Source organism: Cupressus sempervirens, chromosome 4 (assembly GCF_028749045.1).
Source record: "Cupressus sempervirens isolate cs-2001-9-10 chromosome 4, ASM2874904v1, whole genome shotgun sequence".
Classification (NCBI taxonomy): domain Eukaryota; kingdom Viridiplantae; phylum Streptophyta; class Pinopsida; order Cupressales; family Cupressaceae; genus Cupressus; species Cupressus sempervirens.
The window spans coordinates 827,668,870-827,740,958 of NC_143121.1; the positions used below are offsets into that span (position 1 = coordinate 827,668,870).

General features: G+C 34.4%; 1 protein-coding gene across 2 annotated transcripts; it reads left to right on the top strand.

The window, feature by feature from the left end:
• Positions 1-22,625: 22,625 nt before the first annotated feature.
• Positions 22,626-40,639, top strand: LOC149563942 (uncharacterized). 2 transcript variants are annotated; one of them, XM_089827051.1, is made up of 2 exons: positions 22,626-23,880; positions 40,305-40,639. In XM_089827051.1, exon 1 carries the CDS (start codon positions 22,751-22,753, stop codon positions 23,876-23,878), a length of 1,128 nt encoding a protein of 375 aa, XP_089683177.1. In that variant the 5' UTR covers positions 22,626-22,750; the 3' UTR covers positions 23,879-23,880; positions 40,305-40,639. The 2 variants fall into 2 exon arrangements, with proteins under 2 accessions (XP_089683177.1, XP_089683178.1); XM_089827052.1 differs by lacking the exon at positions 40,305-40,639 and adding an exon at positions 37,960-38,115.
• Positions 40,640-72,089: the final 31,450 nt, after the last annotated feature.

Consider the following 72,089-nt stretch of genomic DNA (forward strand, 5'->3'; position numbering starts at 1 on the left):
TTGCTTCAGCTATGTTATTATATGAAATTGCACTTGATCATGTTGTTTAGTGTGCAGGATTTATATCCCTGGCAATGGCACATGGAGTTAGTGATTCAACCATTCATATTTTACCAATGTTGTCCATGTATGGTCGATGTATCCTTATTTTAATTATTTTATTAAACCTTTCAATGATTATTAATCTGAACTCATTTGCATTATGTGATTAGACCAGTAAGTGTGTCTGTGCATTTAGAGGTTCGCATTGTCGTGAAAGTTGTTAAGGCAATTTAGGTGTTTTTGGGCTTTCAAGCTTTTTAATTGATTTATTTTAATTTTTGGCAGCTTTTCGATAGATGAATTTCTATTTTTAGGAATAGCCTATTTTCGTTTGGGTCTATTCGGGGTTTAACTAGGTTGGCTAGTTAATTGCCCTAATCGATTATTCACTTGAAAAGTGAATAAATATCCAAAAAGAAATTTAATTCCTCACTTCTCACTTTTGAATTAGAAAGTTTGAGAGTAAAACCCAAAATCCTCTTCATGAGGATTTACTGTTTTGTTTGTTGTGGGAGCTACGAGTGTGGGATCATCACGAGGTTGGGGTCGTTGGATCCAGCTTAAGGAAACCTTGGATTGCCATGATTTTTAGCTACTTTTGTAGGCTATTTATTTTATGGTTCAGATTCCCATTTTGCTCTTTTGGCTGTGAGGTAGGGCTTTCTTATTTTATTATTTCTGCTATATTTCTACTTCTGTTTTTGGTAGCCATTTGTTTCGAGGTTGAGAACTAGTGTTCCCCTCTATTTCTGTATGCTAGTTCTACCCAGTTGGGTGGGTATGGACATTTTCCTATTTTTTGGGATGAGGGTTTGGGGTTTTATGCCGTTATGCTAGCCATTTTTGCATACGGTGTCTAAACTTGATTATTTTTTGATTTTTGGGATTTTTGTGCCCAAAGGCCAAATGGGTTTTAATTTTGAAGTTTTTCTCGAGTTTTCTTGGCACAATGTGGGTCTTGGACCTTGATGATCCATTTGGATATCAGTCAAAACACTATTGCACTTTTATGTTGCATTGGGATGCATGTTGGACCCATACCTCTGACTTTATGTTCAGTTGAGTAATTTTATACCTAGTGTTATGATTTCTTTTGGACCTTTGTTATTGTTTCGTGGACACTTGGATTTGTGTAGGATCTATACTCCTGAATTGAGGCCATTTGAGTGAGTTCATGATGTTTGGTCTTGCTACAACATTGGGATTCATGTAGAATCCATACTCCTAGATTGAGGCCGGTAGAGTGATTTCATGATGTATGGTTTTATTGCCTTTGGGATTCATGTAGAATCCATCCTTCTCATGTTGCTTTCAGTTGGGTGTTATCTTTTGCATTGTGTTCTTATCCTGTCCTTCTGTTTTGATCTTCGTGATGGTGGTGCGCCACACAAAAGTATGTGTGCATACATTTGTCAGGTGACTTGCGAGGCCTGATCTTCTGTGGTACTTCTGAAAGTTATGATCATTGGGATTGGGATGGGAGTATGCATGCCCATGGGCACTTGTCATAGGATGAGCATGGGTAGGGTAGGGTAGCATATGGAGGGTCTTCTATCTCATAGCTTGGTGATCATGGCGCCATGAGTTGGCAGAGGGAGCTTTATATAAGTGATAACTAAATAAAATGTGTGAGTGTTATTAAAATTAAAGATAATAAAATACTACTTCAGTGTATGAGCCTTCCGTTGAGGGAGTTGAGTCTACATAGTGTATGAGCCTCCGTTGAGGGAGTTGAGTCTACACAGATCCGAGCTTGGGCTTTTCGATGCCAAGTGACTCTCCATGATGTTAGCCCCTACTTAGTAGCCTATTCAGTGTCTGACCAGGACCTGTACTCCTTGCATTGTCTTAGGTTCTTGGTTATAGCCATCATACTATCTAGCACGAGTGTTAGCCATTGATGTTGTTTTGTGTGTTTCTAGTTGGATCATTATCTCCATAAACATGTCAGGTGTGCACCTATGGGTGACAAGTGGTTGGGAGGCATAGCTACCTCTACCATTGCTAGGGACCAATGTATAGAGACAGTCTTATATCCTTGTGCGACTGGGGCTAGAGGTGCTCACTTGGTACTTTTGTTTATGGAGTATGCTTCTTATGATTTATGCTTTCATTAGGATGTTGTTTATCATGTTTAGATGATCTTATTTTTGATGCATTCCTTATTATGATGATTAACATGTGATAGGTGATGTTATCTACTTGCAGGTTTATCTTCTGTTGTACTACTAGCATGCTAGATTTTCTTATGCTTTTGGTTATTAGCATGTTTAGTAGTGACATCCCTATTATGACAGTACCAATGATTTGATTGGTGGCTTGGGATGTTATGCACGGGGGATGGCTAGGGCCCATGATGGTCTTATGATGTCAATGACGGTTGGGAGGAACCACATACTTAGTTTGGTTGTTCAGTTATTATGATGTTATTTCTATACATTGTGATGTTGTTTATGTTTATTGCGATGTTGCTTTCAGTATATTCTGTTATTTCTATGATTTGGATAGATAGAAGTTCCTCTTTCTTATTCCTTGGCATATTATTGATTATGCACTCAAGTGTTTGCTCCTCGACATATGTGGATCTAGTACTCCTCGATGTGGTGGTTTTGAACTTAGTTTTTCTCTATTTTTTCCCTTTTGTGTTTTCCTTAAGTGTTTTTGTGTTTCTTTGGGTGACATTTTATCAGCATGGTGCAACACAAAAATGTATCACACACCCATTGAAACTTTGTCATGCATCCCCTAATTCTATCGCACGCCCTTTGGAAAAATATCGCGTGATACTGGAAAGTGTCACACCTCCTTGTGAGAAATGTCATATGACACCCTTGAAGTGTCACACTCCTTTGGGAGAAGTATCACCCAATCCCTAAAAGTGTCACCCTCCTTTAGAAATGTCACACAATACTTTTCTATGTTGTATTAAAGTATCACTTGGTTTTTGTAAAAACCTATTTAGGTGGGTAGCGGGCACTTTTCTATCTAGTTTGAACTTTTTAAGAGTTGATTTGGATACCCTCTTTAGTGTTCTTCAACCCTATGGTGTCACTTTTTGATTTCTATTGTGTGTGTTTCAGTAATCTGTCTCTTGGGGTTTAAAATATATCATTTAAGTATACATATTTTAATATATGCGACAAATCTTTTGAGATAGGTTTCAAACCTCTCAAAGATAAGATACAAATTTTAGGAAATTTCAGAGCCTTAGAAATCTAGACTTAGCCAATTTTGAGGGCCTCAATATTTAGAACTTAGTCAAATTTTAAGATTTTGCATTCTACCCCAGCTTGTTGTTTTGTTAATGTGTGGTTGTTTCTTCGAGCCCTCATCTTATGCGTGATCATTGTTGGCTTTTGTTTGCTTTTGTTAGTTTGGTAGTGGCATTTGGCATTTGGTTGTTGGGATTGTGGTGAAGTTTTCCATTGCAATCTTTGTGATCCCTATATGATGTTGTCTTATGCATTCATACTTGTAAAAAAAAATATCTTGGCTTGTATTGAATCCTTGTTCCAAGGATCTCCAGGTGGGGCATTATAGATACATGTACCAAGTTAGAGTAGACTACAGAGAGGGGTTACTTTGTTGGGTACAATGAAACCTCAAAGGCATATAGGATTTTTATCCTCAAGACCAAAAGAATTATTGTTAGACGTGATGTTAAGTTCATGGAGGATAAGGAATTTAGAAGATCTAAAGATTTTCCAATAGATGATCAAAGTGAGAAGCTAGAAGAAGCTCCAAGGCCTAGTCAAGGGAAGCAAAGCACAAGTGTTGTTACCAATACAAGTGTAGGCTCAAGTGGTGAAGATTCATATAGGGGTAAATGCACAAAGTTGGGTCGCAATTCCGCAGAAGTCAAATCTGCAAAATGAAACTTCTTAGAAACGGGTACCCGATTTTAAAAAATGGACACCCGTTTTTCGTTCGGGTGCCTGACCCTAAATTTAAAAAATGGGCACTCGTTATTTTTAAAAATTGGGTACCCATTTTTTATTTTCAAAAAACAGGTACCCGTTTCTCAAAAAAAGAAAAATTTAAATTTTTAAGAAATGGGCACCCGTTTTGTAAAAATAAAAAACGGGTGCCCATTTTTTAAAAGTAAAAAATGGGTACCCGTTTCTTAAAAATTCAATTTTTTAAGTTTTTGTTGAATTTTACATGTCGCTTTTAGCTTTTCAAAACGAGTACCCTTTTTTGAAATTCAAATAACGAGCACCCGTTTCTTACAACATGAGGCAAGATTTTTTTCCCTACCTCGAATTTTGATTTGGGACAGGCTTGGTGAGACCAAGCCTATGCCTTGGCCTCTTAAGATTTGGCTAAGGCATTGAATTGACAAATTCATGCCTTGCCATAATTTTTAGAGGGTCTTCCCGATCAAATTTTTTTACGAAACAAAAACCCATTAGAGCTCTCACTATCCTGATTTCAGAAATATAAATTTTATAGAGTTATGTTTTTATTTACTATTTTTAAATTATTTTTAATCAAAGGTGGTACCTAAATGTAAAATAGAAACATTCACTAAAACTTTAATAACTTTTTTATTTTATATTTTTTCTTAAATTAATTTATATGTCATCAATCTACATTCAATTCTTTTGAAGTTTTAAAAAAAAAATTGAAAAAAGTAAAATTTTGATCAAATTATGGTGTCCGTACACGAGAGCTTTTAAAATTTTCTTTTATAGCCAATTAAAAATTAGTAAAAAATTGAAAAAAGTGAAATTTTGATCAAATTATGGTGTTCGTGCACGAGAGGTTTTTTAATTTTCTTTTATAGCCAATTAAAAATTAATTAAAAAAATATATTCATTAAAAAATTGAAGAAAAATATTCTCATCAATCTTTGGTGTGTCAGGTAACTCCATTTAAAAGGATTCACAAAAAATCATTCTTTTGTGTCAAATTATGGTGTTCGTACACGAGCGTGGTATGGTCTTGAAACAGGCATTTTGAAAAAGTGGTTTTTAAAGATCCATACCAAAAAAAAATCTATCATATGGGTATACAAATAAATTACATATTCAAAAAGAAGATTCTAGGCACTACAATTTTTATTTCTGAAGTTTTTTTATATTTAATCTCTAAATGGCTCAAATTTTGGCATCAATTGACAAAATATTTCAAAAACAGGAAAAACACTTCCACTTTTTGGCCAAAAGTGAGACCCAACTTCTTGCACTGACCCATAGTATGGAGCAATAGGTACAATAGGAAATGCATCTTGAAGACTTAGAGGTTGACATTTCATCCTCTACAGTTGGTAGTAAGAATCTTGAGGTTTAAGAGACACAAAGGAATTCTTAGGTGTTTGTTGGAGCTCTTAGGAAGAGTATTAGACAATGGAGACAACCAACCAAGTTCAATTACTATGTGGCATTAGTTAGTTAGTTGGTAGATAGTGAGCCTTTCAACTATTAGGAGGCTATAGAGCATCAAGTATGGTGAGATGCTATGGTTGAGGAGCATTCCTCAATAATGCAGAATGATGTGTGTAAGGTAGTTCCTAGACCAATAGATAGGGTTGTTGTTGGATCATGCTAGATCTATAAGATAAAGCATGGCACATATGGTAGCATCAAGAAATACAAGACAAGGTTCATGCCTAAGGGGTTCCCTCAGAAGGAGGGAATAGGCTATGATGAAACATTTTCTCCAATGGCTAGGTATACTTCTATATGAGCTCTGATCTCATTTGCAACACAAATGGGATGGTAGATCGATCAAATGCATGTAAAGACAACATTCCTTATTGGCGAGTTAAAGGAGGTGGTATACATTGAGCAACCAGAAGGTTTTGTAGCACACAACAAAGAGACCCACATGTGAAAATTGAAGAGAGTATTGTACAGAATCAAGTAGGCTCCCAGAGTGTGGTATGCATGCATTGACACATACTTGTAGGAAATGGTCTTTATGAAGAGTGAAGTGGATGCTAACCTCTACTACTTGGTGGTTGGTGGTGAGATTCTCATTCTTGTTCTTTATGTAGATGACTTGTTTCTTACAGGTTCACTAGGGCTCATAGAAGATTGCAAGGGGAACCTTGCATAAGAGTTTGAGATGAAGGACTTAGGACTTATGCACTAATTTCTAGGCATGGAGGTGTGGTAGATAGATGGAGAGATTCTCATTGGTCAAGGAAAATATTGCATTGAAATCTTGAAGAGATTTAGGATGGAGTATTGCAAATCCATGTCTACACCCATGATCATAGATTGGAGGAAGGTAGAGACATCTAAGGAGAAGGATGTAGATCCCACCTTATATGGACAATTGAATGGTTCGCTTATGTATTTGGTCAACACTAGGCCATATATAGCATTTGCAATAAACTCACTTAGTTAGTTCATGGTTGAACCAAAGAGAATGCATTGGACAATGACCAAGCATGTATTGCGTTACTTGCATGGTATAGTTGAGTATGGGATCAGATATGTTCGAGGTGAAGGTATTAGGTTGATGGGCTATACAGATGGAGATTGGGCAAAAACTACAATAGATAAAAGGAGCACTTTAGGGTGTTGTTTCAATTTGGGATCAGGAGTTGTATCTTGGTTCAATAGGAAGTAGAAATCTGTGGCTCTGAGCTCAGCAGAAGTAGAATACATAGTAGCTAGCATGGTGACATGTTTGGTTAGAAGGTTGAGACTATTGTGATACATTGCAACAATCAAAGTTGCATCAAGTTGTTTGAGAATCCAATGTTTCATGGTAGGTCTAAACATATAGACATTAAATATCACTTCAATAGAGATTGTGTACAATGTAGGGGTCGTTCACGTATAGTAATGTATACCTGCAAAGAAGTAGGTAGAAGACATTCAGACTGAGGGATTGGGGAAGGCTAAATCCATCTTCTTCAGAGATAAGTTGGGTGTTATTCAGAACAATTTTCTCGCTTAGAGGGAGTGTTAGTTTTTGGTAGCTTGGATAGTTGTTCATCCATATGTGATTAATTAGCAAATATTTGTTAATTAAATGACTCATTCTAGAAGCAACTAGTAACCTATTGGTTAGGTTGTTATTAAGAAGCAACTAGAAACCTCTTGGTTAGGTAGTATAAAGGGGGGGCTCAAGGGAGGCATTTGGTGAACAAAACATAGAATTAAAAGTTGTAGAAGCATTTGCAATGACAGCAAATAGTCTTGCAGTGTTAGCAAGGGTGCAATGATAGCGTTGGGGATAGTAGATAAATTAGGAGGTTGTTTGAATTCCGCTAGTGTGATGCAAGGAATTTTTTATCTCTTGATTTGTTGAAATTAATATAATTTCCATCTGCAGAAGTGGCTTTCCCTTAAGGGTTTTACTAGAGACGATTTGTCCAAAAATAAATTGTGTTCTTTGTGTTTTGAATTTCTTTCCATATTTTATTGGTGAGAGTCGTGTTATTTTTTGATATTAGCTATGAACATATTTTTAACAGTTTAATAATCATTTATGATAGGAAATTAATAATCAAAGACTGCAATAGTTTTAATTTTCACATTATCATAATTTTCATTGAATTTATAGAATGATGTCTTGCATTTGTGCCAATTAATTGAATTTATAGAATAATATCTTGCATTTGTGCCAATTTCTGCTTGTGAGAAGTCGTTTGATGACATTAGTCTCGCGTTAGAAGAACTGTTTCCACTTTGAACTCTCCAAGCTGTGAGTAGAGGACCTCCTTTGCTTCTTCCATCCCCTTCCATCTCATCCTCAACTCCTCCAACTCCACCATGAATTCTGCTTCACACCTTTAGCTCTCTAACTTTCTTTGCAGCTTAACATTCTCAGAACCCAGGGCCTCTATTTTTGAGCGCTCAATCTTTACATTTAGATCCTCCATTGTACTCTTCTTGTATGCCGGTGAAATGAAAGTCTGTGAGAAGTTAGAGAAATCAAAAAGGGCGGGAGCTGTTTTTTCCCTTGAATTGCTCTATCTTCACAAATGAAAAATGACCTTAAGAAGTTTTTTATCGCTTTCTTCACTTTATTCAGTTTGTTTTATTTTGTTTGTTCGCGGCGATAATTGTTTTTGGACGAATATGAAAAATGATCGACGACGATAATTTTTTTAGGCAAACACAGAAAATGGTCGACTTTTTAAAAATGTTTGTTCGCGGCGATAATTGTTTTTGGACGAATATGAAAAATGATCGACGACGATAATTTTTTTAGGCAAACACAGCAAATGGTCGACTTTTTAAAAATGACCGAAGGTAAACTTTTCCAGCAAATACGATAAATGGTTGGCTTTTTCCAGATGAGACATCACAGTTGCCACAACAAGATAGATAATATATACACAACATGATAGATAAGGATTTTGTTAGGGTATTTATCATTATCATTTTAGACACTTTAAAACTCTGTAACGGGTTGGCAAAATGTCTGAGTGTTGAGAAGGCGAAGCATGATATAATAAAGAACGTGTTAAATAAAGTAGCGCCTCCTGGAATCCCCTCTCAGCGAGGCGCAGATGAGCAAGGTCACGGAAAAGTTGATGGATTTTCTGCAAAATGAGGACCCCTTCAAGGATCTGCACCAGCAAAATAAGCCTCTCCTTGAACGATATAAACAGCTGCGTGATAATCTAGAGGATAAAATTAAGGAAGTAAGTGGAAAGCGCATGGTGGATAAGGTGTGGACCATCGTTTGGAGATTCTGATGGCGGCGGTGACGGCGGCGACGGCCGTCAGTTGTGTGGTTGCCGCGGTCGTTGCACCGACGACTGACCCTGCGGTGGCGGCGGCCTTGACACTGTAGAAAATTAGAATCAAGCAAACAAGAGGAAAAACCATTGAGAGGAGAAGCCATGGAGAAACCCAAAATGGGTTCTGCTGAACACAGGCCGAGTCCATTATATTTATAGAGAAATATATATTAAATGCCATTTACACTGTAGGAGGAGTTGGCTGGAATATTAATGAAAGGCAGTTGGAATGGACGGTGGAAGACGGCTGCACATGTTGCATGTGTGTTTCTGGAGAGTTCTTTGATCTGTGCCGACCAAGCCTGAGATAATTAATTTAACATCTAACAGACACTCTATGCTGTGACTATGGGTTTTCTAGGCAAAGAGTAAAATCACGCTGAAGCGAAGCAGCTGGCTGAGAAAATCAAGAAACATACATCTTTGTAAAGCTTTGGAGGATAGACTGTTTAATCTGGGCCTAGGCAATACAAATTAGTAAAACCTTTTTGATAAGTTAATCATATTGTTAGTCATATATGCATTATTAAAAGAAAAAGTTAACCATATTCTTTCGGAAGAAAACATTGTATCTTTAAAATAGGGCTTTCTTATGTCATATATGCTTCCAAACAAAACATGTTCAATATAAATTTGTTAAAGAAGTTTTTAAACTATTTTATCTAACTCTTCAGTAATACTTTTTATATATTTTTTTACATCAAGATATTTCTCAAATAAAGGTTTCCTAAGGGGATTCCCTAAAAAACTAAATGAAGGAGAGAGAAAAACATCATATTGTACCCCTCTTTCATAGTATAGTATAGCTCTTGACCACTATTCCAGTCTTGTAGCAATCTAACCACAAACGTTCTTATAACTTTTTCACTCGCAACCATTTCTAGAAATGATTTTGCTTCCTTGGATCCATCACTTAATCTCTATCCTTTGATACATAATATAACTAGTAGTTGCTCCCAAAAGAGGTGCAAGGTTTAGCTAGTAGTAAAATATGTTTTACATTATACTATTTTAGCAAAGAAAGTTGGACAACAAATAGGAGGGTGCATTTCTTTCGTCATTCCCTATGTGATTAATCAAATAGCAAGATATATTGAATTATTTGAATTTTGATATATTGAGTAATTTTTTATTGTTTAATTTACATGGTAAATTGCAATATGTTTCCAACAAATCACATGTTGTGCAAAATTTTTTGTACTTCTCTTACCAATTCAACTTCACAAATTTCCATAATTTGAATACAATGGTTTTCTCAGTTTACACCCTATATTATCTCTATGGTGATGTTGTAGAGGATTCCAAGATTGCTTAGATGCTACTTTTTCTTTCTTTTCTTCAAATTCTCCTTCTCTTCCTCTTTCTCTTCTTCATCTTTCTCCTCTTCCTCTTTCCAGTATTCTCCTCATCCACTACCACCTCCTCATTGCCTTCCTCATTCTTCATTGTCTCATCCTTCATTTTCTTGTACTTATTCTCCTCCTCCTACTCATCTTTCTTCTTTGTCTTCTCCTTCCCCCTTTTTCTTCTCCTCCTCCTCTTTTCTGTTCTTCTTAATTTTTCCTCCTCTTTATGCTTCTTCTTTCTCGTCCTCTTTGTTCACTTCTCTTTCTTTGTGTCTTTCTTTTCTTCTTCTCTTTTCTCATTTTCTTCTTCATCTTATTCTTATTATTCATCTCATTTTTTGTTTGTTGCTCCTTCCACTTTATATCCTCCTCCTCTTTCCCTTCTTCTTCTTCTTCTTCTTTGATGTTAAGTTGAATACAAAAGTTATTGTGATTGTTATAGCAATATAAATTATAATATATGCCCTATGTTTAATCCTAAATAAAAATAAAATAAAATAAAATAAACTCCACTATCAAATTATAGAGAATAGTCAATATAAAGTTTAGTAATTTGATTCTTAAAGTTTAGTAATACCACTCCTGCATATATATATGATATGTATTAAAAATTTAGAATTTTTTCAATATTAAAACATGTAGTCCACTTGTTTCAAATGCATATTCCTATTTGTTCTCTAATGTTTTTTCTAGAATAATATATATATATATATATATATATATATATATATATATATATATATATATATATATATATATATATATATTATTAGCTAAAACATTACAAACAATTGTCCTTTATCGACCTCCACTACAACCCCTCTTTGTGACCTTCTAGACCATCACATACCACAATCATGAAGAGCTCTTTTGCCTCCTAATAACCCTACTTGCAATGTCATAGGATAAGTAGATATATGTGCTTTTTATATAATAATTGAAGATATCAATATATAAACATTTTTCATGCATATTGTATTAATTTACTATATTTTTAAATGTTAAAATAAAGATATAATACATTTCATACTTAATAGTGTTAAAATATTAATATATCAATATTGTGTAAAACTTTTTGTTATCAACTTTTGAGATCACATAGATACAAACAAGCAAAAAAATCACAGGGATGATCCATCAAATAGTGTGTTTTAAATCTCAATAACAATAATTCTATATGTATATTTTTATCTTTTTATAATTTGAATTACAAGTCCATTTTAATTTTTGAAAAAATATAATTATCATAATGTATACTATTTTTTCTTTTTCTATTATTTATGATAAGATTTTGAATTATTTTATCTATATTATGTCAATCCTTGGTTGTCACTAAAAGAACAATGTATCTTTCAATGTAAATATTACTGAGAAATGATTGCTTAGAGTGTTTTTTGACTAAGATATAATATTGTCGCTAGGCTATAATATTTCTTTAGTTTCTTTTTTAAGATAGATCCTTGATTCTTAATCTCACATGTAGATACCTCGACCAAAGTTACATTAATATGTGATTTTCTAGTAAATGCCAATCTCAAATTTGTTGCTAATGCGATGTGCAACACTTTTCATAGCAATCATTTTTATCTCTTAATAAACCAAACTAAGAGGATGAATCTCTATTTCAACCTAATTGAAAACTACATAGATCATGTAAAAATTTGATCATCTTTTACACTATATATATCATTCAATCATGATACTCAAAAATTAAAATAAGCACCATTGACATCACTCTGTATTGAATAGTGAATGCTCTATTTTATAGTAGAGATAAACGATTTTATTGCTGCATCATTAAAAAAAAAAATGAAATTATAGCTTCATTTTAATACTAAAAGCTCATATGCTGATACTCATGCAATTTTCTAAAATTATGGTGGAGGAACTATATGTCACTATTTCTAATTGGAATTTGAACAATATAGATTGTTCCTTATTTGCAATGAACTACAGTAATGAAAACTACACATGCCTAGCATGCTTTCTTTGAATTACTTGATCATTATGGTGTGTGTGATCTCTCAAATGAAAAATAGAGATTTGGAATCCATGACTATGCGTGAACTACTCAAATACAAAGCGAAGAAAAGGTTGAACTGGTATTTTGAATTTGGATGCACACTCTCACTTCAACAACATCAATTTCATTAGATCAATTGTTAAATAACGTCAGACATCTTTCTTGATTGGTATCATTTTGTACTTTGAGAAATTGCACAATCCATTCCACATCAAGGATTCACATGACAAGAGAACTTGTACAACAAAGACAATATACATAATCAAATCTTTCATTTTACAATAAATATTTTAGTTTTGTGTAACCAAAATGTAATAGGTAGCTTGGACAGTTGTTCATCTATATGTGATTAATTAGCAAATATTTGTTAATTAATTGACTCCCTCTAGAAGCAACTAGTAACCTATTGGTTAGGTTGTTATCGAGAAGAAACTAAAAACCTCTTGGTTAGGTAGTTTAAAAAGCGGGGTCAAGGGAGGCATTTGGTGAACAGAACAAAGAAACAAAAGTTGTAGAAGCATTTACAATGATAGCAAATGGTCTTGTAGTGTTAGTAAGAGCGCAATGATAGTAGTGTGGTATATCAGTAGGAGAAATTAGGAGGTTGTTTAAATTTTTCTAGTGAGAGGCAAGGAATTTTGTATCTCTTGATTTGCCGAAGTTAATATATTTTCTATTTGTAGAACTAGTTTTCCCAGGGACAATTTGCCCAAAAATATTATGTGCTTTGTGTTGTGTATTTCTTTCTGTATTTTATTGGTGTAGTTGTAGTTGTGTTATTTTTCAATATTAGTTGTGAATTTATTTTTGGTAGTTTAATAAATATTTATGATTTGAGATTAATAATCAATTATTGTGTTTTACATGGTATCAAGGCATTGTTGAGGGTAGAAGATTTTTGTCCTAGGAAAGAAATTAACAGTTGATCTCTTTAGATTTATTATTTCTTTAATCCCTTGAGATGGCTTCACCTAGTTTGAGAGATCAGGACAGATTGGATGGTGCCTCAAATTTTGGTGTCTGGAAGACCAAAATTTCTTTATTGTTGGAAGAAAATGGTATAAAGGATTATGTTACTAGTGTTGTACCTGTACCAATAGATGAGACATAGCTTGCAACATATATGAAGGATGATGCCAAGGCGAGGAGGATTATCCTTGATGGTGTCAAGGATCATATTATTCCACATATTGTGGTGCTAGATACAATGAAGAAGATGTGGAATGCCATTTTGAATATGTACAAGAATGCTACCACCAACAGGAAGATGATTCTCAAAGAGAAGTTGAAGAATACCTAGATGAACCAGGGAGAAGATGTTACAAGTTACCTCACTGGGCTTAGACATGTCAAGGATAATTTAGTAGCTATTGGAGATAGCCATAGTGATGATGAGCTAGTGAGAATAACCCTAAATGGGTTTATTAAACAATGGAGTGTCTTTTTTCAAGTTATCATTGGACGAGATACCTTGTTGGGGTGGGATTGACTATGGACTAATTTCACCAGGAGGAGTTTAGACTAAGTCTTGTCAATAGGGCCAACAAGTGTTAGAAAAGTAAGTTAGAACAATGAATGTTTCCCTAGTAGGGAAAGGGAAAGCAAAGAAGGGATCTAGAAAAGGATCAAATTCATAAAGTGAGAAGAAGAAGAAAGACCTTTCTAAGGTCAGGTTCTTTGGATTTCACAAGTATGGTCACTATGTCAGTGATTGCCGAGAAAGGAAGAAGGCAAAGAAGTAGGTGATAGCTTTAGTAAGTGTAGAAGAACTCTCCAATAGAATGGAAGACGAGTTTGCACTTATAGCTTGTATAGTGAGCTCAACCTCAGAGACTATCTAGTATATAGATAGTGGGGCATCATTTCATATGACAAAAGTTAGAAAGTACTTCTCTAGTTATAAGGAGGAGAACACCAATATCAGATTTCTATGGGAAACTTGTCTAAACTCAACCCAGTTGGGAAAGAGACTGTTATGTTTCAAAGGGATAATGGAAAGATAATTCTAGTTCATGATGTGTTGCATGTGCCAAGCTTAGGTATGCATTTGATTTTTGTATTTGTTCTTTAGGATAGGGGGTATAATGTACTCTTTAAGGAAGAACATGTGTTGATTAAGCACAAGGATTGGAAACCACCCATAACTCTTAAAGTTAGGAGTGGTCGCCTTTATAGGTTGTAATTTGATACTCCTAAGGCACTCATGAGCACCTATAATCCTAGAGATCTTGGAGAGCTATGGCATTGGGGGATGGGCCATGTTCATCATGGAGCACTCAAATTGCTTTATGAGATGGTGATAGTTGTTCTAGGAGGTGAGCACAAAGCATGATGATGTATGTAAGGGATGCATATTGAGGAAGTTTGTAAAAGCATCTTTTTCAAGTAGTGACATTAGATCTGAAGGTGTTCTTGATCTAGTTCATTCAGATGTATGTGTATCGATGTTGACAAAGTCTATTAGAGGATATGAGTACTATGTTACTTTTATCAATGATTTCTCTAGGAAGACCTAGATATACTTCTTAAAGACCAAGGATAAGATTTTTAGTCAGTTCGAAGAGTTCAAGCCTCTTGTGGAGAACTCGACAGGAAGGAAGATAAAGGTTCTTCGACCAAACAATGGAGGTGAGTACAAAGGAAATAACTTCTAGGAGTTCTCTACTAGAGAAGAAATCAAGAGAGAGTGGGATGTTCCTTACAATCTATAGCAGAATGGAGTTTCTAAGAGGAAGAACCATACTACATCAGAGGTGGAAAGAGCTATGCTACATGACTAGGATATGCCCCACTCGTTATGAGCAGAAGTGTGTAGTGTAGTAGTCTACATTTAGAATAGGGTTCCACATGAGGTATTAGGGAGGATGACACCAGAGCAAGCTTTCACAGGTAAGAAGCTTGGTGTTAGTCATTTTAGAAGGAGTTTGGCATATTGTAATATTCTAGGTGATACACGTACCAAGTTAGATCAAACTACAGAGAGGGGTACTTTGTTTGGTTCAATGAAACTTTGAAGGCATATAGGATTTGTATCCTTAGGACCAGAAGAATTATTGTCAAATGTGATATTAAGTTCATGGAAGATAAGGAATTTAGAAGGTCTAGAGATTTGCCAGAAGATGATCAGAGTGAGAAGCCAACAAAACTCCAAGGCCTAGTCAAGGGTAGCAAAGCACAAGTACAGTTACCCATACAAGTGTAGGCTCAGGTGGTGAAGATTCATAGAGTATGGGGCAACATGTGCAACAAAAAATGCATCTTGAAGACTTAGAGGTTGACATTTCATCTCTACAATTGGTAATAGGAATTGTGAGGTTCAAGAGACACAAGGGGATACTTAGGAGTTTGTGGGAGCTCCTAGGAAGAGTACTAGATAATGGAGACAACCAACCATGTTCAATGACTATGTGGCATTAGTTAGTCAGCTAGTAGATAGTGAGCCTTCCAACTATCAGGAGGTTGTAGAGCATCATGTATGGAGAGATGCTATGGTTGAGTAGTATTCCTCAATAATGGAAAAGAATGTGTGTAAGGTAGTTCTTAGACCAATAGATAGGGTAGTTTTTGGATCGTGCCAGATCTATAAGACAAAGCATGGTGTAGATGGTAGCATCAAGGAATACAAGGAAAGGTTCGTGACCAAGGGGTTCTCTCAAAAGGAGGGAATAGACTATGAGGAGAAATTTTCTCTAGTGGCTAGGTATACTTCTATATGAGTTGTGATCTTGTTTGCAACATAAATTGGATGGCAGATCCATCAAATGGATGTCAAGACAACTTTCCTTAATGGTGAGTTAAAGGAGGAGATATACATAGAGCAACCAGATGGCTTTGTAGCACACAATAAAGAGACCCACATGTGTAGATTCAAAAGAGCATTGTACAGACTCAAATAGGCTCCCAAAGCATGGTATGAGCACATTGTCACACACTTGTAGGAAATGGCCTTTGTGAAGAGTGAAGCAGATGCTAACCTCTACTACTTGGTGGTTGGTGATGAGAATCTCATTCTTGTTCTTTATGTGGATGATTTATTTATTATAGGTTCACTAAGGCTCATAGAATAATACAAGTGGGACTGTGCATAATATTTTAAGATGAAGGACTTAGGACTTATGTACTAATTTCTTGGCATGGAGGTGTGGCAAACAAATGGAGAGATTTTCCTTGGTCAAGGGAAATATTGCATTGAAATCTTGAAGAAATTTGAGATGGAGGATAGAAAATCCATGTCTACACCCATGATAAAAAATTGGAGGTAGGTAGATACATCTAAGGAGAAGGATGTAGATCCCACCTTATACAGACAATTGATTGGTTCGCTTATGTGTTTGGTCAACAGAGGGGCATATATAGCATTTGCAATAAACTCACTTACTTAGTTCATTGTTGAACAAAAGATAATGCATTGGACAACAACAAAGCATGTATTGTGTTACTTGTGTGGTATAGTTGAGTATGTGATCAGATATGTTTGAGGTGAAGGTATTAGGTTGATGGGATATACTGATGCAAATTGGGCAGGAAGTACAACAGACAAAAGGAGCACTTTAGGGTGTTGTTTTAGTTTGGGATCAAGAGTTGTATCTTGGTTCAGTAGGAAGCTGACATTTGTGGCTTTGAGCTCAGGAGAAGCAGAATACATTGTAGCTAGCATAGTGAAATGTTTGGCTAGAAGGTTGAGGCTACTGTGACAAATTGCAACAATCAAAGTTGCATCAAGTTGTATGAGAATCCAATGTTTCATGATAGGTCTAAAAATATAGACATCAGATATCACTTTATTAGAGATTATGTACAACATGGGGGTTGTTCAGCTATAATAATGTATACCTATAGAGGAGTAGGTAGAGGACATTCTGACTAAGGCATTAGGGAAGGCTAAATTCATCTTCTTCTAGAGATAAGTTGGGTGTCATGCAAAAAAACTTCCTCACTTAGAGGGAGTGTTAGTTTTAGGTATCTTGGACAACTGTTCATCCATATGTGATTAATTAGCAAATATTTATTAATTAATTAACTCCTTCTAGAAGCAACTAGTAACCTATTGGTTAGGTTGTTATTAAGAAGCAACTAGAAACCTCTTGGTTAGGTAGTATAAAAGGGGGAGTCAAGGGAGGCATTTGGTGAATAGAACAGAGAAACAAAAGTTGTAGAAACATTTGCAGTGATAGCAAATGGTCTTGCAGTGTTAGCAAGGGCATAGTGATAGTGTTAAGGATAGCAGTGGGAAATATCAGCATGAGAAATTAGGAGGTTGTCTAAATTCTACCAATGAGAGGCAAGGAATTTTGTATCTCTTGATTTGCTGAAGTTAATATATTTTGCATCTATAGAACTGGTTTTCCCTTAGGGGTTTTTTTAGGTGTGATTTGTCCAAAAGTATTGTGTTCTTTGTGTTGTGAATTTCTTTTTGTATTTTGTAGGTGAAGTTGCAGTTGTGTTATTTTTTGGTATTAGCTCTAAATTTATTTTTGACAGTTTAATAATCATTTACAATAGGAGATTAATAATCAAAGACTACAATAGTCTTAATTTTCACATAATCATAATTTTCATTGAATCTGTAGAATAATGTCTTGCATTTGTGCCAATTTCTTCTTGTGAGAAGTAGTTTGATGACTTTAGTCTCGTGTTAGAAGAATTGATTCCACTTCCAACTCTCCAAGCTATGAATAAAGAACCTAATTTGCTTCTTCTGTCCTCCATCTCATCCCAACTACTCCAACTCCACCATGAATTCTGCTTCACACCTTTAACTCTCTAACTTTCTTTGTAGCTTAACATTCTCAGAGTCTAGGACCTCTATTTTTGAGCACTCAATCTTGTCATTTAGATCCTCCATTGTATGCTTCTATCATGTCAGTGAAATGGAAGGTTGTGAGAAGTCAGAGAAATCAATAAGGGCGGGAGCCATTTTTTCCCTTGAATTGCCCTTTCTTCACAAATGAAAAATGACCTTAAGAAGTTTTGCATCGCTTTCTTCACTTTATCTATTTTTTTAATTTTGTCTATTCGAGGCAAAAAAAATTTTGACAAATATGAAAAATGATCAACAACAATATTTTTTTTAAGGAAAATAGGTAAAATGGTCAACATTTATAAAATGATCGATAATAAACTTTTCCAGCAAACATGATAAATGACAAGCTTTTTTCAGATGAGACATCATGGGTGCTGCGTAACTTAGCGTATCAACTAATTAATACACAAAATAAATGACAATGGACAATTCTTGTTAGATAGGTTCCATTGTCTCATCAATCATCTTAGTGAATGAATATAGTGATATTTTTTTGTTCCTTTGTTGGCTTGCTCAAAATTCCAATAAAAACCCTCTTCTTGTACACTCCATCCTTTAGTATAGCTTACATTCCTCCAAATTCAGTATTTTCAAAATTCAATATTTTCATTCTCTTTTGTAAAAGTGATTTAAACTCCTTAAAAGCCACATGTCAAATTTTCAAAGATTATAAGCTTTTGCATTTTTATTATAGCTAAAAAATGATGTGATCATATACTTTTAATTGTAATTTAAATAACTTCTCTTTAACATTATGATATTTAAAGAACATTAAATGTTAAAGGGAGGAATTTCCTACCTATCCATTCTTAATTTTAAGAATTTTGTAGAAAACAATAAAAAATAGGCGATCTATTAATCAACTATGCAATGGTCAACATATAATCAATGAAGACCATTAATGAAGGTGTGTACAATTTAGCACACTTCTAGCCATTTTCGATTAGATTTTTGATCAATTTTTCTATAATTTCATTTTGTTTCAAAACTTTCAATGTGCAATTTGTTTGCAGTGGACTAGTGTCCTTTGTGGCTAAATACTCTTGTTGTTCTATAAGACTATTGGTTGCATCAAGCATTGACAAGTCGATCTTTTGATTTAACGAAAATGCCCCTTATGGTTCTATAAGATTATTGGTTGAGAAGTCAATCTTTTGACATAATAACAACCTTGACCATTGTAACAACTAACATCAAAACTTTGTCACATGTTATAATTATAGTTATATTGTATCATAGTTATAGTTGTATTGTATTTATGCTCTCAAATTATTTGGATTGTATTATAACTATAATACAAATCTTTGTTAATTCAATATAACCATGGCACAATATTGCTTTAGCAAGTTATAACTTTTAAAATTTTAAAAACAACAAACAATAGTGCACCGAAATGAATCCACTTCTTCTCAATGGACCTCATTTCATTTGTGTTTGTTTCTTCCCATGATGACCTTCATGAAAATGACATTGAAGCTAACATAATAGTTTTGTATAAGTTTTAATTTATTTAGTTTAATGTCAAAATTTAGTTGTTGAAAAGGCAAGAATAATATTCTTTTTCTAAGAGAGGAGTTAATTGGAGTTATTTGTTTTCTAAGTAGGAGTTATAAGAGCATATGTATGAGCTATAAAATTATATTAAATCAAGTCATTAATTAAATCATAATATTTTGGTCATTTATTTGGTATCATAGTGAGGACAATTATGATGTGTTAGAGTTTCTTTAAAAATAGAATTGAAATATATCATTTGTTGCATTATTGACAATAGTTGATTAATCAAGATATTTAACCAATACTACAACAACAACAAAAAGTTATTTTAAGATTGATGTAAAGGTTCCCAGTCATGTGATTATATAAAATGATTATCTCTTAAATTGAATTTTGGTGGGGCTTCTAAAGACAATAAGATAACTTGAAGTGAGTCGTTTGTACACATCACATATATCTCTGTACTATTGCAAACTATCTAACACTTGGATAATGTTCTAACACTAAATGCATAAATGAAATGATGAATACATGATGCCATAAATAACAACTATCTAGACATCTCACTGATCATATTACCAATAGGTTGTATAGTACAAATGAAGAAGAAATCTAAAAAGAGAAATCATAAAAGGGTCAAGCTTATATACTTGTACAGGGTTCCTACACCTTGACTACCTTGGCGATCACAAATTTTCTCTCTATCTATTGCATAAGAAAGGGTGAGACCATGGTTTTGAATGCCAAATACCTTCTTTTTTAATTCCATGCATGTAAGAAACATCATTCAATTCATTTCTAAAATCCTCTTCTAAAATAGATTTTGCCCCAAACTTCTTGCATCAAAAGATTGTTTTCTTGCATGCACAACCTTCAAATCCCTGGCATGGAGAAATTTCAGAACAAAAAAATGTCAAACACAAGGTTATTCCTTCTAGCAAGTGACTCTTCAATATTTCCAGTTACATAATGAAATGCAAGTGGACACTTTTCTTTATGGTTGTAAGGACAAACTATAAACTAGCACTTGCACCTTTTAAAGGTGCAAGGGTTCAACCGATAGTTTTATATATTTTTAATGGTGTCATTGCATTGAATATTATAATAAAACTAAATTCAAATTATCACAATGATGTTCCACATGAACTTCAAAATTGCTCAAAATATTCATTGCAAAAATGTAGTACACATCATCATATGGCACTACAATAATGGATTTGTCTTTAGCAAATAATCAAGCCTAATTGTCTTTCTTCTTTTAAAGTTTTATTTTGGTACTAATTTTGATCCTTGTAAACGGATACATAATTTCTTTCATTTTGGTGATCCATGTAAATAGATGCATAGTTTAATGGAAGCTTTCAATTCTCCATTTTGATCTTTGTTGAATAAATAATTATAATCCCATAAAATACTTGATAATTGTAGCATAGGCACAAACATATATTTTGTTGACCAAATATAGTTTGAAAATATTAAATTAAATGAAATGAATAGGTCTAAAGTCAAACTTCACAACCCTTCCAAAATCCTTTCATCATTGATATTCAAATATTTGGTTTCATTAGTCATGTCAGTCGATGCTTATAAAAACATACTGTTCTGACAAAGTGCTGAGCAAAACTGTCCAAAAAAAAGTTTTTTGAAAACATGAAACTACTGGGTAGTGGGTAGGATGACAAATAGGCGGGGGTGGAGAGAGCCAAAGCGGAGGAGGGGATCTATTTGTTGGTTATATATTTCCGCCCTTGGTGAAGCAAACTGCAGCAACATTTTTTTTCGGTGTCTGACGTTGGATTGTCACAACAATTCAACAAGTCTCATAGTACTAATTCTCACCTCTCAACTAATCATTCTACCAACTCCCCATTTCTCAAACACTTAAATAAATGTCAAATTTTATTAAAATAATCAAATGTTTACATTGACAAATGCTCTCATTTCTCACCGTAAGGAAAACATCTCATGACCCACGTACATAAATTAATGTTTGCTTTGTTGAAGATCCCGAATGACCTGTCGTATCTTTTTTGAATTCTCGAAGGGGCGGGAGTACTATTTTTAAATGGGAATTGTACCCGTTAAACTCACACCCATCTTGGCGGCGGGGCTAATTCTGCAATACGATACACTATATTAATTGATGTCTACTTTGTATTAATTGATGGTAAACAAAGTAAAAGTATACGATACACTCTAAGTATTCCAATTCAATTACCAATAAGATGAACATGATAGAAGAGATTCTGCGGATATTTTCCTCCTGTTATTCTTTCCTTCCTCACTTAGCAAATGTTTAATATTAAAAAAATACCTTCAAATCGTTCCCCACTTAAAAAATAGAACCATTTCCGTGCACATATATTCCAAACTCTATATCAGAACACGGAATCGAAGCTAGCTTTAATAGCTTCGTTTGGTTGTTGGAAGATAAGGGCCAAAATTGGGTTAGGTAAAATCAAGTTTTGCAGAAAAACATGGGCGTTTGGTTGGTTAAAATTAAAATCTGATTTTCAATTTCATCTTTCAATTTTGGTGGTAAAAAATTAAAAGATGTTTCTTAATGAAAAGGTGGAATTCGAAATTAAAACCAAGTTTTAAATTTTATAACATTTTTTTTAATAATATTGTGAAGTCCATGGTATATTCATCTTCTGTGTCAATCAAACGGACCATTAGCTTTCCAAACCACAAAACTAGATTTTTGAAAACTTGGTTATAAGATACCCTGATTATGCCACAAATTCATCTTCCCCAACCAAACGGATATACGTTTGTACAGGAAGGAAGTGGCATCGCAGGCCACCAAAAAGTAATTATTCGACGCAAGTGGTTAATTCGATGGAGGCCTCTTGGAGAACAAAATTAGAAAGAAATTAACAAATTTTAGAAAGGAATAAACAAAGTAAAAGCATCCGATACGCTCTAAGTATTCCAAAGTAAAAGCATGCGATACGCTATCCTTCGTTTTTGATGGCGTTCGACGCCCAAAAAAATCCGGTCGGTGTTTGAAGGTATTTTTTAATATTAAACATTTATTAAGTGACGAAGGAAGGAATAACAGGAAGAAAATATCTGCAGAATATCTTCTTCTATCATGTTCATCTTATTGGCTGAATTGGAATACTTAGAGCGTATCGTATGCTTTTACTTTGTTTACCATCAATTAATTGATACAAAGGAGGAGAACACCAACGTACATATATTAATTGATGTCTACTTTGTTGTGTCAGATGCCTGTACTAGCGTTTCACAAATTTTATATTTAGCGTCTTAGTGCTAAAGCCAGTTCGTCAATCCGTTTCATTTGTATTCCCAGGGTCTGACTGAAGATGGTAACGCCAGCGAACAGAATGATCACTGTAAGCAGATGGTCTGGTCTTCTGCCCACAACAACAGAACAACATTGGCAAATGACAACAGAACAATGTTGGCAAATGCAGGTAGATAATCTGTTGCTTTCAGATCCCCAACGCACATTATATCAGCGTTTTGGGAGATTATTTGAAGAGGCGCCTATTCAAGATGTCAGAAAAATGGACATTTTTGATGCTATAAGCGACAAGATCCGTGACCTGGAGGAGATCACTTCGGAGTTCTATGAGCGCATCTGGGAAAACAAGGAAGATATATGCAAGGATCCAGTCATGAAGGATTTGGTTAGGGAATTTATCATTATCATTTTAGACACTATAAAACTCTGTAACGGGTTGGCAAAATGTCTGAGTGTTGAGAAGGCGAAGCATGATATAATAAAGAACGTGTTAAATAAAGTAGCGCGTCCTGGAATCCCATCTCTCAGCGAGGCGCAGATGAGCAAGGTCACGGAAAAGTTGAAGGATTTTCTGCAACATGAGGACCCCTTCAAGGATCTGCACCAGCAATATGAGCCTCTCCTTGAACGATATAAACAGCTGCGTGATAATCTAGCGGATAAAATTAAGGAAGTGAGTGGAAAGCGCAAGGTGGATAAGGTGTGGACCATTGTTTCGGGAACTCTGATGGCGGCGGTGACGGCGGCGGCGGCCGTCAGTTGCGTTGTTGTGGCGGTCGTTGCACCGCCGACTGCCCCTGCGGCGTCGGCGGCCTTGACACTCTATGCAGCGACTATGGGTTTTCTCGGCCATATGATGCTATCCTCCCGTGGGAAAGAGAAAAATCATGCGGAAGCGAAGCAGCTGGCTGAGAAAATCGAGAAACATACATCTGTAACTCATATCGAATTGGGGGAAATTATAAATTCAGTGGGGCGTCTGAACCGCTTCGGAGAACCCATTGTGCTCCACGTCGAGAGTTGTTTGAAAGACCACGATATACTCAACTTGGCTGATACAGCGAAGCATATCAAAGAGTTAGAGGAGCAGTTATCGAAGAATCTTGATGGTCTTGTGAAGAAAGTGGATTGCTGCCTCGACAAACTGACAGAGCAGATCCAGGACCTTAAAAAGCTTTTACTCTAATGGTAATATTTGAACTTATTATTATTATATCTATTTAGTTTTCGTGATTTTCATTTGTATTTATATTTCTGTATACTTTCCTTGTGTTTCTGTAACCATTATATCAGTATTAATATGACCATTTGACTCCCTATTCTAAACTATACCGAATGGGTTTGTTGGTGAAAGATGTCCTCTTCTATGAACAAACAAAAATAATTAGAAACTAGTATAAACTGAAATGATTTTGCACTGTCTACCTTAGATATTGCATATGAATGCGTCAAGGTTAGAGCATTTAAAACTTTTAATAGAAATCAGTATTAAGAAATAACAATTTTATTTGCGTTACTTTGTAAAAGCTTTGGAGGATAGACTGTTTCATCTGGGCCTAGGCAGTACAAATTAGTGAAAACTTTTTGATAAGTTAATCATATTGTTTCGGAAGAAAATATTGAATCTTTAAGGCTTTCTGATGTCACATATGCTTCCAGACAAGACATGTTTCTTAAAGAAGTTCTAAAACTATTTTATCTAACTCTTCAGTAATACTTTATATATATATTTTTTACATCAAGATATTTTTTGAATAAAGGGTTAATAAGGGAATTTCCTGAAAAAAAGCTAAATGAAGGACAGAGAAAAACATCATATTGTACCCCCTCTTTCATAGTATAGTATATCTTGTGACCACTACTTCAGTCTTGCAGCAATCTAACCATCCACTTTCTTATAATTTTTTCACTCACAACCATTTCCAAAAAATGATTTTGCTTCCGTGGATCCATCACTTATTCTCTATCCTTTAATACATAATATAACTAATAGTTGCACTGAAAAGAGGTGCAAGGTTTAGCTGGTAGTAAAATATGTTTTACATTATATTATTTTAGCAATGAAAGTTGGACAACAAATAGGAGGGTGCATTTCTTTCATTGTTCCCAATGTCTAGCTGAAAGATTAATCAAATAGCAAGATATATTGCATCATTTGAATTTTGGACTATTGAATAATTTTTCATTCTTTAATTTACATGGTAAATTGCAATATGTTTCCAACAAATCACATGTTGTATGATATTTTTTGTACCACTTCTCCTACCATTTCGATTTCACAAATTTGCATAGTTTGAGTACAATGGTTTTCTCACTTTATACCCAATATTATCTTTTACTTGTTTCTGGTGAGAGGATTCCAAGATTGTTTTGATGCTGCTTTTTCTTCATTGTCTTCAAATTTTCCTCTTCTTCTTCCTAGTATTCTCCCCATCCACTACCACCTCCTCCTCCTTTTTCTCATTCTTTGTTGTCTCATCCTTCATTTTCTTGTACTTATTCTCCTCCTCCTACTCGTCTTTCTTCTTTATCTTCTCCTTCCCCTTTTTCTTCTTCCCCCTTGTCTTCTTCTCCCCCTCCTCTTTTTTGTTGGCAACGTCTATAAAACCATGAAAATGCACTTCCATACGAAGGAAAGGACTTAGTTAATTTTTTAAAAAGTTAGAAAAAGCAGTGTAAAGGAAGTGCATTTTCGTGGCTGTATAGGCATGGGCTTTTTTGTTCTTGTTAACTTTTCCTCCTCTTTATGCTTCTTCTTTCTTGTCCTCCTTTGTTTGCTTCTCTTTCTTTGTGTCTTTCTTTTCTTATTCTCTTTTTTCATTTTCTTCGCCTAATTTTCTTCTTCATCTTATTTTTATTATTCATCTCATTTTTTGTTTTGTTGCTCCTTCCACTTCATCTCCTCCTCCACCTCTTCTTCCCCTTCCTCTTCCTCCTCTTCTTCTTCTAATTCCTCTTCTTCTTCTTCTTCTTCTTCATCTTCTTTTTCTTCAATGTTAAGTTGAATACAAAAGTTATTGTAATTGTTATAGGAATATAAGTTATAATATATGACCTATGTTTAATCCTAAATCAAAATAAAAATAAAAATAGACTTCATTATAAAATTATAGAACATAGTCAATATAAAGTTTAGTACTTTGATTCTTAAAGTTTAGTAATACCATTCCTACATATATATATGATATGTATTAGAAAATGAGAATTTTTTCAATATTAAAACATGAAGTCCACCTATTTCAAATGCACATTCCTATTTATTGTTTAAATTTTTTTCTAGAATAATATAATATTAAATATATATTTTTATTTGCTAAAACATTGCAAACAATTATTCTTTATCGACGTCTATTGCAACCCCTCTTTGTGGCCTACTGGCCTCTTCTTCTTCTTCTTCTTCGATGTTAAGTTGAATACAAAAGTTATTTTAATTGTTATAGCAATATAAATTATAATATATGACCTATGTTTAATCCTAAATAAAAATTTAAAAAAAAAAACTTCACTATAAAATTATAGAGCATACTCAATATAAAGTTTAGTAATACCATTCTTGCGCGCGCGCGCATGCGTGTGTCTGATACGTATTAGAAAATGAAAAAAAAATCAATATTAAAACATGTAGTCCACTTGTTTCAAATGCACATTCCTATTTGTTGTGTAACATTGTTTCTAGAATAATATAATATTAAATATTTTTTTTTATCAGCTAAAACATTACAAACAATTGTTCTTTATCAACCTCCACTGCAACCCCTCTCTGTGACCTACTGGACCATCACATACCATAATCATGAAGAACTCTTTTTCCTCCTAATAAACCTACTTGCAATGTCATAGGATAAGGAGATATATGTGCTTTTTATATAATAATTCAAGATATCAACATATAAACATTTTTCATGCATATTGTATTAATTTACTATATTTTTAAATGTTAAAATAAAGATATAATACCTTTCATACTTAATTGTGTTAAAATATTTGTTGGAAATATAGATGGAGTAGCTGGGGGGGTTGAATCAGTTACCACAAAAACAAATCCATAGATCCCTTAGATGTCAGATAAATCTATTTACTATTGTCACTCGGTAAACATTCATAAAATGTTGTAACTCGGTAATTGCAGTGAATGTTAACTTTAACAGATCTTAACATGCATAGAAATAACTTGCAACCATAAAAGAAATAGCATGAACACATGAGACACCAGATTTAATGTGGAAACCCAATATGGAAAAACTACCAATGTAACTAGCTACTGATTTTCACTCTTCTGAAGTGAGCCTTGTTAGGAGCCAACATTGTTAAAGGTTACAAAACACACTATTAGGGGTGATTCTGTTAGAGGATTTAATCACCTTATTAGGAGTGGCCTTGTTAGAGGTCTTTAGAACAATTCAACAGAACTGTCACCTTGTTAGAGGATTTACAAAATGGCTGTTAGACCAACTTTGTTAAGAGATTTTGGAATCACTGCTGCAATGATTAGAAAGTAATAATGAAATGACCTAAATGAGATGCAACTAAAATTGCTTATTACAGATCTTGGTTGTGCTCCACTAGATCCTTCATGATCGAATATAGCTTTGTTGCTCCTTAAGGATATATGATGATCTTTCAAAATTCACTCTCACAAACAATCAATCCACTTGCATGCTTGCTCATTCATTCATTCACTTTCACACATTCACTTACACACTTAGAATTCTAAATTTGACCTTTCATATATACCATTCAATTTTTCAAGTCCACTCATTCATAAGTTACAATCACCAATAATCAATACCACAATTAGCTGGAAATAATAATTAAAACAATTAAGCTTTAGTTCACAAATTAACAAAATCCTTCATTGGCCGACCCTGCTCGGTAAAGATTGTTCTAGAAATGATTTCCTGTGTTAACCATCAGAAGCTTGGTTAACACTGTGAACCCTACAAAATCCTTTGATTACTAAGTAAACTCAGTAAACACTAACTTTCCTTCATTAACTTTGAGAGCTCAGTTAACACTGACTTCTAGCACATTTTCCTTCGATGCCTGAGTAAACTCAGTAGACACTGTCTACACAAGGTAATGTCCAGGAATGCTTGGTAGACATTGAAAGTCATCTTGCAAACCAACTGAGCTCGGTAGACGCTGGCAAATAACTGATATGACATTTGTGTAACATCAAAGAGAACACACAATTAGTTAATTGTATCCAACAATTAATATATCAATATTGTGTAAAACTTTTTGTTATCAACATTTGAGATCACATGGATGCAAACAAGCAAAAAGACCCCAAAGATGATCCATCAAATAGTGTGATTTAAATCTTGATAACAATAATTTTACATGTATATTTTTATCCTTTTATAATTTGAATTACAAGTCCATTTTTATTTTTGAAAAAATACAATTATCATAATGTATTCTATTTTTTCTTTTTATATTATTTGTGATAAGATTTTGAATTATTTTATCTATATTATGTCTATCCTTGATTGTCACTAAAACAACCATGTATCTTTCAATATAAATATTACTGAGAAATAATTGCTTAGTGTTTATATTATTTGTTGACTAAGATCTAATATTGTTGCTAGGCTATAATATTTCTTTAGTTTCTTTTTTAAGATAGATTCCCAGTTCTTAATCTCACATGTAGTTACGTTGACCAAAGTTACATTAACACATTATTTTCCTGTAAATACCAATCTCAACTCTGTTGCTAATGTGATGTGCAAAGCTTTTCATAGAAATCATTTTTATCTCTTAATAAATCAAACTAAGAGTATAAATCTCTATTTCAACTTATTGAAAACTACATAGATCATGTAAAAATTTAAACATCATCTTTTACACAATATGTATATCATTCAATCATGACACTCAAAAATTAAAATAAACGCCATTGACAACACTCTGTATTGAACAAATAATGTTCTATTTTATAGCAAAGATAAACAATTTTATTGCTGCATCATTAAAAAAATAATGAAATTACAACTTTATTTTGATACTAAAAGCTCATATGTTGAGACTTGTGCAATTTCCTAAAATTACGGCGGAAGAACTATGTGTCACCATTTCTAATTGGAGTTTGAACAATATAAATTGTTCTTTATTTGCAATGAACTATGGTAATGAAAACTACACATGCCTAGCATGCTTTCTTGGAATTACCTAATCATTATGGTGTGTGTGGTCTCTCAAATGCAAATTAGAGAAATAGTGAAACTAGAGATTTAGAATCCATGACTGTGCATGAACCACTCAAATAAAAAGCATAGAAAAGGTGAAACTGGTATTTTGAATCCATGCACATTCTCACTTCAACAACATCAATTTTATCAGATTAGTTGTTATATAACGTTAGACATCTTTCTCCACTAGTAACATTTTGTACTTTTGAGAAATTACACAATTCATTCCACATCAAGGATTCACATGAGAAGAGAACTTGTACAACAAATACAATATACATAATCAAATCTTTCATTTTACACAAATCTTTTAGTTTTTGTTACCAAAATGTATTATTTGTTAGTTTTAGGTAGCTTGGACAACTGTTCATCCATGATATGTGATTAATTAGCAAATATTTTTTAATTAATTGACTCCTAGAAGCAACTAGTAACCTATTGGTTAGGTCATTATTAAGAACCAACCAGAGACCTCTTGTCTAGGTAGTATAAAAGGGGGGTCAAAGGAGGTGTTTGGTAAACAAAACAAAGAAAAAAAAATTGTAGAAGCATTTACAGTGATAAAAAATGGTCTTGCAGTGTTAGCAAGAGCGTAGTGATAGCATTGGGGATATCAGTGGGTAATATTAGTAGGAGATATTAGGAGGTTTTCTGAATTCTATTAGTGAGAGGCAAGGAATTTTGTATCTCTTGATTTGCTGAAGTTAATATATTTTCCATTGACAAAATTGGTTTTCGCTTAGAGGTATTTCTAGGGACAATTTGTCTGAAAATATTTTGTTCTTTGTATTGTGAATTTCTTTCCGTATTTTATTGGTGAAGTTACATTAATGTTATTTTTCAATATTAGTTGTGAATTAATTTTTGGCAGCTTAATAATTGTTTACGATAGGAGATTAATAACCAATGACTGTAATAGTTTTAATTTTCACATGGTATCGGAGCATTGTTGAGGGTGGAAGAGTTTTTCCCTAGGAAAGAAATTAAGGGTTGATCTCTTTAGATCTATATTGCTTTAATCCCTTGAGATGGCTTTAGCTGGTTTGAGACATCAAGACAGATTGGATGGTGTATCAAATTTTAGTGTCTGGAAGACTAGAATTTCTTTATTGTTGGAAGAAAATGGTGTAAAGGATTATGTTACCAGTGTTGTACTTGTATCGATGGATGTGACACAACTTGCAACATATAAGATAGATGATCCCAAGTCGAGGTGGATTATCCTTGATGGTGTCAAGGATCATATTGTTCCACATATCGCGGTGCTAGATACAAAGAAGAAGATGTGGGACACCATTCTGAATCTATACTAGAATGCTACCACCAATAGGAAGATGATTCTCAAAGAGAAGCTGAAAAATACCTAGGTGAACCATGGAGAAGACATGAAAAAGTTACTTGAGTAGGCTTAGACTTGTCAAGGACGAGTTAGCAACTATTGGAGATAGCCATAGTGATGATGAGCTAGTGAGAGTAACCCTAAATGGGTTTACTAAACAATGGAGTGTTTGTTCAAGTTATCAATGGATGAGATACCTTGTTGAGTTGGGATTGACTATGGATTGATTTCACTTAGGAGGAGTTTAGACTAAGTCTTGTCAATGGGGCCAACAAGAGTTAGAAAAGTGAGGTGGAATAGGAAAATGTTGCCCTACCAAGAAAGGGAAATAAAAGGAGGGATCTAGCAAAGGATTGAATTTAGAAAGTGAAAAGAAGAAGGACCTTTCTAAGGTCAAGTGCTTTGGATGTCACGAGCATGGTCACTATGTCAGTGATTTCCCAGAAAAGAAGAAGGCAAAGAAGTAGGTGGCAACTTCGACAAGTGCAGAAGAACTCTCCAGTAGAATGGAAGATGAGTTTACACTTATAGCTTGTATAGTGAGCTCAACCTCATAGACTATTTGGGATATAGAGAGTAATTCTCTAGTAATAAGGATGAGAACACCAATATCCAAATTTCTATGGGAAACTTGTCCAAAATCAACCTAGTTGAGAAAGGGACTATTAAGTTTCAAAGGGAGAATGGAAAGATAATTCCAGCTCATGATGTGTTGTATGTGCCAGGCTTAGGTATGAATTTGATTTTTGTATCTGTTCAGGATAGGGGTATAATATACTCTTTAATGAGGAACATGTGTTGATTAAGCACAAGGATTGGAAATCACCCATAACTATAACAGAATGCAGGTGCTGAGAGGAAGAATTATTTTATATCAAAGGCGACAAGAGCTATGCTACATGACTAGGATATGCCCCGCTACTTATGGGCAAAAGTGTGTAGTACAATAGTCTACATTTAGAATAGGTTTCCACACAAGGTACTAGGGAGGATGAAACTAGAGGAAGCTTTTATAGTTAAGAACCTTGATGTTAGCCATTTCAAAATATTTCGAAGTTTGGCATATTGTAATATTCTAGGTGATACATGTACCAAGTTAGATCAGACTACAAATAGGGGGTACTTTGTTGGGTATAGTGAAACCTCAAAGGCATATATAATTTTTATCCACAGGACCGAAAGAAATATTGTTAGACGTGATGTTAAGTTCTTGGAGGATAAGGAATTTAGAAGGTCCAGAGGTTTTCCAACAAATGATTAGAGTGAGAAGCCAGAAGAAGCTCCGAGTCCTAGTCAAGGGAAGCAAACACAAGTGCAGTTACTAGTACAAGTGTAGGCTTAGGTGTTGAAGATTCATAGAGTATGGAGCAATAGGTGCAATAGGAAATGCATCTTGAAGACTTAGAGGTTGACATTTCATCCTCTACAGTTGGTAGTAGGAATCTTGAGGTTTGAGAGACATAGAGGGATTCTCAAGAGTTTGTGGGAGCTCTTAGGAGGGTAAAAGGACAAACCTGTGTCACCTTTTATAAAGAAATGTGATATCAAAATGTGATAGTTCAACAATAATGATAAAAAAAATGGTATTTGTGTTTAAAATATGAAGATGATGTAAACTGATGAAATGTGTAGAATTTGATGAATTTTATGCTTATAATTTTTATAAATTTTTTGAGTAAGAATTTATTCATTTTCTTTTCTTTTGAAGTCCCTTTTTTAACTATAAAAAATATAGGGTGTAGTTCCCATCAAACAAGTATATGCAAATCATGTTTTTTTGTTCTAATTTGAAAATATTTTATAGGTGACATGTACAGCTAGTGAACAAAAAAAGAAATAATCTTTTTTGATGTATATTTTCTTTTTTATAAGTACACAAGTTCAACCTTATCAGAATCCAACAGTTTTTTCCTCCCATCAAAACTTCCCTACCAAATCTATACCTTCTTGAAAAAAAATTACATATTTGTGAAGAGGATTCTCTCCTCTAGAGATATATGTAATTTTAAATTTTTTTTGATATGATTTACTATTTTTTTTCCTTTTTTGAGGGAGCATCTTCTGAAATGTTGAAATATCAACTTATAATATTTTGAGATTATAACATATTATAACTAATCAAAACATTCAAAAATTTATATAATGATGATATTAAATCTAAGATCTATAAAGGTATTTTTAGTTTTTGAAAAAAATTGAGTTTTGATAGAGAAATGAGATTTGACCAAAACATGTTTTGGTATCATAAATGGTGACACAGATATGTGCTTTTACCTAGGAAGAGTAGTTGACAATGGAGACAACCAACCAAGTTCAATGACTATGTGGCATTAGTTAGTTAGTTTGTAGATAGTGAGACTTCCAACTATTAGGAGGCTACAGAGCATCAGGTATGGTGAGATTCTATGGTTGAGGAGTATTCCTCAATAATGCAGAATGATGTGTGTAAGGTAGTTCCTAGACTAATAGATAGGGCAGTTGTTGGGTCACGCTAGATTTATAAGATAAAGCATGGTACAGATGGTAGCATCAAGAAATACAAAGTGAGCTTCATGGCCATGGGGTTCTCTCAGAAGGAGGGAATAGACTATGAGGAGACATTTTTTTCAATGGCCAAGTATACTTCTATACGAGCTATGATCTTGTTTGTAACACAAATGGGATGGTAGATCCATCAAATGGATGTCAAGACAACATTCCTTAATGGTGAGTTAAAGGAGGAGGTATACATTGAGCAAGAATCGAGTTGTTGAGAAGTAGGCTCCCAAAGCATGGTATGAGTGCATTGACACATACTTGTAGGAAATGGACTTTATGAAGAGTGAAGTGGATGCTAACCTCTACTACTTGGTGGTGAGATTAATCTTAATTAAATTATATTTAATTAGATTAATTAATAAATTATATAAACTAATCATATTAATCTTCCATTAATTATTAAATCACTCAATACATTTTATCTCAAGGAAGCTTCTAGAGTAAGCTAGAAAGTGCTAAGAGATAAGTGTGACATCTAAGCATAAGTCCACAAAAGATCAAGGTAAGAGGATAAGTTTGACTTAAGTAGGAACAAACTCTCATCTTGCCAACAACTCATCACAAACTCCTAGGTGACAACTAAAGTCTAAATGCATTAATCTTAAGTAAAAGAATAACTAATTAATAAATAATTATTATTAATAAAAAATAATTTAAAAGATATATATTTTTAGTAACATTTACAATATTAGCCTGACAGGAAAATAAGTTGAACCATTAAAATCTCTAATTTAATCATTTTCATTTATTTCAAACCCTTCCCGAATCAAATTCTATTTTAATTCAAACCCAAATCCTAATTTAATTTCCCAATTTTGATTCTACTAAGGGAAGGATGCAATGATATTTTTAATTTCCCATGATCAGATGAAAACAACATGCATGCCCAAATTCCAAATTATAAGATCAACCATTAACAGACACGATGAATACAGGAAAGAGAAAGAGCATATTAAGATATGCAAAAATTACAAGCATCTACCTAGACGTTGATGCTAATCGCTATGCCACAGAAAATTGTAAAGAAAATTCCTCCTCTCAAAACCTTCTCTTTTTCAAAAATTCCTTCCTTCTCCAAATCTGTGGCACAAACACATAGTAGGCCAAAGAGTATGATCAATATGAATGCTCATTATTATCAGCAACATGTAGAAGCATGTGGAAGCTTCTCCTTACACACTATAAAGACCTCTTAGGAAGCACCTAGAATATCTCTAGAAACAACCAGAAGATAAGCGTTGACAACTAAGCACAAGCCTTATCCAACCTTCTAGATAAATGGATAAGAATGATAAGGTTGTAGACACCATGTGCTTAATTAGTATGCTAACTCCTATGTTGTAGACAACACGTGCATAAAAGAGGTGCACATACTCCTAGGTGAATAAGTATTAAAATAATGCACATTAATTTATTTAATATTCACTTGACTCTTTTTAAAATAAAATTATTAATTTTAAATCTCATGCACTTATCAAGTGGTTATGAAAATTTTAATAAATTAATCTCTTTTCCACTTCTAAATCTATTTTTGAAACATAATTGATAAAATATTTATTAACTTAAATAATAATATAATTTAGCATTTATTTAAAATTAAACTCTAAATATATTATTATTAAATTAAATAAATATTATCATGTTCCAACTTTAAACTTATAACTTTTATCTTCAAATTTAATTCCTTTTATTTAATTAATTTCCCAATTAATTAAATAAAATTAAATATTAAAATATCATATTAATTTTCCACTTAATTAAATCATTAATTAAATATTTTAATTAGACTTAATCAATAGAAAATTCACCAAAGACTCATAAACTAAAATACAAAAACCTATCATGGAAAACCACATACAAAATCAAACTAAAGGGTTATAATCATGAAATATGTCATCCGACGCATTTAGAGGGCACTCAACTCAGATACTTGTCCTAATTTTCAATTAGGACAAATGGCTTAAAGGTTTAGGATTTGGACTTGAGGATTTATCTCCCCTCTCTTACCATTGAGATAATGCGATAGGGTACGCTCATCCTGGCAATTCAAGAAAGTTGATACCTGGTATTTGCAATCTACATAAAATCCATGCATGTAAAAGAACAATATATACATTAAGCTAAACAAGCAATGGAAGGAAGTGGTGCATCATGTAGACCCTAACTAGCAGGTGACTATGACTCCCTTCCTTAACCACATCAAAAATGCCATACATAAAGAAAATAAACATGCACACCATGCACATGCAGTATGGGGTAAGTATCCATAAGAAACACATATGATAATAAATCATCTAACTAATCATCATCAATACTTGAAATCACTGAATAATTATCATGCATACATGAAATATATAATACCAAATGATCTCATCATATAATAACTGAATCCGAAACAATATCTGATAATCTCAAAATAATGTCACTAATAATCATCAAATAAAACTAGCCTAAAAGAGTTTGACAATGATAGCAAAATGTAACTTAAGGGCAGACACTACAAACAAAATAGAGAAATAAAAGTTGTAGAAGCATTTGTAGTGATAGAAAATGGTCTTGCAGTGTTAGCAAGGATGCAATGATAGCATTGGGGATAACAGATAAATTAGGAGGTTGTTTGAATTCCACCAGTGGGAGATAAGGAATTTTATATCTCTTGGTTTGTTGAAGTTAATATATTTTCCATTTGCAGAACTAACTTTCCATTAGGGGTTTTACTAGGGACGATTTGTCTGAAAATAAATTGTGTTCTTTATGTTGTGAATTTCTTTCCATATTTTATTGGTGAGAGTCGTGTTATTTTTTGATATAAGCTGTGAATTTAATTTTGGCAGTTTAATAATCATTTATGATAGGAGATTAATAATCAAAGACTGCAATAGTGTTGATTTTCACATTCTCATAATTTTCATTGAATTTTTAGAATAATATCTTGCATTTGTGCCAATTTCTGCTTGTGAGAAGTAGTTTCATGACTATAGTCTCGTGTTAGAAGAACTGATTCCACTTTGAACTCTCCAAGCTGTGAATAGAGGACCTCCTTTGCTTCTTCCATTCTCCTCCATCTCATCCTCAATTGCTCCAACTCCACCATGAATTCTGCTTCACAACTTTAGCTCTCTAACTTTCTTTGCAGCTTAACATTCTCAGAACCTAGGGCCACTATTTTTGAGCGCTCAATCTTTGAATTTAGATCCTTCATTGTACTCTTCTTGTATGCCAGTGAAATAGAAGGCTGCAAGAAGTTAGAGAAATCAAGAAGGGTGGAGCTGTTTTTCCCCTTGAATTGCTCTATCTTCACGAATGAAAAATGACCTTAAGAAGTTTTTTATCACTTTCTTCACTTTCTTATGTTTGTTTTATTTTATTTTTTTTGTGGAGATAATTGGTTTTTGATGAATATGAAAAATGATCGACGACAATATTTTTTTAAGGCAAATACAGAAAATGGTCGACTTTTAAAAAATGATCGAAGGTAAACTTTTCTAGAAAATATGATAAATGGCTGGCTTTTTCTAGATGAGACATCATAGTTGCCACATAACTTAGTGTATCCACTAACAAATACACAACATGGTAGATAATGGACAATTCTTGTCAGATAAGTTCCATTGTCTCATCGATCATCTGAATGAATGAATATAGTGATCTTTTTTGGTTCCACTGCTGGCAAGTATTCGGCTTGCTCAAAATTATAATACAAAAGCTCTTCTTGTACACTCCATCCTTTAGTACAACTTACATTCCTCCAAATTCAATATTTTCATTCTCTTTTGTAAAAGTGCTTTAAACTCCTTAAAAGCCACATGTCAAAATTTCAAAGATTATAAGAATTTGCATTCTTATTATAGCTAAAAAATGATGTGATCATATGCTTTTAATAGTAATTTAAACAAGAGCTCTGATTGAGCAAGAGTCCCCACCTTTTGCAAGGGTTAGAAAGTAGGTTAAAAAGGTGTAAAGTTTTGTTAAAAGTATATATTTTGGCATTTAAATAGTCCAGTTTCCAATATTTTGTCTTCATTATGCTATATTTTGAAGACTTATTTTGACTTGTAGGAGAGAGGGTTATTGAAGTTAAGGAAAGAGGGGAGATAAATGGACCACTAAGGCCATACTGAGAGCAAGTCAAGAAAAGGATAAGTGGATTATAAAACAATGTGTTGCAACGAGAGTAGACTCTATGATAGTAGGAAAGGGTGCGTATGGGTTATGTATAAGTTAGAAAAATAGAGAAATTAAGTGCTTTCACTAACAACAGATGCCTTGCAAAGCTAATGTCATGCCCAAAATTGTACTTTTAGATGAATATACAATGCTCTCAAATTTTAACTCTTTCAACAAATTTGTGCACACAAACTAAATGAGTGAGAAACATTTCAGTGCATTTAAAAATTCAATAAAGCCTAGTTATATGAGTATTAAAAAACAAAAAATTAAAGTAAGAGATTATTCATGATTCAACTACTATTGGAGATGAACACATAGTACTCATTTGCATTTTCCCTCAAGAATAAGTGCTTTAGCCATGAGGGATATTGTGGTTTGAGAGCCTTGTGAAATGGATGATAAAAATTTTAATTTTAAGTTAGTATCCAAAATTATCCACCACTCTAGATTAAGTGAATTTAGTGATGTTCATATACAATTTATTAAAAGTTATAATAAAAATTTTAAATAAAAAGTTTATAATCTATTAAATAAACTATAATACAATTTGCAAGTATACAAACTTCTATTATTAAACATATGTTATATACGTTCATAATTCATAAAACTCAATTCAATAATAAAATAATATTATAATTTAATTTAGTTATATTTAATTCATTCTAATTTGGCATTTTAAACTTGGTCTCGATCTTGAAAAAAATAGTAAATGATAAGGTGAATTATTTTTTAAAAATTTGGCACTCCACTTCTCATCCACAATAGACCGGTCATTGAATACATTGAATTTCCAATCTATATCTACCTTCATTGATAGCTTTAACATTAATTTTTTCACCTAAAAGAATGGGAGGGAGAAAGAAAACTAGTGGTTAAAGTCAACAATGGACGCTTTCTAGCAACAATGCTCTTGCTTTTGGAATTTTCAAGCTTCTTCTATTTGGGCTTTTTAAGTTTCCTTTATCAATGTATTTATTTTGTTGTTGTAAGTAGGTATTGGTAAACAGTTTAGTTTTCCTTGTGCAGCTGGAGAGAAGAAATGGCCATACATTTGCATTGGCTTTCACACAATTGAGCCACTTGTGCATTGTTTTCTCACAAGGATGTAAAAGATTCTGGCCATTATTAGCTATGTAAAATCTCCTACATCAATCAAACATAGCAAGATTAGAACTCTTTGTATATTGCTCTATTCTGATGAATTATGACAAAATAGAGAAGATGGAGTAGAGTTAAATGAATGACGCTTGACCATCAATCAATCCCTTAATTGAAATGCACAACACAACACTACACTTCCATTTCAATTTAAAGGGCAGGACCAACTTGTAACATCACCCCTCAAAATAGGAATAGAGCTCCTTCACATTCTCTCATGTCCTCCTTGTTTAATCAAATCAAATCAAAAAAGAAAAATGCTCTCAGTCAAGGCAAGCTGCAATTAATAGGCAGGGACTAATAACTTCTCTTTAAAAGCATGATATTTAAAGAATATTAAATGTTAAAGGGAGGAATTTCCTACCTATCCATTCTTAATTTTAAGTATTTTGTAGAAAATAGTAAAAAATAGGTGATCTAGTAGTCAACTATGCAATGATCAACATATAATCTACAAAGACCATTAATGAAGGTGTGTACAATTTAGCACACTTCTAGTCATTTTCAGTTAGGTTTTGATCAAATTTTCTATAATTTCATTTTGTTTCGAAACTTTTATTGTGTAGTTTGTTTGCAGTGGACTAGTGTCCTTTGTGGCTAAATACTCTTGTTGTTCTATAAGACTATTGGTTGTATCAAGCATTGACAAGTTGATTTTTTGATTTAACAATAATGCCTCTTATGGTTCTATAAAACTATTGGTTGAGAAGTCAATCTTTTGACACAATAACAACCTAAACCATTCTAACAAGTAACATCAAAACTTTGTCACATGTTATAATTATAGTTATATTGTATCATAGTTATAGTTATAGTTGTATTTATGTTCTCAAATTAATTTGATTGTATTATAACTATAATACAAAGCTTTGTTAACTCAAACTATGGCACAATATTGCTTCAGCAAGTTATAACTTTTAAAATTTGAAAAACAAAAAACAATAGTGCATCGAAATGAATCCACTTCTTCTTGATGGACCTCATTTCATTTGTGTCTTTTCTTCCCATGATGACCTTCATGAAAATGACATTGAAGCTAACATAATACTTTTGTATATATAATCTACTATCAAAACATTTTTACTTAAACTAGATCAACGTATAAGAGAGCTTCTTGATGCTAATCTACTCAAATCACATTCCAAGCTGTCATGTTTTTCATTGTGGGATGTGGAATTGATTAAATCTTGGAATAATATTAAAATTCCCTTACCTGGTTTAGTGCCTCAATCAGTTAAATCCAATGTTAATAGGAAGGAAGTTCATTGGCATCCTCCACATACCCCATTTGTAAAATTGAATTTTGATGGCACTTCACTTGGCAAGTAATTTATTATTGGGGTCTTTGATTCCACTACCAACTTCAACAAACAACCATTCTGAATCTACCGCTTTGTTGTTAGGTCTCAAAATTGCTCTTTACAAAGGATTTAAACATTTGATTATTGAATGTGTTCCATGTTTATTATTCAAGCCACAATCTCCAGATTTTGTCCTAACAGAAAGTTGCTTTACGTTCTCCGGCAAGCTTGGTTTATGCTGCACCAACTTAAGACTTCCTCATTTGTCATATATCGAGAGGGTAATGCTTTGGCTGATGTGTTCACCAACTTGGCATGTGAAAGATTCTCCTAATCTGATAGAGTTTTATGACATTTCAAAAGTACTGGAATTGGAGAATGTACTTCTGGCTTCTACCCATTGTTCTTACTATTTCTACTGCTTTCTCTTCACAGACATTGATAACTTTTTGCCCTTTTTTTCTTATCCTATTTGTCTTTACTTTATTTAATATTTATATATAGACTTTTTGCCTTATGTTTGAAAAATAAATTTAAAAAATTCGTATATATATTGACAACAATGCATCAACATGTTATTTTCATATAGTTACGATTTTAATATAACGTTACTTTATATAATTTACTTTTGTATATATAAATTATTTCTTTCCTTGACGTATTTCTTAGCAACGAAGGATATTCCATTAGCCCTTTCATTTTGATAAGTTTTGAGTCAAAACGGTTTCTATGAAATCGTCGAGGCTCTTCTACAGGAAATCGAAATGAACGTTGACTGTAAAAGCCTTGTGTTTTCGTATCATTTAGTAAGATTGTCTCTTTGCTTAGTCATTTTGTTAAAGTAATTGAGTTTTCTAGGCGAGAGGGAATTTTGTTTTCGTGTAGAATCGTTTACCATTTTGCTTTTTGCAGGCACACATTTGATTCTGAAGTCCTTTGGCGGCACACACAGATGTGTTGGGCATTAGATGAGTTTCCTTATGAGCTGTTACTGTGAAACTTCTACAAAGACAGTGATTTTGCATAGATATACGATATTATCTTTTATTCATAGCTGTTTACATATGACTATGTAGTTTTTCTTAGCTATATGACTTGACTATGGTAGATGTTCTGAGTTTCTTTGAGAATCACTATCGTTTACAAACAACTCTGGATTTTCATGCCTATATAACATCTACGACTTGGGTTGCATAAAGTATGGAACTGTGAGCTATTCATCTCTATTATTGGCATCACGTTTGACATTCCTGTGTTATTTACTGCTCTCTTGTGTTTTGTGTTTAGACTGTCGGTGCCTGCATAGGATATAATTTGTTTGTCTCAATTGTATGAGGGGTGGATAGAACATCACAGATCTCTTTGATTAAAAAAATGAATTTATTATAGATTTTCAAGCGGATTGTGTAATATTTTTAATATAAATTATATTTTATTTGGTCAAATTTTATCTACACATCTGAAATATTTATGATATGAAATTGATACAGCCAACTTTAGAAATGTGTAATGTGTTGTAAGCTGATACTGTATTTTTGGTCAATCAATAATACTCTAGCAATGGTGGTTATTGCCACTTTAGTCAATGGTATAAGTTTGCATTGTCTAAAGTACTACTTCATCATAAATTTCTTTGAAATTGTTTTCATTTACATTTTGGATCAAGATACATAAATTATCATCTTAATAATAGACAATTGATTTTGATCTGAAACCTTTATAATAGATTGTAAAATTTGACTAGAAATATTCGAGATAAATTTTTCACACAATCAAATTAACAAATCTCCCATAAGTTATCCTTACACAACGGTTAATACCCTAGCAATTATGAGTTATTGGCACTTTGGCACGATAAACCATTTATTGGATTTAATTCAATCCAATGTGCCAATAACATCACAAAGCTTTTCTGTAATATATTATCTTTTTTCTAAATGATCAAAGTAAAGTTTTAAAATAAGTTGTCATCAAAATGGAGTGTAAAAAATTTACAATATTATTGGAACTTATAGGGAAAGTGACCTGTCATCACTTGTATTGTATATCATAGTTAAATCATCATCTGAATGCAATTTTTTTAAAGAGCAAGTTTTTATGTAGAAGGTTAGTGTTTATATTTTTCAATTTAAAAACAAATATAAAATATCTAAAATTGCACTTTTTTATCTCTTTAAAAAAGATGTATGGTCATATTCATCTTATATATAAAAATCGGATTATTTAGATTGAATATATTTCAAAATTTGAAAGATTATATTTCTATTAGAAAGTGATTTAATTGATAGAAATTTATGTAATTTTGAAAGATTCAATAGCATATGTTTTTATATCTAAAATTTATGTATGTTAGATTATAATTAATTTCAATGGAGAAAATATTTGATAGTATTTTAAAGTAAAAGAAATAGAAACTAATAACTGTTACTTATCATAAACTAATAACACTTAATTATTTTAGCAACTTTTAATCCTTTTTTTTTATTGAATAGTCCCTTCCATACATTAAAAAAATACAACAAAGTTACATATTCGTAAAATAAGGGGCCAGGGGAAACAAGATCACCCCACGAGTTCAAACAATTTAGTCCTTTTAAAAGTAATATAGTTACTAAAATGTTAATAAATTTAGAAGAAAAGTACATAAAATAGGTTCCAAAATCACATCTTTAAAAAACTGCAATGATACAAAATTCTCCAAATATAAGATTAACCAATGCCCCTATAGTCATAAGAAAGTAATGACCAAGAATCCCGACTCATTCTTTCATAGATTAGGAGAGCAAAGAACTCAACTAGGTTACTTGTAATGCTTCTACAAGCCATCTTAATTACCCTACCTATTTGATCTCTCATTATGGCTCTAGCTCCTAAGGCTCCAAGGTTAGTTTGATTTAGTTCACAAACAACATTTTTTAAGATATTCAACATAGTGTTATGCAAAAACCTTGATTTGGAGGATCTTTGAGATAAAGGGAATTTTATCTAGAGAAAAATGATCCCATGACGAGAAATCCTTGTAGGATACTAAAGATTTATTATAAAAAATTATACAACTTCCCAAAAAGATTGTTCAATTATAAACATTATTTGAGAATTTTATGGTTTCTCCACATTGAAAGTTATATTATTTATCTCCAACCAAATGTTCCATATTACAAATGAGGTGTAAGAAAGAAAAGATATGCAAAATTGCTTCCTATGATCATCTTGAGAGGATAATTATGCAAATAATAACTTGCTTATTATAAATATTTCAAGAGAAAAAAAAGTACATAAATGAAATAACAACAAACACTCGTAATACTAATTTATTGTAGGGAAATGCTTATGGGATAATAATCTTATACTATAAGTTGTTCTTAGTGTATTATCAAATCAATGGAGATTTAAAATGCAAGTTCTTACAAGTTTATCACCTCAACTCAATCAGAGAGGAACTTCAGAAGAACCCTTCTAGCACTTGATCTTGTAAAAAAAATCAATGCTCAAAATCCTACCTAAGCCCTCCTTTTATAGGCTCTTGATAAGCTTGAAACCACTTGTTACAATAATATATGTGCAACCTTCTTCACACTCGTTGCACATTTATGACTTGTGTTTCCCAAGTCTGGCATGAACAAGGTTAAAAATAGTGTCTCATTGTAGACACTTAAAATCGTCCCAAACACTATATTAATTTATTTAGTATTTTCTTTAACATTATAATTAATTATTATTATTATTTGTTCATATTCTTTTACTTATTTAATTAAATGTATTTAGTTAAATAGGTTCATTTCCCTAGTGTATTTAAATTTAATTTAAATATATCCCCTCTAATATACTAAATTTATTTAATGCATAGTGCTTCATAAAATCCCCTTTAAATAAATTCTAATTTGTTTAAGTCCCTCCACTTTATTAAATTCGTTAATCTTATGATTAAGTTAAATCCTATTTAATTTAATCCTAATCCCATCCTAAAACCTAGTCTACACCCATCACTCTCATCCTTCTAAGCCTACCCATTAGTTAATCCCACTTAATTAATCCTAAACACCTTTTATTCCCTAAGTGTTTTCTCAGACAAGATCCAAGAAAGCCTCACTTTTATCATTTTATCCAAAAAGTCTTACAAACTTACACTCTTGTCCCCCTTTCCTTTCTCCAAAGTTGCTCACATATGTGTGAGAAAACCTTAAGCCATCTCTTTCACCAAAAAGGCTTATGTTGACCTTTGCATGACTTGTCCCCATAGCCCATGTGTCTCCCTTGTGCACTAGTACAAAAACAACAATATATTACGAAATAAACTACTAAAAATTGAAGATATGTGATTAATTTTGATCACATGATCAATGGTAGTTTATTGCCAAACATTTATCCCCCAACCAAATTTATGACTAAACTATTTTAATCATTGATTAGGTCATTGATTTAGTCATTTATTTTTGTTACTTGATAGTTTATTTGGTAAGTTTGATAGTTTATTTGGTAATTTATTTGGTAGTATATTTAATTGTTTTTTGGGTAGTATATTTGGTCGTTTATTTGGTAGCTTATTAAATCATTAATTTAGTCATATTAGTGCATGATGGAATTGAACCACCATCCTCCTACTTATAAAAAAGGTGCTCTTCCATTGAGCTAGTACCCTGTAAAGAATAATGCAAAAAAATGACAAAGTTGTCTTCCTAACATTAGATCTATCATGATCATGGTCACTATAACATGATATACTCTTCTCAAAAATTACAAATTTTAATTATTATGAAAAATAAATCTAAATCTTTATCAATAACAATTCAACAATTTTAAATTCTTCTGTTCAAGCATTTTAAAATTATATTTCATGTCAATTACACTTCTCTAAATTAGTGTAGTGATAGACTCTTATAAAATATAATTTGGAGCACTTTGGCTACAAAAGTATTGTTTCTTGTGCTAACTTATCAAAAAAAGAATATACAAATGATTATGCAATTTATGTCAAGAAAATAGAGCTTTGCATTAAATAAAAATATCAAACCCCATTAAAAAATCATATCTATTAAAAACTACAAAAGAAAATCAATTGCAATACTCACTTTTTAACATATGGGGGTACAAAAGGATCAAATATTTCCTCTTCCTTATGCTCAAGTGTGTGCTAAAAGTGTTCATTACACCTGATGTTGACATTTATTGAACCTTAGTATACAAACAACATAGAAATAGGAATTTGATAAAAATAAGGCACATGAAAAGAAAGTTTTTACTAATGATCTATAATTAAGTTATTCCTAGTAATAGGGAAAGTGGTGTCATTCATAAGTGTAGCAACAAACTAAATAATATGTTTATAATAAATTTCTTTAAAAAAACTATAGCAAAAAGAAATAATGGACTAGTAAAGTTTGGTAGGTAATGGCTATGCTTCACTTTTTGATAACCCCAATTATAGGATAAGTCCTAGAACCATATGTTGATGGATCTTGAGATGGTTGATCATAACCATAAAATTCATATCCTTGACTATAATGTAATGTTCCCTTTTCAAGGATAGATTTGAGTGATAATGTAATGTCCCATTATAGTTCTCCACCAACTATTTTTTCTTTTCATAGTCTCTACAATAATCGAGACTAGCTTGCATGCATTGCAAAAATAGAGTCACTTGTTGTAATGATGAAATGTACTTACCATAATAGTACCAATGTTAAGAGCATGCAAAATCCATGTACAGTGGATGTACAAAGGACACATTGAACTATGCCAATTCCTACCATGACCTAAGAGACTGATTTTTGGGAGGAAATTTTTGTGAGGAAAAAACAAAAGACTATAAAAAATTGATCCAACATGCTTCAACTCCAAGAATGATAATGCAACCAAATTTATTGTCTCTATAATTCCATTGTTAGACAAGTCCAAACCCATTACAACAACCAAGACATGAATGTGTTGAATAACATCTATTGAACCATTGACTCAATTACTTTTATCAAAGACATTGGAACTATATGTGGCATAATAGAAAATATAATCAAGAAAGAAAATACTAACATCATAATTACACTTTGTATGAAAAAAATCTTGAAAATTCCATTCAATACGGTTAGAAGGTGTAAATAGGGTTCATTAAAAAACAAAATGAAAAAAAAGGTTAAGGAAATGTAAGCTTTGCCAAGACAAGATTCAAAACCTTGGTTAAGCAAAAATAAGCCTAATAATAATATTAGGGACCATTTAAAAAGTCTCAGCCTAAATATCTTGTATTACCAATGTCTCCTCATCCCTCCATGCTACCGCAACTGAACAATCCAGAGAAAGAACAACAATTTGACTAATTCATTGGAAAACTCATGAATCTTGAGGCATGAAAATTGACAAGAAATGCATACTTCAAAATGAAAGATATCTTACCTTTTCAAATGATAACTTTACCAATAGTTTCCACAAGAGATGGAGGAACTCTGCCATCTCTACTCTAAAAATTCTTGCTGAAAGAATCAATTTCTATTTCACTCTCTATCTCCATGCCCCAAACAAAAAAGAAGAAGAAAGATTTTTGCTTTTCTTATAATTGCTTAACCTTAAAATATTTTCTTTACCAATATTTGAAGCCCTTGGACATAAAATCTCTAATCAATATGTTGGATGAAGACAAAGCATAGAAGAAAAAGAAGGATAATAATCCACTGATATTACTCTTCAGCAATCAAATATCTAGATCAAACCAATCAGCATAAGCACTCATTGAAAGAGCATAAATCAACATTCAAGAGGAAAATGACATCAAATCATATCCGTTTAACTTACAACAACGGACTGAAAATATTGTTAGAGCACCACCTCAATAAGAATTTATTATCATGAACAACAAGGATTGCAAGTCATGTAGCAATGAATAAGAATATATAAACCTAAGGAAGAAATCTTAAGTTAGCAATCAAGTGAAAAAAAGTAGTGAACAAACTAATAACAAATAGAAAAGGTAATTAGAGTTGTTAACAAACATGGAGACGTGCAATCAAGAAAAAGGAATAAGTAACTAAAGCACAATCCCTTACAACTATAGAAGAAATCATTTCAAAGGCTAAAATGATATTAAAAAAATTATTGAGGTAATTGACTAACGAGCACACTTGAGTTAGCATTTGATATGCCTTTTAAGTAAGTTGATGTGACATATGCCTCCTCTTCATGGGGGACTTCAATAAAATGAGCATAATTGAGCAATATGTGATCTAGATCCAACACTAAATAGAATTTCTTTTTTGGTAGTAACTTCTTCAGACCATTATCATGTAACTATGTCACTTCTCTATCTATGAGCCCAAAAACTTAAAAAATATTTACATATGTAATGGTTTTAGTTACAGAAACATATAATTGAATTTAATTTGCTAAAAGATCAATGCAGGGAGTCATACAAGGAAAATTTAAGATTAGTTGTATTGTCTACAGAAAATCAATTTGTAAAAACATTTAAGAAAGCTATTTTTTAATAATTGAATCATAATTCTAGGAAATTGAACAAATAATTAAATGATGCAAATGGTTTTCATAAATGGATACCTTATGAATTTATATTTAAGAGCAACTCCAGTTTGATCATTCGAATATGAATTTGGTTTCATTACACCACATTAGATGAAAACTTCCCACATAAATCCTAAATGGGGAGGGCATGTTGGACTGCTACTAGATGCTTCTATATTATCTAGAAAAGAGTGTCAAGGTGTGAAATAACAATAAATCATTTTCAATAAAATGTGAGACAACACCAAATAAATAGACCTTTAAAATAGGCATAAAAATTATTTCATGAAAACATGTTTTTAGATATCTTTAAGGTCTTCAGGCATAGAAGCTCGCACCTCTCTACTTCCCACATGAGCCATTGCTCGATCACACAATCACTATCTTTTCTGATTATACCCAAAGAAAAAACATTGTAATGTAATATTTGGAAACTTTTAGAGGAGAAAAATACTCAATAGTTTAAAAAACAATAATTAATACTTACTATCAATAGCTTTTTCAAAATATATTTTTGGCAAATAGGAACTCTAGAGATGCAAAATTCTTAAGACAAGACACTTGAGCATAGAGTTCCATTTTTTCTTGCAGATGAGCTTAGAGTCCCAACTATATAAGAGTTATAAATGTAAGTAGTTGTTATAATTTGTCTGAGCAATAAATTTTATCTTATTACTCAGTTAGCATCCATCATCATCATCAAAGCTAAGATCGAAGAGCTTGATATGTGTAGAGTATGGTTGAAAAGACAATGATCTAGTCATTTCATACAACTCAAGATTCTTTAAGTGCATTTAGATTTTGCATTGTGGTTGATGGGTCTCATGTCATTAGGAGAAGCTTTTATGATGGGATCAGTAGTAGTATTCATGGTACATATCTTGATGCAAAACATTCAACACATAGCTCTGGTTCTTTTACTAGTAGATAGAGGAAGATGTGAATAATTAATAGTAAGGTGACTAGATTAAGAACAAATAGTTAAAATATGAGGATTTGCGGAAAATGAAAATATCTAATTAAAACCCTACAAACCTCTCTAAACACAATAATTTCCATAAGGAAATAATGAATTTAAACATTTGATCGCACAGATTGGAAGACTACTTTCACATTAAAAAAGAAAACTAGGGCATCTTGCATGATGTTGTTCAACAAAAAAGTGAAAGTAAATTATTTTATGAGAAAAATTCATGGATCTTTAAGTTATTGATGTTATAGATTAGAAAAACATATAAACATATCTTTTCCATTTAAGAAGACTAGCTAAGCAAAATTGTCTACAATCCTTGAGAAATTAAATTTCTCTTATGTTAAGATAATGTATGGTGGGGTTTGGAACATAGTACTTGGTTATGGCATAATTCAAACATTTGAAATAAACGAGATTCGTAGCACCGCAACAAAAAGTGGAAGTTTGAGCATTTACAAATTCAATATAACTAACTTTTCTAGTAGCAATCTTGTTTCGTAATAGAACAACATCTTAATGGATTTCTGCATCTTATTCATTACTTAGCACCATGTGGGCACTATATAAATGCTGTACTATTTTCTATTATGGAGACTTAGGGAGTTCCTAGGAGCTTCTTAATATGTTTCTTCAAACATAAAGTACAACTATTATTGATTATCTTATTGACACATCAAACATTTGTTATTTAAAAATAGGATCTTAATGTTACCTTGATAAACATGCAACAAAAGGAATGAATGGTAAATCATTAAGGAAATTCTATAGTGAAGGCATGAAACTACAAATGGCAGATTTTCAAGTACTTCAATATTCAAGGGAGAAGTAGTTGGAGCATATCTATCAACCACATTTCCATCTTTGTCCACCAGAAATTTGGTGAAGTTCCACTTAATCTTGTCATGGAAAGGCCGCATTTCTTTGATATCAAGAACTTATAGGTACTACATTATCACCATTGACCTCAACCTACATTTCATAGCTGCAATATAAATGCTGAAAAATCTAATAAGCATACTAGATAAGCTAGTTATTACTTATTTACAAGATTGTTTCACTTATGACAGTTGAATTCACATAAATAGCTAAACAAAATAGTGAGGAAATAACAAAATAGGAGTGATGTATTTACCTTCTCAACTACTAGAGATCCTTCTTTAAAATGAGTACATGCCACTTTTGTAATCTGCTCATTGTCACCTAGTTCCTCTCAAGAAAACTGATTGCATGGGAAGGCCAATATTTCCAATCTTGCAAAAAATTGGTCAACAAACTCTTTAATATTACACAATATAAAGATCATTTTGTGCATATCTTGCAATCACTATAGTCCATGAGATCATGGTTTTTAGGTAGTTCTTCAAAAAACCTTAAAGCCTCATCAAAAGCACTACTTGGACCATATCCTGCAACCACTGCAGTCCATGAAACTATATTCCTTTGAGATGCTTCTTTGAAAATCTTTAAAGCCTCATTGATGACACCATTTTCTTGAAATCATGTAATCATCAAATTTAGGGGACCACATTTCTTTGAGGTATTGAATTGAAAAAATTTAAGAGCTAGTCAAGAAGACCATTTTGTGCATATCCAGCTATAGTTGCAATCCATGAGATGACCTTTGGTTAAGGAATTTTGTTGAAAATCCTCATCATGAATAGAATTCTATGCACATCAAGTGATAATAAAATTCTAAGAAACTTCATTTCCTTTTAGCATTCTATCAAAAACTTTACATGCCTTGTGTATATTTCCATATTTCACATACAAGTCTAAAAGGGTTGTTGCAAATATTTGATAGAAAAACCTTTTCCACAATGCTTTGATGAAATTTTGTTCCCTAATCCAAAGATCCTATTTTTTCATAGGTGGGAAGTATACAAAAAAATGTGAACTTAGGAGGTTGGAGGTTGGACACATGTTCTTTTCATTTCGATAAATAGTGTTAAAACCACGTGACAAAACCAATGTATTCTGCAAGCTACAATTAGAGTATTTCCATGAGGATATGTCTCCATGTGTGATTTATTCAAACATTTTACAAGAGCTTATCATACATGATCAATGATTTTTATTAATCTTAATCATGGGTACTTTGGCCTAGATTTGGAAAATGAAGTGCCCAAATAATTATCTTTGCAAAGACTTGAAAATTCTCTCTAGGTAAGTGCACCAAGTTGTGGTGCCAAAAGGGGGGTATAAGTGGACACCTTTTTCCTAAAATCTGCAATTTCTGAACTTCAACAAGAATTTGAAGATAGTTATGCTCAAAATTTTAAGATATGACAAAAACAAAAGTCATAGTCCTTTGAATCTAGTTTCTAAACTACTAATTTTTTTTCAAAATGGTTTAGTTTTAGATCCTCAAAAAAGGGGGTCACAAAAAGTGGTACTGTTTATTCCAAAAAAACATAACACAGTACAAAGTGTGGCCCCCCTAAAATTTTAACTTTTTTTTTTAATTAATTAATTAAAAAATAATAACTAAGGTATTCTTTAAAAAATTTTGAGGGATGGAGGCCACACTTATTAATTAAAATAATAAGTACAAAGTGTGGCCCCCCTAAAATTTTAACTTTCTTTTTTAACTTATTAATTAAAAAAGAATAACCGAGGTATTCTTTAACAAATTTTAACTGAGGTATTCTTATCACATTATCACCCTCTAATTGTTGCACATATTGCACATACTTTGTTACCCAATGGAGGATGATCCACCTTTGGTGGACATAATTACACATTGTTTGGTTGATAACTTATTTCTATCATCAGTCCTAGTTATCATGCATTGCCTATATATTGAGGCACGTCTACTTTTTACTCAATCCGAACATCAATTAGGCAATAGGTTATTGAGCTTTGCCCTCTTGTTGGCATTTTCGTTCTGTTTAGACAAGTTCTTCCGTGGTATCATGTTCCAGGTAAAATTTATAAAAGAAAAAAGAGCTAATGAAATTAAAACCATCTCTGACGAAACATTATTGTAAAAAACGGTTCACCTTCAAATCTATTTAATCCCTAATAAGAAAAATATATCATTAAGAAAAATATATCATAAAAAAAAATACTTATTTGACTAGAAAATGATAAAAGTTTTTAAAAATTTGAAAATTGTGCATTTTATGTAGGATTAATGTCAACGTGCATGGGTTTGGTGATAATATTAGATTTTGCACATGCCAGTGTGTCTCCTACCAGTATCCAAAGGCCACTTTGTGACGTCCTCTTCTCCTCCACTTGGCACTTGACACCCCTCTCAAATGGGTCCTGCCATTTCTCTTGTCCTCTTCCGCCTTGTTTTTCAACGCTTCTCCTTGGTCCCTTTTGAATCATAAATTGGGGGAAAAATAAGGGGGAATAAACACTAAACAAGGGGAAATCAAAGTTCATAAAAAAAATCACTTTGGTCAAAAGTTACTTAACATTATGCAGTTTATCCCAAATTTTTTGGGTAATTTTATAATGTGTATTTTTTTTAATGAATTTTTTAACTAGACACATCCCAAAAATGTGAAATATCTATGTGCTCCTCCTATAAATAATTGAAAACTAATCTAAAATCAAAACTTTTTTTTTTCAAAGTGTTTAGAATAGAGTCTAGTTTCTAAAAAACTAAGTTGTTGCAAAATTCGATGAAAGAGCTAAAATCTATAGCCCAATTAGTACATGGTGGTTTTTGACAAAAAATGAACATACATTCAAAAGAAATTATAGATGAAAGGCTTGAAATAGTTCAAATTAAAAATAAATTATATGGTTAGATAGCTAACATAGAGACCTACAATGTCATGTAACCTAATCTTATCGATACCCAACCACGAGGAATCTTGAAGGAAATCATACAAGAAAAATCAATCATTTTTTGTATGTTTTCTAGAAAACACATCTCAGACCTATTTATAAACTCCAAACCTTTAGGTTGGATCTCCAAGGCAAAAGCAAGCCTTAGGCTTGGTTTTAATGCAAAGCTTTCAATAGCACACACATGCTATAGTGCACATGCTATTAAAAGCATTTGAATTCTCAATAGCACATGTGCACTATAGTGCGCACACACTATTGAGACCTAAACAGTGTAAAGATGCAAAGAAAGAGCAAGAGAGAGTGGGGGGAGGGGGAATGGCTGTGTGTGTGAGAGAGAGAAAGAGATAGAGAGAAAGTAGGGGATGGGAGAGGGGAGAGAGTAGGGGATGGGAGAGAGAGGAAGTGAGAAAGAGTAGGGGTGGTAGAGAGAGTACGGGATGGGAGAGAGGAAGTGAGAAAGAGTAGGGGTGGCAGAGAGAGTACGAGATGGGAGAGAGAGGAAGTGTGAGAGAGTAGGAGTGGTAGAGAGAGTACGGGATAGGAGAGAGAGGAAGAGTGAGAGAGAGTAGTGGTGGCAAAGAGAGAGTACGAGATGGAGAAGAGAGATTGAAAGTAGGGGATGGGAGAGAGAGTATAGGTTGGGAGAGAGATTGAGAGTAGGGGATGGGGAGAGAGAGATTGAGAGTACGGGATGGGTGAGAGAGAGAGTAGGCAGTGGGAGAGGGAGAGTGAGAGAGAGGAGGATGGGAGTGCATGTGTGTGAAAGAGAGAGAGAGTAGGGAATGGGAGAGGGGGGAGACAGAGTAGCTCAAGAGAGAGTAGGGGATGGGAGAGAGAGTAGGTGATGAGAGAGGGAGTGGGAGAGGGAGAGAGAGGAGGGATGGAAATGTGTGTAAGAGGGAAAGAGAGAGAGAGTAGGGGATATGAGAGAGTGTGAAAATGTGAGAGAGAGTAGGGGGTAGCAGAGAGAGAGTAGAGAGGGAGAGAGTGAGAGTGAGAGAGAAAGTGAGAGTGAGAGAGAGTGAGCATGAGAGTGAGTGTGAGAGTGAGAGTAGGTGGTGGGAGAGGGAGTGAGAGAGGGAGAGTGAGTGAGAGACAAAGTAAGGGATGTGAGAGGAGAGAGGGGGATGGGTGTGTTTGTGTGAAGGAGAGAGAAAGTAGGGAATGAGAGAGGGGACAAAGAGATAGAGAGAGAGTAGGGGATGGGAGAGAAAGAGAGTAGGCAATGGCAGAGGGAATGGGAGAGGGAGAGAGAGGGGGGATGGGAGTGTGTGTAAGAGAGAAAGTAGGGGATGGGAGAGACTATGAGAGTGTGAGAGCGAGTAGGGGTGGTAGAGAGAGAGTGAGAGTAGGGGATGGGAGGGAGGGAGGGAGGAAGGGAGGGAGGGAGAGAGTGAGAGAGAGAGAGAGTAGGCGATGGGAGAGGGAGTGGGAGGGAGAGAGAGGGGGAATGGAAGTGTGTAAGAGAGATAGAGTAGGGTATGGGAGAGAGTAGGTCATGGGAGATGGAGTGAGAGAGAGAGAGAGAGGTGGAATGGTATTGTGTATAAGAGAGATAGAGTAGGGGATGGGAGAGAGTGTGAGAGTTTGAGAGAGAGTAGGGGGTGGCAGAGAGAGCTCGTATGGGATGGCAGAGAGAGAGAGAGAGAGAGAGAGAGAGAGAGAGAGAGAGAGAGAGAGAGAGAGAGAGAGAGAGAGAGTAGGGGATGGGAGAGAGAAATTAGAGAGGGAGAGAGAGTACTTGAGAGAGAGAGAGAGATAGTAGGTGGTGCAAGAGGGAGTGGAAGAGGGAGAGAGAGGGGGATGGGAGTCTGTGTGACATATCTAGAGAGTAGGGGATGGGAGAGGAGAGAGAGAGGGGGGATGGGAGTCTGTGTGTCTATGAAAGAGAGAGATTAGGGGATGGGAGAGGGGAGAGAGAGTAGGGGATGGGGGAGAGAGAGTAGGTGGTCAGAGAGGGAGTGGGAGATGGAGAGAGAGGGGAGGAATGAGAATGTGTGTAAGAGAGACAGAGTAGGGGATGGGAGAGAGTGTGAGAGTGTGAGAGAGAGTAGGTGGTGATAGAGAGAGCTCATATAGGATGGGAGAGAGAGAGAGAGTGAGAGTAGAGGATGGGAGAGTGTGTGAGAGAGTAGGGGATGGGAGAGAGAGAGTGAGAGTAAGGGATGGGAGAGAGCGTATAGAGAGGGAGAGAGAGAACTCTAGAGAGAGAGAGAGTAGGTGGTAGGAGAGGGAGTGGGAGAGGGAGAGGGAGAGATATAGGGGGGATGGGAGTGTGTGTGATAGATCTAGAGAGTAGGGGATGGGAGAGAAGAGAGTGGGAGGATAAGAGTGTGTGTGTTTGTGAAAGAGAGAGAGTAGGGGATGGGAGAGGGGAGAGAGAGAGTAGGTGATGGAGCATAGAAAGTAGGCAATGGGAGAGGGAGAGAGTGAGAGTAAAGGATGGGAGAGAGTGAGAGAGAGAGTAGGGTATGGGAGAGAGTGTGAGAGAGAGTAGGGGATGGGAGGGAGTGTGAGAGAGAGTAGGGAGAGGGAGATAGAGAGGGGGATGGGAGTGTGTGTGTGTCTATGAAAGAGAGAGAGTAGGGGATGGGAGAGAGTGTGAGAGTGTGAGAGAGAGTAGGGGGTGATAGAGAGAGAGAGTACGGGATGGGAGAGACTGAGTGAAAGGATGGGAGAGAGTGAGAGAGAGAGTATGGGGTGGCAAAGAGAGAGAGTATGGGATGGGAGAGACAGAGTGAAAGGATGGGAGAGAGTGAGAGAGAGAGTAGGGGGTGGTAGAGGGAGAGAGTATGGGATGGGAGAGATAGAGTGAAAAGATGGGAGAGAGTGTGAGAGAGTAGGGGATGGAAGAGTGTGAGAGAGAGTTGGGGATGGAAGACAGAGAGTAAGAGTAGGGGATGGGAGAGAGAGAGAGACTAGAGAGGGAGAGAAAGAACTTGAGAGAGAGATAGTAGGTGGTGGGAGATGGGAGTGTGTGTGAGAGATCTAGAGTAAGGGATGGGAGAGGGGAGAGAGAAAGGGGGATGGGAGTGTGTATCTATAAAAGAGAGATTTTAGGGGATGGGATAGGTGTGTGTGTGTGTGTGTGTGAGAGAGAGAGAGAGAGAGAGAGTAGTGGATAGGAGAGAGAGACTAAGTGGTGGGAGAGGGAGTGGGAGAGGGAGAGAGTGGTGGGATGGGAGTGTGTGTAAGAGAGAGTAGGATGTGGTAGAGAGAGAGAATAGGATGGGAGAGAGGGAGTTTGAGAGAGAGAGAGAGAGATGGGAGAGAGTGTGAGAGAGAGTAGGGAGAGGGAGATAGAGAGAGGGGGATGAAGTGTGTGTGTGATAAATCTAGAGATTAGGGGATAGGAGAGAAGTAGATAGGGAGGATGGGAGTGTGTGTTTGTCTATAAAAGATAGAGAGTAGGGGATGGGAGAGAGTGTGAGAGTGTGGGAGAGAGTAGGGGGTGGCAAAGAGAGAGTACAAGATGGGAGAGATAGAGTGAAAGGATGGGAAAGAGTGTGAGAGCTAGTAGGGGGTGGCAGAGAGAGAGAGAGAGAGAGAGAGAGAGAGAGAGAGAGTATGGGATGGGGGAGATAGAGTGAAAGGATGGGAGAGAGTGTGAGAGAGAGTAGGGGATGGGAGACAGTGTGAGACAGAGTAGGGGATGGGAGAGAGTGTGTGAGAGAGTTGGGGATGGGAGAGAGAGAGAGAGAGTAAGAGTAGGGGATGGGAGAGAGATTAGAGAGGGAGAGAGAACTTGAGAGAGAGAGATAGTAGGTAGTGGGAGAGGGAGTGGGAGAGGAGGAGAGATAGGGGGGATGGGAGTGTGTGTGAGAGATATAGAGAGTAGGGGATGAGAGAGGGGGATGGGAGTGTTTATGTATAGAAGAGAAAGTTTAGGGGATGGGAGAGGGGAGAGAGAGTAGCCTGAGAGAGAGAGAGAGAGAGAGAGAGAGAAGCAGATGGGAGAGAGAGACTAGGTGGTGGGAGAGGGAGTGGGAGAGGGAGAGAGAGGGGGGATGGGAGTGTGTGTAAGAGAGAGTAGGGGATGGGAGAGAGTGTGGGAGAGAGTAGGAGGTGGTAGAAAGAGAGAACATGATGGGAGAGAGAGAGTGAGAGTAGGGGATGGGAGAGAGTGAGAGAGAGAGAGAGAGAGAGTAGGGGATGGGAGAGAGTGTGAGAGAGAGTAGGGAGAGGGAAGTGGAGAGAGGGGGATGGGAGTGTGTGTGACAAATCTAGAGTAGGGGATGGGAGAGAAGAGAGAGGGGGGATGGGAGTGTGTGTGTCTATGAAAGAGAGAGAGTAGGGGATGGGAGAGAGTGTGAGAGAGAGTAGGGGGTGGCAGAGAAAGAGTACGGGATGGGAGAGACATAGTGAAATGATGGGAAAGAGTGTGAGAGAGAGTAGGGGGTGGTAGAGAGAGAGAGTATGGGATGGGAGAGATAGAGTGAAAGAATGGGAGAGAGTGTGAGAGGGAGTAGGGGATGGGAGAGAATTGGGGATGAGAGAGAGAGAGTAAGAGTAGGGGATGGGAGAGAGAGAGAGTAGAGAGGGAGAGATAGAACTTGCGAGAGAGAGATAGTAGGTGGTGGGATAGGGAGTGGGAGAGGGGGAGAGAGAGAGGGGATGGGAGTGTGTGAGAGATCTAGAGAGTAGGGGATGGGAGAGGAGAGAGAAAGAGGGGGATGGGAGTGTGTATCTATAAAAGAGAGAGTTTAGTTGATGGGAGAGAGAGAGAGAGAGAGAGTAGCAGATGGGAGAGAGAGAGTAGGTGGTGGGAGAGGGAGAGAGAGAGGAAGGGATGGGAGTGTGTGTAAGAGATAGTAGGGGATGGGAGAGAGTGTGAGAGAGAGTAAGAGGTGGCAGAGAGAGAGAACGAGATGGGAGAGAGACAGTGTGAGATACAGTAGGGGATGGGAGAGAGTAGGGGGATGGGGGGGGAGAGAGAGATAGTAGGTAGTGGGAGAGGGAGGATGGGAGTGTGTGTGAGAGATCTAAAGAGTAGGGGATGGGAGAGGAGAGAGGGTGAGAGAGGGAGAGAAAGTAGGCAGTGGGAGAGGGAGAGCAAGAGAGAGACAGAGAGAGAGTAGGTGATGGGAGAGGGGAGAGAGAGTATTTAGAGAGAGAGAGAGAGAGTAGTTAGAGAGTAGGGAGGATAGAGAGTACAGAGGATGGAGAGTGATGTGTTTTGACATAGTGCATACACACTATAGTGCGTACGCACTTTATAGTACATACATGCTATAGTGTGTACGTGCTATGTGAAATCACCTAAAAATGGTCAAAAATAAACTTTGGGGCCCATTTCATCCATTCTCTTCTTTTGGTCTATTGTGCACTCTATTATTCTAATAGAAATCACAAGTTTCAACATAGAAAACACCATTTCAACACTTTTTGAAGCTAACAAACACCAAATTCAATCATTGGATACATGATTTGAAGACTTTTTGAATATTCCTTGTATAGAAAAGGTTAGTGCAATCCATTTTAAATATTGTTTGTTGATATAGAGATAAAAATTTGATTATAATTTGACATGTTGTTTAATATATAGTGAATTCATTGAAAATTGTATGTTTGAATGAATATTATTTTGAAATGGTTGGAAATTTCACAAGTTGTTTGATATATATTGTGTATTCATTCAAATAATTATAATTTTTATATGTATTTGAATAATTTGTAATGTAAAAATTGTAAGTAATTCAGATGTTTGAATAGTTTGACATGTAGAAATCATCATCATGCCAAGAAAGCAACCGGAAACTCAAAAAAATGAAGATAGGGAGAAAGATTTGGTAATTAAAAGAGATAAAATGAAACTACTATGTGAACAAAGAAAATTTCAAAGAAATAATGAAGAATTGACTTTTGAAGAGGATCAAGAACCACCGGTACAAAGAAACAAAGAGGAAGAATTGGAAAGACAAGAGAATGAATGAGACTGTTACACTCAAGAAGACAATTGAATTTTGAAGCTACACCATCTTCCAATGTTGGAGTCATATTGTCTGCTACACCATCTTCCAATGTTGGAGTCATATCATCCTCTCATGCTGAAGAGACACTAATTTGTAGATCCAATGATGTACACACTCCATCATGTCATATTGAAGGCACAACATCAACACATCAAGTAGGTGATATTCCATCTTTTGCATCTTATTGTCAGGGCACATCATCTTCGGTTCAAGGTATGCAATACACTCAACTTTATTTGATGTTCAAAATGTTGAAGGAATTGAAGAGATTATAACACCTTCTAGAATTCATTTTAGAAGACTAAAATATCTAATTGATATTGATACTAACATTTTGAAATCAATGCTTGACAATATTGGCAAGCGTACTTGTCAAAGAAAAGTTAATCATATGTGGAGATTATTTTTTGAAGAATTAAATATTAAAGGTCAATGCCAATTATTTTTTAAATGATGAGGAATTTGAAATTTAGGCCTATCATGAAGATTCTTGGGCTAAGAATGATGGACAATTCAAACAAAAAAAGCATTGTAAAGAATGTAATGAGTTCTTATGACAAAGTGGGTTCTAAATCACACACCAAAGATAGTAATATCACAAGATAAGTACTTACATTGACAATAGTAAGTAGCCAAATGAAGAAAGCTCAACTCATGAGAAAGACAAGCAAAACATCAAAAATTGGTAGAGGTACTCTAAGGAGAGCCATGCTAAGGTGTGACAGATTGGAAAATCCAACAAAAAATGAGTTATGGACATTTAGCAGTAGACTATCGTGAAAGGATAAATAAATTAGTGAAGCTTTGAAATCATTGATCAATTTTTTTTTGAAAAGTAACACGTGTTTCCCCTAATCAAAGAGATGTTGTAAGAAGGAAGATTGGTAGCCAAAATCATGACCCACATGTGAAACATTTTTTGGACTCAACTCAGACACAATTTTTTGCAAAATTTATTGGTATGTATCCTCAAATTTGAATAAGTCAAATATTTTTTGAGATGGGTAAACCTTTTTATGTGAAGATAAATCACACATGCACAACTCGTTGTTGTCAGATACATATTGAATTTTCTAACCATTTTGATATTTTTAGGCATATATGCGTGTTTTTGTATTCTCAGTTTGTTTTGTAGGATTGTGACATGAATGAGCCACCAAGATCTTCAAGGGAATTCATATCCAACATTTTATGTGAAATAGGGGATGGCCAACGATTTTACAAGACATCATGCTTGGATGTTATGTGCTTATTTGTGATTCTTTGCAACTTTTATCAACTTGTCAACATATGAATAGTACACATGCAATTGGAAATGAAATAGTAGATTACAAAAAATTTAAGATAGTTTCATATGCTCTAAAAGATGGGAAACATGGTAAAAGATGTGATTTAGTCATTGAAAAGATTCCAATGTATGAGTTCATGAAGATTTTTCGTGAAAAGATTATTTACGAGTATGCAAGGCATACCCATAGAGCTCGATGGCATGATTTGCAATTCAAGTTGTGCAAGGATATGTTTCCACTAGATACCATTGTTTTAGTTGTAGATTTCGTAGAGAACTACACACTAGAACCACAAAATGAGGTGGAAGCAAAGTATTATACTTCTTAATAGGCTTCCATATTTTTTCACATAACATTCATGCATTCACCTACAAGTACAAAGGATGACATGAAGATTTTGAGGGAGTACCATTTTTACATCAGCGATGCTCAATCACATTCTGCAGAGTTCGTACATGGTTATTTTCAACTATTTTGTGGAGATTTAGCTAATAGGGGCATAGCATATCGTTAGCACATTATTTGGTCATACAATTGCACATGTCAATTCAAGAATGCATGGATGTTCTATTGGTTGAGCAGGATGCATAGGTTGTGTAGAATTCAATATATGTAGAATTTCGCAAAGGCTGGTCATGGAAAGGGAGAGAATGATGGTGTAGGCACATGCATCAAAAGAGCCCTAGCTCGTGAAGAACTAAAGTACAAAGATGGAGCAATATTGATAGATGCAAAATCCATCATTGAGTGGTGTAACACTACAATGGGTCCAGGTAAGGAAGGTGATTCTATAGTTCATATATTTTTTTGGTTGATAGATAATACTAACATTGCACTATATCAGGGTTGTTGCACACTAACAGGATCTAGTGAGTTACACTCTTTTAGAAGCTCTGATGTAGGTTCATGGAGTATCCACACATGAAAAATTGCATGCTATTGTCCATCATGTGTAGAGGAAAATTGGGATGATTGTGAGTCAACTGAATGGGTGGACAAATGAGATATATAGGTTTTCGACCCAATTGACACCTATCGTACCCCACAAGCACTAGAAATGGTAGAGATGGATTCATCTATTGACTTTGACCGCTTGTCAAATCTAGTGCAAATCAGTGATATATATATCTATATATCTTTGTAATTTCAATATGTAACTTTATAACTTTTACCTAAGTATTTTTTGAATTAATGACTGTATTTTGTACATTTGTCACTGTAGGCCATTTTTTTCCTGTTATTGCACCTAAAGACAATGAAGAAGGGAAATATTATTATTTGTGTCGTTGTGTCCAAGCCAAACAAAAATTGGATCACTCAGTTATAGATGGTGAAGGTTTAGAGTACCATGTCAGTGTGGTGGTTGTAACTAGCACATGGCTTAGATGATATTCTATGAAGAACTCTAACTTGTGGTTATTCAAGGATTGGCAAACAGAGAGGAAGATTCTTCATTATTCAAACCTTGTTGTCACATAAAATGTCCACTTGATAAAATATGGTGGAAAACCACATAATAAGATTCTTTGGAAAGTTTGCGAGTCAGACCATGAGGTAATACTTGAGACATTAAAATGTAGAGTAGACCCAATTGGCTCATTAGATTTAATAGGGAGAGAGGCAGAGAGAGAAAGAGTGATCAATTGGATCCAAATACAATGTTGCAACCTCTTCCCCAAGACTATTCACATGACTAAGGTGGACCATATTGTTATGATGTGTAAGTGATGAGATAAGTTTAAACCATAGATTTTATGTTTTGATTTTTTTAGAATCTAGATACATTATTTGAATTTATATTAGATTCTTTAATAGGACCCATTTTTAGATTAGTCATTTGAATAAGTGAAAGTTAAGAATTTGTTGTTTAGATCAAAATGAAATGAAAGAACATGAAAATTTTTAGAATGTGAATGCTTTGTGATGTAAAGTCATGATTGTGTGCATGTAACTAGAAACTTCAAACTAGCAAAAGAAAGGATACAATGGGAGAAGTTTCCAAGACTCATCAAGCCATGTTTAGTAAGCTGCTTGATCATTGCTAGAAGCTCAAACAAATAATTATTTTCATTTAGAACATTGTTACCAATAATGATATTATGAATAACATGCTTTTATCTTTTAATAAAAGTCAAGAGGAATCTAATGGTTCAAATGCTGAGAGTGAGTCTAGTAATAGAGGGACATTTAGGGGCAGAAGATCCAATGGCAGAGGAAGGTCTAGTGGAAGAGGGCCTAGTGTGTTCATTGGTAAGTGCATTACTTCTTGGGGGGTCTTTTCAAATATTCTAAGTTGAGAATCATTTCAAATAGATTGAGTAAGACCTAGCAAAAATTTCCAATTCCTTTTGAATGTTTTAAAACTTAATCAAAGTCACTATTTTGCACATCCGCATAACAGTCATAGTTTTCAATACTTTTATCTAATAGTTATACTAATCTCTTTAATGTAGAGGATCAATTTCATGGGATCAAGGGCCCTGAGACCATGAAATGGCAATTATTAACCTTTTATTATATAAATCTAACATTTTATATGTAGATAAATGGATGGGAATGTGATCACAGTCTAAAATCGTGAAGAAATCAACATGGAAATGGTGGTTAGGTACAATAGTGGGAGTTCTAGCCACGCAAAAGGAGTATTTTGTGATTTGGATTTAATCGTATATGACCAATGTAAAGGTGTATGATCAACCAATTTGATCTAGAAGTTTGGGGAAGGGTGATATTGGTGATCATACCCTAGATTTGAGGGTTTGAAAGAAGGTAATTTGAGATTTTGGGGTTCCAGTAGGTCTGAGACATATTGCTTATGGAATTGGGGGTTTTATGCCATGAATGGTGAATTTTGAAAGTTACAAGTTCTGGGAGTCTATTATATTGAGAGTTTCTTTGTTAAATTAGCCATTTTCATGCAAAAAAATAGGGCATCAACCATAAATAGGGTGTTGGTCCAAAATTGATACAGAGTGCAACAATGGAAGGCTTAGTCTAAGGATAATGCTCTCAAATCGCAAAGTATGAAAATATGACTCCAAAGTGTTTCAAACACCCTTTACTAATTGCAACATAGTTATATCAACCTCAAGAACAAGAATCCAATCCCTAAACACACTTTTCCAACTTTCATGCAAGTTCCACCAACCTATTCACAAATAGGGCTGTAAGGGCTAAAGGTGAGAAATTGCCACATTTGACATAACCACATAACCAATACATATTATAAGGGTGGAAATAAGAAGTGTTTGACAACCCCAACAATATCCCAAAAGATCAAATTCCAATCTATTCCAGCACTCCACTAATCTGCCTAAGCACACATACTCTTCCGTAAAATGGTTCCTATGTTAACAACTTTTACTGTATTTCTTGATTTTGTTCCAAAATTTAGTGTGATTGTAATATTGGCTTGTAATTGAAGGAGGAAAATGCAAAAAGAGTAAAGAAGTTGCATCTTCGAACACACCTACGAATAGAAGTGGAAGAAAATCTAGGGAGCTAAAGAAGTAAAAACAATAACAGATCAAGACCAAATAGGGATATCATCAGATACAGATGCAAAAAGTTCAAATGAAAAACCTTTGGTATGTAAACTCCAAAATACCATTTTTGGTTATAAACTAAACTTAAGTACGCATTTGACTTATTTATGCTGAAAACGCAGAATGCATGGAGATCACGTGCATGCATTGATCAGTAGACTTTGGGAGTTAGGCTTCGCTTCAAAAATATATGAAGAACATGCATAGGTATTGGAAATTTCTTAGATTTCTTAACATACCCATCACCTTTAAAAATAGTTTCTACAAAGACAATACAAGGCATTTCACAAGACATTGTAGTGATCCTTGATAGCAGTACCTTCCTAAGTGGCTCATGATGGAGGTTATAATGTTTTAGAATGTTAGGACTAGTTTCAAGTTGTTATCAACCCATTTGTAAATGCTTGAGACTCATTGGTGTTTCTGCATTTAGTATCTAGGGAAATAGGTAGAAATACCTTAAATAAGGATAATTTAGGTCCTAGGGTCCTTAGGATAAACTAGTCTTTTTAATAGGTTAATAAGTCCATTTAAATGATTTGATAAAGTTTCACCACTTAGCGATTTCAAAAATTCAAAAGTTACAAAGTTATAAATTTGAATTTTCAAATTATAATGGTCATGGACATTTAGGAGGGAATTAGTTTCTTTATTGTTTTAAGCCAAATTAAACCATCCAACCAATTTGGATTGGTTGGGGTAGTTGATAGGAGTTTATTAAATGTTTTATAAATCCATTGCACGAGCATAGAATCCATGGTAGGGATCGCTACAACAAATTGAATAAAAAAATTCTGATTTCTTGTGAAGTTAAACGATTTTTTGGAATGATAGGACTAATCCTAGCTTTCTCATAGGGCTAATCCTACCTTTCTCAGTCAAACTCCCAAAATTTGAAAAGGGCCACACTATCTTTTCACCTCTTTAGACACCCTTTAACCACCTCTTAGAGATTCCAAAAGATCAAACTCTAACTCTATTCCAACACTAACACCCACTTTGAGTCACAAACCTAATTGGCCAGATTAGGCTAGGTTACAAAGGAAGTATGAGTAAATGGGTTCATAGAACTGACTCCACCCTTTGTAACTCTTCTTCAAATCCAATTAATCCTCTTATACCTTTCGCTTGGGTCAAATCAATCAGTTTGGAAGCCTAAACCTTCTTTCTTCTTCAAATCTAGACTAGACATAATGCAATGTTCAGTTTAGGGCTTGCTAGTAAAAATAGGTAACCTACATATATAGTTCTAAATCTCTACCATCTTGAATTATCCTCTCCTAACTTGTATTCTCCAAAGTGGCATTGAAATCCCACAGTGGAACTGCAAGTTAGGAGGCCATCTTAAAGAAACCCTCAAATTTAGGGTAAATCTAACTAATCTCTACAAAAATTGATGTAACTTTTGTTGTAGATAAGATAAAGACTTCAAACTAAATTAAATGGAACACTAAATAAATCCTCTATCCAACCATAAAAAAATTTCACTACTAGCAATCAGTACAATCCATAGAAAATTGAAACAACAAAGAAAAAGGTAGAAATTCTAAGTTTTATTCAATGTTTGTTGCTCATTGGTCAAGTTGATCACATATGAGTATGGATACCTAGTATGGTTAGATATATTTGTTAGTCATATTTCTATTGCACTTGGAATGAGGTTCTAATTCACTCTACAACTCAAGATATTCCCATTTTACTAACTATTGTCCCCATTTTGTGCCATTACCTAGGGTTTCATCTATTTTCCCTCATATCTTGAGATTCCACCATGGGAAATTAACAACCCTTGGTGGAATCTAAGTTATGAAAATGTGTCTTATATTTCTTTTGGTTTTAGGTCAAAAGAATGAGGCTGGAGAGAAAAACTTGATGCCCTAGGCATGCAAGATCCATGTGCATGCTAGAAATTCGTAGCAACATCTTCCATAACTTGCTACAGAGAAGGTTTCGAGGTTTGAAAATTGGTATGTGATCATCTTACATGATCCCCCTCATGCTAAAATTTTTTTATTGAATTTTTCCCCAAGGGGTAGGGTAATTCCTTTGTTAATGGATTCCTAATTGCCTACATTCCTAAGTGAGCCTTAAAAAACTCAGTTGTTGCATAGTCCTGTTGAGATCCCAAGGCTTTAGTATGTTGTGTAAATAAGTGATTCTTTTCTTTGGGTTGTGAGGAGATGTTTGTGATTTTCCATGTTTAAGGCTACAAGCCTAGTCTTCAGTTTGTGAAGCAACTAGCCAATGAAAGTTGCATAGTTTGAATCTAATGTTGGATTCATGTTAGTTTAGACCTAAATAGATCATTTCCATGCTTGGAAGTCACCCCTAGTTATTATTTGTATTTGTGGGGTTTTGTGTCAAATATGCCTATGGGCCACTTTTTAGGCATAAAAATGAGCAATATAGGTGATTTTTCAAGGGAAAAAAAAATATGTTTCTTAGAAGGTTATAAAGGCTCTTAGGGTCATTAGGTTAATTTTTAGGTGTCTAAGAGTTAAGATGTCAAAAATTGCAAAAAATTACAAAAGTTGTCAAAGAAAAATTGCAAAAATGTTGACAACTTTGTAAGAGTTTGGGAATTGGTGAAGGGCTGAGCATTTGGAAATAAGTTATTTTACTATTGCCAAACCTTTTCCAAGTCATAGAATTGGAATCAAGTGAAAAATGTAGAAGTTGCACTTTTTATGCAAAGTTGCATTGTTGAAAGTTGTAAAAGTTGCACAAATTTGCGACTTAGTGGAAAAAGGGTTGTGGCATTGAACTAGCTATTCTATTAGCTCTAAATGGCTAGGTAAACCCTATCCCCAACCTTTTCCCATCCCATTTAGCACTTGAACATTCTTAGGAATTCCAAACTGGAACGTCCCTAAGGGTCACTAAATGCCATAGGGCTGGGATCTTTGACCAAGCATATCTCGGAGCTCATGTGAGGTATGAATGCAATTCTACTTCCTATAGGACCATGTTGTGGAAATCTACAATAATATTTCTTGATTTTTGGAGATCACACTCTATTTTAATTTTACGACACCATCTCAAGTGATGCTGAAACTTGTAGTGTTGGCTAGTACAAAGTTGCCAAATGCCAAATCTCTCTCACCTTTCATCATTGGATCAAACTATTTGCTCTATTAGCTCTGAGTGGTTGGGTAAACCCTATCCCCAACTTCTTCCTATCCCCTTCATCACTCAAAAATTCTCAGGCACACTTAACCAGAATGTCCCTAAGGATCATTAAATGCAATAGGGTTGCGATCTTTGACGGGGCATATCTCATAGCTTGTGTGAGCTATGCATGCAATTCTAGTTCCTATAGGACCATGTTGTGGAGGCCTACAATAACCTCTCTCACTTTTTGGAGACCACTCTTCATTTTAATATTATGATGCCATCTTGGGTGATATTGAAACTTGTAGTCTTGGCCAGTACAAAGTTGCCAACTACCAAATCTCTCTCACCTTTCATCGTGAGATCGAACTGTCTACTCTATTAGCTTTGAGTGGCCAGATAAACCTATCCCCAACCTATTCCTATCTCCTTCAGTGCTCAAATATTCTCGAGCACGCCAAACCAAAACATCCCTAAGGGTCAATAAATGCCATAGGGCTACGATCTTTGATGGGGCATATCTCAGAGCTCCTGTGAGGTATGGATGTGATTCTAGTTGCTATAGGACCATGTTGTAGAGACCTATAATAACCTCTCTCACTTTTTGGAGATTACACTCTGTTTTGATTTTATGATGCCATCTCGAGTGATGCTGAAACTTGTAATGTTAGCTAGTACAAAGTTTCCAATTGCCAAATCTCTCTCACCTTTCATTGTGGGATTGAACTGTCTACTCTGTTAGCTCTGGGTGGCTGGGTAAACCCTATCCCCAACCTCATCCCATCCCATTTAGTGCTCAAATGTTCTCGGGCATGCCCAATTGGAATGTCCCTAAGGGTCACTAAATGTCATAGGGATGCAATATTTGATGGGGCATATCTCAAAGCTCGTGCAAGGTATGGATGTGATTCTAGTTCCTATAGGACCGTGTTACAGAGACCTACAGTAGCCTCTCTCACTTTTTGGAGTTCACACTCCATTTTGATTTTAAGACACCATCTTGGGTGATGTTGAAACTTGTAGTGTTGGCCAGTACAAAGTTGCCAATTGCCAAATCTCTCTCACCTTTCATCGTGGGATCGAATTGTCTACTCTATTAGCTCTAGGTGGCTAGGTGAACCCTATCCCCAACCTTGTCCTATCCTGCTCAGCACTGGAACATTCTAGGGCATGCCCAACTGAAATGTCCCTAAGGGTCACTAAATGCCATAGGGCTACAATCTTTAACAGGGCATATCTCGAAGCTCGTTCAAGGTATGGATGCGATTCTAGTTCCTATAGGACCATGTTATGGAGACCTACAATAGCCTCTCTTACTTTTTGGAGATCACACTCTATTTTAATTTGACGATGCCATATTGGGTGATGCTGAAATAGTGTTGGCCAGTACAAAGTTGCCAACTGCCAAATCTCTCTCACCTTTCATCATGGGATTGAATTGTCTACTTTGTTAGCTCCGGGTGGCTAGGTAAACCCTATCCCTAACCTCTTTCTATCCCCTTTAGTGCTCAAAAATTCTCAAGTACGTCGAACCAAAATGTTCCTAAGGGTCACTAAATGCCATAGGGCTGCGATCTTTGGTAGGGCATATCTCAAAGCTTGTGCAAGGTATGGATGTGATTCTAGTTCCTATAGGACCATATTTTAGAGACCTACAATAACATCTCTCTCTTTTTGTAGATCACACTCTATTTTGATTTTACGACACCATCTTGGGTGATGTTGAAGCTTGTAGTGTTGGCCAGTACAAAGTTGCCAACTACCAAATCTCTCCCACCTTTCATCATGGGATCAAACTGTCTACTCTATTAACTCTAGGTGGTTGGGTAAACCCTATCTCCAACCTCATCCCATCCCATTCAGTGCTTGAATTTTGTTGGGCATTCCCAATTGGAACATCCCTAAGGGTCACTAAATGCCATAGGGCTATGATCTTTGACCGGGCATATCTCGAAGCTCGTGCGAGGTATGGATGTGATTCTAGTTCCTATAGACCATATTACAGAGACCTACAGTAGCCTCTCTCACTTTTTGGAGATCTTACTCCATTTTTATTTTGTGATACCATCTCGGCTTATACCAAAACTTGTAGTGTTGGCCAATACAAAGTATCTATTGCTGTTATTAATTAGTTAAAATTAGTTAAGGATCAATAACTTTAATAGTGTAGGCAACACTATATTTTCTTTTCTTATTTCAACTCAGGCTGGTGGCCTTGGGATCAATTTGGTATGTCTTTCTTGATGTGTTCCTAGATTCTAAATATCAATTTGAACTCAGTTGGCGTGGTTGTAATGATATGTAGGCAATACTTTACAAAGTGTTTAATGGTTATCTAATTTCAACTTATTATATGATGCAACCGAGTGCCGACTCAGTTATCATATATGGTATGCTATACTATTTAATTATTTCTGAGAACTAATGCTTATTGTTCATCCAAATTTAGTTGTTATAAAGATGCAAATGTTAGTGAATGACTTCTTGCTAATACTATTCTTCTATCAGATCCAGATTTCAACCCTTTTATGGATCTACAAGCTTAATCATGAGCCCATGGGATTAGCCAAGAGAAAACTATGATTTTATATCAATTGATTATATAATGTTCAGTAGAGGAAAAAATATTGTAGTGATCAAGAAGAAAACTGGCCATGGAGTAATTGGTTATGAATTCTGATAAGAATGGAACTATTAAGGAATTGCATGATATATTAAGTCATGGTGCAAGGAATATTATTAATGAGCATGGAATTGCTTCTATGTCTATTAAATACATAGAGGAAGATATAGAAAACCTACTTAATAGAGAGATTAATATGAAAGAAAGGGACATTTAAGAAGAAAATGGTTATCTTGGTGCCATCTAGGGTATGTCAATTACTCAAGATTAAGCGACAAAACCTATAGTTAATGGGAAAGAGTGGGAAGACCTTCTTGGACCCATGAAAGAAGTTACAGATAATGAGGAAGAGCTAGGAAGGGGAAAGAAACAAAGGAAAGAAGTAAAATATGCATGTGAGCCTATGTCAGATGACGATGATGAATATTCACCATCTGCTAGTAGCTCAAGTAGTGACAAAAGCTCTTCAGTGCACATGTACACAGACACAAAAATTTTAGATAGAGAAGTAACAAGTGCTATAGAATCATCCATTGAGAAATGTGAAGTGAAGCTGTAGATTGGATCGTTAGTAGGCAAAGAATCTGGTTATGCACTTCATTCCAGCACTACATATGTTTCGATTAGAAATGTCTATTCATCAGTGCCCTTGCATTTATAGGACTTGGGAAGCTAGGATACTCAAGCTGGGCATGATCCCTTAAAGTTTTTGTCAAAATATATTAATGATCTTAATAGAAAAACAAAAAGTTCATTGCCACCTTTGGTGAGGCATTCTCACTCATTTTACAATGAAGGCCAACCATCTAGAATCCAAGGTTTTAATTCAGCTAACAAATGGAGAGCTTCTCAAGCTACTAATTTCTTTCATGGAGTTCCTAATAAATCTCAAGGTTCTCATTTAGCTGACCAACTACTAGGATGTCCACAAATAGACCCACTAATTTCCCAAATTGGTAAAAGGGTAGATGCAATTTTGTAAAAAGTATCCCAATCAAAGAGAAATGGAGATCCTAATGAATATAAAGTTATTGCAGATCAAATGGGTGTGTCTCCTTTACTAACAAATATAATTGCTTCTAGAGATTTGAGTTTAAATGGAGATTTTCAGTTCCCAAACATATCCTAGTCAAGTAGATGACCCAAATGTTGCTTGAGTAAAGGGGATACTAGTTTATTAAGGTATCTTTATGATCCCACTTGCTTTTAGTTACTATTTTTTGAGTGGATAGCCAACTATTTTGATGTGATTTTTGTAATATATAATGTCCTCATACAAGTACATGCCATTTTTTGTAAACATTTTCTATTGTAAAGAGTTAGTGAGCAATATTTGTAATGTCCCTTAGTGGGACTAAAGAATATAACTATTAAAATTGCAAAGCTTCTGTACTGTTGTAATGGAGATTATGTACAATCATTTTGCTAATTTTGATTTGGTCAATAATATTGTAAGTGTATACATATATAAGAATAATCTAGTTTATTTTAGGATTGAAATTAGTTAAAATGTCAAAAAGTACAAAAATTGTAAAAGTTGCATTAGCAACTTTTTGCAACAAATTGACAACTTTTTCAAAAACCACTCCCAATGGCTAAAACTACCATGGGGTGGTTCTACTTGCCTAGTAAAGGCCTATAAAGGCTCTAAGCATCCAATGGATGAGATATAACATTTTACTTGCCTTTTGAATTAATAAAATCTATTGTTTCTAAGCTATTTTGATTGGTTTTTCCGTACAGTATGGCCTAAAAGGACTAGAGGATGAAATTTTTTGCATTGGTTAGATAGTAATTTTATTTGTGGAGTTTTGGAGTTGGTTTCAGGGTTCCATCAATCCAAGAGTTCAAGTTATAGAATTTTTTTGGTCACTGCCTGAGAAACCCTCAAAACAAGGGTTTGGCCAAAGAAATGGCCCTAGTTTGAAGCTCCACCATTGGAAATTCTTCCAATTTTGCATGGAGTAGGCTAGGGAAGTGTACTATCATATTTCGAAGGCTTGGAGATAGGAGGTTGCGGCAGAGGTTTATGAAGGCAAGCCCTAAGTCTAATATTGCTCATGTATTAGACATTGTTTGTGCAATTTGATGGAGAAATATGAAGAAAAGGAGTTAAGGACTTGGTGAAATAGTGAAACACCTTTTTTTGGGTTATGAGAACACTTGTGAGTTGGAAGATTGATCCCATGAACTCATTTCTTGATCATTGCCTCATAGACCATGCCTAAACTTGCTAATTAGGCCTAAGTGCATGGTTGGGATTAAGACATGCTAGAATGGAGTAGGGTCTTGTAACTTTGGAGTCCTTTAATACTTCAAAAAGGTTATCTAAAACTATCTTTGGTTTTCCAAGTCCTTTGAAATAGTTTTGTGTTATTGGTGGAAAATAGTAATAAGAGACCTAATAGCCTACTAGGTCTATTACAATAGTTTGCATTGTAGGTTTTTAATAGGGGTTCCAATTAGTGTTTTACCTTATTTTGGTTGTATTGAAGTTGCCCCAAACCACTTTTTTTGTTGGGAGGTCTTGGAGCATCAACACCCACTTTGTTACCTTGTGGGAAGAAGGTCATTGCTAATCCAATAAGGGGAAGTCAGATTCTTGTCTCCCTTGGGTGAGTGGAGTTTGTAACCCATTGGAAATTTGTATTATCTATGTTATATTCATTTGGAAGTGATTAATAACCCTCGTTTAGTCCTTGTGGAGTTAGGAGAATTTGGGTAGTAGGTTGATTTGTTTGGTGCTTCCTTGTGCATACTCTGCATCATCCCCCATCTTGAGTCCTTTCTATGACATGCAAGGGAAATCTTACATAGTCCAATCCTAACTTTTTAAAAAATTTAAATTGTTGATTAACACTCTTATCTCATAGCAATTTTAGAATTGACTCAATGCATGTTTGTGCAATAATTTGTTATATGTTGGTAATAAAATATATTAATTTGATAATATTTAAGATTAACCTGAATAATTAAATTTACAAATTTTTTACATAGAAAGAATCATTTATGACCATTGCATTGTACTAAAATGAATCTAATCTACAAATTAATCTAGGACACCTGCATGGTTGATTATTGCTTATATGAATATAAAGTTGGTGTAGTTGAAGAATTTGACCTTAGATAACACAATATAACACAACTCTTGCGATCTAGTGATCCCTCTCAATGTATTTTCCATACCACTAATCCTCATAGAAAACTTAAGACATAAAATATATTGGTGAAATAGAGGGTAGGAGCATAGTTATAATATCACTTTGTGCATTGGTTAATACTATAAAGGGTAGGATTGGTGCAATGTTGATTTGTAGGTAATACCATTATAGATCTTGCATTGTTACTATGCTTATTGGGGCCTGCATTATATTATCAGTTATTTTATCAATGTTTAGTGTATTTTGAATTTGATTGCCTCGATTTGGAATAAAATGGTAGCAGATATTATTTTTGTTAAGGGAAGTGTTAGGTATATTATAGTAATGAATTTCTTTCCAGGGCATTTGATCCTTTTGTGACTACCTCTGAAACAAGTCAAGCTATCAAGCAGTGCCTCTTAAACTTTGTGAGATTGATCTTGACTAATAAAGTTTATTGTTGATCAATATTGTATCAAAAATCGAAACTAATTAGGTATCAAATTAAACTTCATAACTAAATGACAGAGAAGGAAAACTTTGAAAATGAACAAGATTATAAATCATATGACAATGACATATTGGAATTGATTAACTTATGTTTAAAAAGTGATAAAGTTTATTGTTAATCAATATTCTATCAAAGTTTCAAACTGATTAGGTATTGAATTTAATGTCATACATGAACAAACATATAATATAAAATGATAACCAATAATATCATGTACATTAAC

Excerpts from the sequence above, each read along its gene's own strand:
- LOC149563942 (XM_089827051.1), top strand. The coding sequence starts at position 22,751 with ATGGTAACGCCAGCGAACAGAATGATCACTGTAAGCAGATGGTCTGGT.